Genomic DNA, 72,089 nt, shown 5'->3' on the forward strand with positions numbered 1-72,089 from the left:
CATGTATATATAAATCTTGATTATTTCATGGTTTGTATGGTTTAATGCTTCCAATTGACTATTCTATTCTATCCATATGTCTATGTATACTAGAGTATGATATTCATGTGCTTATCTCTAGATTTAGTGTTTTTGATGCATGTCTATGTGTATTGATGCTATAGATCTAGAGATTATCAAGATGATATGCTTAATGAATGCTATTTTGGTTCATTTGATGGTTTATGCCTATTCTTGATGGTTTGTGCCTCTCCCCTAGTCTAGATAGCTTTATTTTCATGCTAGTAGTGTAGATTTAGTGTAGTGGTAGTGTAATGTTAGATGGGAGGACAATCTACTCTTGATGTTTGATGTTCCATGCTTGTGAGTCCAAATGGCATATTCCTCTAACATTGTGTTGCATGTGGATTGTGAGCTTAATGAAGGATTAATGACTTGTTTTGATCTATTGTGCTATCCCCATGTTGTCTAGACAATATATGCTCTATTATTTAGATATATTGTGCTCTTCACATGATGTTTAGACAACACTTGCTTGATTTGTCATCCTTGCCAATTGAATCAACCTAATGCACACACACCCTTATCATATTAGAACACATCCATTACCCTCAATTGATCACTTGTTAGTAGTATAGAAAAGTATTGCTTGGTGGTGATCTCTACACCCCAAGACCTCTCTCTCTCTTGTTTACCTCATATTATTTTATTTAGTTGAATTCAATTTAGCTTAATCAACCAACCAACCAACTGTGTGATCACTCGACCTACTAACCCTAATTACCATAGTTTCACAATTCGATACACCATCAAATCCCTTGGGACGATCCCTACTCGCCCTATCTATATTTTATATAGAGAAAGGTAGTAGTGGCTTTCTATAAATGTAAAACTTGGCCACCTCCTAAATTCACACACAACTTTCAAGCTTTGTTGGTTGTGGCGACTCCATCAAGGAAACCAACAACAAGGTCAAGTTAGGATTTTGGTAGGTCCTCTTTGGAGTTTAATGTTCACCGTGTTGTCCCCGACAAAACCTCGAAGTATCGTCGGATTCGGAGTGGTTTCATTTTGGTGGCCTTTGAGATTTTCATCTCAAATTGCGGTAAGGGATGTATTAGGATTATATATGTGTTGTATTGATGGTTCTATAAGCTTATACAACTTGTATGCATGCTTTGTATAAATCCTATAAATTAATTTAATTTTTTTCTTGTATAAGATTTAATTCTAATGGATGTACGTGGCTTAGAATTGAATTGTGGCATGCTAGGAAATTAAGCCTTAATATATTGAGTAACATATATTAAATTTGGAGCATTTGAATAAGAATTGCAAAACTTATTTAACATTTATCTTTTATGAAAGTTTAATTCACATAGTTGAAACAAGCATAAAATCAACTTGTAATGTGAGATTAAAATAGGCCTTGGCATATTCTCTAACCTATGTTAAATTGAGAGCAATTGGATAAGTTTAGAAATCTACAGATTTTGAATTAAATGAATTAATTAAAAATCTAATTAATGGTTCCACTAGTTTGATTGAGTTTTTAACTTGATAATGGTAGTGACTTAGGCTTGTTCACTTGTATATACCAATTTAGAAAATTTTGGAAATGCTTTAAAGTCTAGAGATTTAATTACCGCATTTTAATTAAACTCTATTCTGCTGTCTCAATGATCCAATTTAGTTTTGAGTTGGTTTGTGTAGTGACCATACCATGTTGTTTAACATATTTAAATTAGGGATTGTTTGGATGAGATTACATTTTAAATTTTGAAATGAAATTGTCATAACGTGTAACGAATCGCACACTGAAGATTCGACATTGTGAATGTCATTGTAGACTTAAACTCTAGGACATGGTTTGTGTGGATTCAACCTTACTTGTGCATGTAAATTGATTCCTAGACATTATTTGAGATGTATAAGTTTGGTTTAACTTATTGATTTTGCATAAGTTTTGAACTTATTGTTTTTGGAGGCTTGTAAGGATCATGTTTATGTGATGGCTAGGGTTTGGCCCTAGCATGGATTCATGAGTTTCCTAAGTCATATGAAGTACACAGTAGGTAGTACCTAGTGGGTCGTAATTACCCGGAATAACCTATACACGCGCGCATTAGGTAGTACCTTGCGGGCTAGTAACCCGGAATAACTCGATTGGTCTGTAGCCAAGGATCGTAGTCTTTCCACTATTTGATTTCACATTTAATTTCAATTTGTTAATCATGGATTACTTGTAACTTGAGAATTGATGCTTACTTTGGGTATTTGGATCCTATTTAGTATACTTGAATCTGTATACTTGCTCCATGTTTCATTTTAGTATACTTGTGTCATGTATACTTATCTTGTGCGTATTTGTTTATCTTAGTATACTTGTACCATGTATACTTGTCTTGTGCGTATTTGTTTAACTTAGTATACTCGTGTTTGTATACTTAATTTATGAGTACTCTATATGTATATTGAATACTTGTGTATGTATGTTGGATATTATTTTTCTTGTTTAACATGGTTCGGGGTACTTGAATATATATGCTTGTATGTCGTGTACCATGTTTTAATACGGTTTAGTGTACTTGAGCATGTATATGTATATGTCGTTGTTCATTTCAATTTCATAAGTAGCTTAGGATGATCCTTGAGTCTCACCTTGACATAGACGTTAGGTAGCATGAGCCCCTTTAACATATTTCACCTTAAGGTGATATAATTTTAAAATGCTAGGTCTATGCATGCTCATCTCCTACAAGTAGCTTTATGTTACTCACCCACATAGTGTGGACATTTTTCAGGTACAGGGACTTTGATTTGGGATGAACACTAGGCCATGGATGATTTGTAGACTTGAAGTTCTCATTTTTTGTAAAAGGTTGGCTTGGAATGCCACTTGTAGCCTTATTTGTCAAATGTGTATATTTGATTCCAAACTTATAATGTGTGTCTAAGCACACTTTTTGATACTTATTTCGCATATATGATATGAGGCAAAGGGCCGAACTTCATTTGAAATTCATGTATATTCATACATGTAGATTATTGCCTTTAATGAGAATATTATGAGAACTATGCGTTTTAGTATGCCATTTTGCACCGGAGTGTGCATTGTGTATGAAATTCATTATTTGCCATGCATTTACCATGTATGAGGTGTGGCCAAGTGCCAAACACCTTTTAGTTTTCATTTTTGCATTTTAGTTTTATATTTTGCATTTTGGGCTAAAATAGTAAAATTCGAGCATTTAAGGGTTCATTTTCAAATTGGGTGGTGCAAAGTGTGTTCCGGCACATCCACTAGGACCTATTTGGTATGCATGAAGTGTGGCCAAAGGCCAAACGGCCTTTTGAAAACATTTAAGTCCGGTTGTTGCATGGTTTGTCCACAAAAGGCATTTTTCTCGCATTTGAGGTTTGAGGGGTCAAATTTTGTATTGACGGTATATCTAAGCCCTGGATCAATGTAGCGCATCCTAATAGGTAAGTTACGTCTGTGTACATGAACGTTTTCGAGAAAAGCCCCTTCCTTGGTGAAATGAGCCTCCTTTGGATTCATTTCACATTTTCTTGCATATTAGGGTTTAAGGGCACTTTGGGGTTTTTCTTTGGGAAATAAATTCTGGTCTTGACTCCCTCACATAGAAAATGTGATTTTAGGGGTAGTATCTTCACGGCATTTTTCTAGAAAATGTCGTCTTGGCGTCGAAAATCCCAAATCCATTTCAGTTTTCCATTTCTGCTATTTTTTTTCCATAGTAGCAGGTTGCAACATGCCTCAGCCCAAAAGGCCGACTCAGTTCCAAAAGAGCCGACTCTTTCATCAACTCAGCCGACTGGGTTCACAAAAGAGCCGATTGAATTCATCTGGGCATCATTTTTATGCTCTCGGCCTAACTCAGCCAACTAAGTTTGGCTGCAGCGATGACCTGTTTTCAAATGGTCATAGCTTGCTTATCCGAGGTCCAAATAAGGTCATTTTTTAGTCTAAACTCAAGAGCTTGAAGTCATATTTCTAATGGTACCAACCACACCCTAAAACTCCAACCATAATGAGAGTTATTATGGGTTTAGTGAGATAGGTTCCCGGTGTCGCTTAGTCGCAGGACGCCGCTTTGTTCTATCTTCGTGTCTTTGTCATCCGGACTCCGAATCAAGTGATTCTTGTGTTTATCCTTGTAGATTTTTCATTGTATTTCCAATGGTGCGCACGGTGGCACCCATTTCAGTGTGAAATGACCATTTTGTCCTTGGTTCATTTCTTTTCGGGTTTGGCATTCTTGCTTCATTGCTTGGCTCATTTGAGTCCCATGGCTTCATGTGGAGTCATTTTGCTGCCTTAGGGATGACGTATATCTCTAGAGGTCACTTTTCTTTTTTACTTCTGCATTTTGGATCCGTTTCGGGTTATCACAGGATACACTGGGTAAAAAAATCTAGGGTCGTCACAGGTGGTATCAGAGCTCCTAGGCTTGAAAACCTTAGGATGACGGGTTTTGGGTGCATATCATGCTTGTGTTGCCATGCTCTATGTTTTTAGTTGCTTTTTGATAATATGTTTACATGCTTATGGGGACGTATGTTTAGAAGTTTACTTTAACTATCTCAGCATGATACATGTTCTTGTTTACCTTAGCACATTATCTATACTTGTAGGTCTTAGCATGTTGTACGTGCTTGTTTGCCTTAGCATACTGTATATGTTTTTTGGCCTCAGTACATTGTATATGCTTGTTTGTTTTAGCATATTGACTTACACTTGTCTACTTAGCATGTGGGTTATGCTTATTTGCCTTAGCGTATTGCATGTGTTTGTCATCCTTAGCCTGATTATATGATGCATACATTGACATGCTTTATATGACCTTACTACTTGTGTGAGTATGTAGTCTATTGCTATGTTACGTGTTAACTGCTTACTTTTATGTCTTGTTTAAGCATTGTGGGTTGTTTCAGCTTGGTTGGTTGAGATTGATGCAAGGGCATCATCTCTTGGAGTTTCGTGGTGACCTTGATGTAAAGACGTCATTGGGGTCTTGTTTCTAGCGTCATGGGACGATGAGTCGGATTGACTCGAGTCCTTCCTTGGGGATTGGGAGTTTTGTTTTCGTGAGCGTCAATGGTGAGGTCCTTATGTTTTTTCTTCTTAAAGTGATGGTTAGGGATTTGATAGGTGCGTTGACCTAGGATTCTCCTTGTTTTGCCTTAGACAGCTTTTACGAGCTTAAGTTGGGGTGTGAGTGTTTTTGTGTAATTAATTGCATTGGTGATCCTAGAGACTTGGGATTTTGCGTTTAGGGTTCCAATACAATCCTGTAGAGTTCCTATCGAACTCATCGGTGTCTTGAGTTGAGTTCTCTTATTGGTGTCTCGTAATGGTTAGTATTGGGACTGTCCATTACATCGTTGTTTGTTTTGTGTGGCGTTAGGATTCCACCTTGGGTTTGAGCCAGTCTTGGGAAAGACTTGTAGACTCTTTGTTTCAGGGACCTTAGTGTTCATTCTAGGAAATGATTCACTTCCTTGCGGTGAGGGATTGGACTCATCCGGGTTTTTGTGATTCACTTTCAGTGAGTTTGTCCTTCTGAGAGGCATTTCATCCCTTCTTACTTATGATTTTATGGGATTGTTATTTGCATAGTCATTCCTACATGTTTATATGCCTTGTTGCTTTGAGCATGCTTTAGAAACGTGTTGGGAGATGTGACTATTTGGTAGTTATGTAATGATATAGATGATGTGTTTTCCATTTACTATAGCTGCTTGTCATGCTAGCGTCATAGGTGATGTGTAGCGTTTCTCTATTGCTTAACCCCTATGTGATAGGTAGCATATTTGATTGCCCTTGTACACTATGTGTTTAGTTGTATGGTACGTGGATTTTCATTTACGTTTAGTATACTTGTACCTAGTATGCTTGCACGTTGTTCATTTCATTTCGTTTTGATTTAGTATACTTGAGCTCGTATACTTGTCTTCCATGGATTTAGTACTGCTTAGTATACTTATGAGTGTATACTTGTACATATACATATATTGTGTGACCGTTTTGACATTTCTTAGTATACTTGTGAATGTATACTTGCATAGATATATATATATGCTTCATGACTAATTGTTTTCTTAGTTTATTCCTTTTTATCTTTTCGCATTGTGCTTAGGGTTGTATGACTTTGGTTGTCGAGATTGTGTGTGTGAGCTTGATCCGATGTCTTAATTCATAAGCGTAGCCTTGTAGTAGGTCAGCTTTAGGATGACATGGAAGATTTTGGGTGCATTGTCTTGTTGGGAGTCATTGTGGCTAGGGCGATGATGATATCGTTTGATTTTGTAAAGTCCGATCTATTAGCTTGAGGGCATAGACTTGTCAGGCTTTGGATTCGTAACTGATGTGGTTGACAACGATGTTTTGAGACTTGGGATTGTCAGTTTTTTAAGTATGGAGGATTTAAAGCCTTAAGCGTAGCGGTGCCTATGACATTGTTGTCAGAGTTTTGGATTGGCCAGAATGGTCCGGCCGGACATTTTGGACCATATCGCAACTCTCACAGAATGCCTGGTTCCCGTGATGCTTTTGGTAATGATTGTTTGACATTGATGTCATTTGTATCGATAGGTTTAATAAGTAAGCTTGTTGGGGGCATGTGACAAATTAGGGCTTTATACTGTCATGCTACCGTACAGGTTATGTGTGGGCGAGTGCTAGTTGCCGTCGATGCTACCTTGCATTACCTAGCTAGTAATGTGAGTGTGGGCGGGCACTTGATGCTGTCGATGCTACCGCACCTTGGGTACGTTGTGGGTGAGTTCTAGTCGCTATTCGTGCTGCCATGTTGCTTATGGTTGTGTTCCTTGTTTTGATGTGTAGTTGCCTTGATCTTCTCTTGGGTGGTTGACATTGGGTTAGTAGATCAATTCGTTTGGAGAAGTGTCTCACTGTTTGCGGTTTTGTGTCTCTTCGTTGATCTTGAGACCTTTGGAGTTGCCCTTGGGTACTTTATGATTTGTTCCTTGGTGTGACCGTGTATACGATCCTTCTTTGGTTCTTCTGGGAATGTTCCTGATTTCAAGGACGAAATCTCTTTAAGGAGAGTAGGTTGTAATGACCCGGTCATTTCCTTCCTTTCCTTTTTCCTCAGAATTTTCCGGATGAATTTTTTTTTCGTTGAAATTTCTTTTCTGAGTTTGGTTTCTTGTCACTTAGTGTCGTCTCGAGTGCTCAGAAATGGTTTCTAAGACTCTTTCCCTTGGATTGACAACTTCCTTTAAGGACCGAGTCATTTCCACATTTTTCATTTTTCGATACTATTCACTTTTCGTCATTTTCCCTATTTTGTCTTTTCCCCGTTTGTCACTTTGTTGGCATAACCTCATTCTTGTGTTCGAAATTGGTTTTTGACTTCATCTACCTTCATCCTAAGTGGTTTCCATGAAATACATATCTTTATTTTTGCAAGAAAGTACTCTGGTTGCTCCCGGTGTCCATAGGGGCATGGATGCATAGTTCTTCAGAAATATTTTTATTTCTTTGGGTGTTTTTCGTAAATATCTTTTGGAGATATTTTATTTTAGGGGTTTTTAAGAAAATATTTTTGGAAGATATTTTCATTTTGGGTCATTAGTGCAGTTTTTCTTTTTTGGAGGGGCCATTGTGCAATTAACGAAAGTTATTACAAAAATGTCTCATTTTGAGCCTGGATCCTCATACGGGATTCATTTTCACTTTTTGTCGAATTACAAACTCATAGAATTTCCCTCTGGTTGTTTTTCTCCAGTTTCAGGATTTTTGGCCCCGGTTGCCGCCAAACTTGTTCGAGGCATATCTCTCTACTCGGGACTCAGTTTTTGATGTCATTTCTCCCGTTATTCATATTTTCTCATTTTAAATCTTTTTCATTCACGGAGTTTTTCCGTTTGAGCACATTTGCTCAAATTCCACTTTTCCGGACCCGATGGGACCCTTTCGGGGCACTTTTAGGGTTTTTCTATAAATAGGGGACTTAAAGATGAAAAATTAGATTTTTCTCTCTCTCTCTCCTCTCTCTTGGCCAGCAGCCATGGCAGCCAAGGGGCTGCCACCCTTCTTCTTCATTTTTCGGCCACCTCCCTTTGTTGAAACATCGTAGTGCCTTAGCGTTTAATGTTTGTCTTGACAACGTGCATCTTTCACCCTTATTAGAACTCGTTTTTGGCCAAATTTTGAGTTTGGATTTGAGGTCAAGTTAGGATTTTGGTAGGTCCTCTTTGGAGTTTAATGTTCACCGTGTTGTCCCCGACAAAACCCTGAAGTACCGTCGGATTCGGAGCGGTTTCATTTTGGTAGCCTTTGAGATTTTCATCTCAAATTAAGGTAGGGGATGTATTAGGATTGTATATGTGTTGTATTGATGGTTTTATAAGCTTATACAACTTGTATGCATGCTTTGTATAAATCCTAGAAATTAATTTAATTATTTTCTTGTATATGATTTAATTCTAATGGATGTATGTGGCTTAGAATTGAATTGTGGCATGCTAGGAAATTAAGCCTTGGTATATTGAGTAACATATATTAAATTTGGAGCATTTGAATAAGAATGGAAAAACTTATTTAATATTTATCTTTTATGAAAGTTTAATTAAAAATCTACAGATTTTGAATTAAATGAATTAATTAGAAATCTAATTAATGGTTTCACTAGTTTGATTGAGTTTTTAACTTGATAATAGTAGTAACTTGGACTTGTTCACTTGTATATACCAATTTGGGGCCATTTGGAAATGCTTTAGAGTCTAGAGATTTAATTACCGCATTTTAATTAAACTCTATTTTGTTATCTCAATGATCCAATTTAGTTTTGAGTTGGTTTGTTTAGTGACCATACCATATTGTTTAACATATTTAAATTAGGGATCGTTTGGATGAGATTACATTTTAAATTTTGAAATGAAATTGTCATAGCGTGTAACGAATCGCACACTGAAGATTCGACATTGTGAATGTCATTGTAGACTTGAACTCTAGGACATGGTTTTGTGTGGATTTAACCTTACTTGTGCATGTAAATTGATTCCTAGACATTATTTGAGATGTATAAGTTTGGTTTAACTTATTAAGTTTGCATAAGTTTTGAACTTATTGTTTTTGGAGGCTTGTAAGGATCATATTTATGTGATAGCTAGGGTTTGGCTCTAGCACGGATTCGTGAGTTTCCTAAGTCATATGAAGTGCGCAGTAGATAGTACCTTGTGGGTCGTAATTACCCGGAATAACTTATACACGTGTTCACTAGGTAGTACCTTGCGGGCTAGTAACCCGGAATAACTCGATTGGTCTGTAGCCAAGGATCCTAGTCTTTCCATTATTTGATTTCGCATTTAATTTCAAGTTGTTGATCATGGATTATTTGTAGCTTGAGAATTGATGCTTACTTTGGGTATTTGGATCTTATTTAGTATACTTGAACCTGTATACTTGCTCCATGTTTCATTTTAGTATACTTGTGCCATGTATAGTTGTCTTGTGCGTATTTGTTTATCTTAGTATACTTGTACCATGTATGCTTGTCTTGTGCGTATTTATTTAGCTTAGTATAGTCGTGTTTGTATACTTGATTTATGAGTACTCTATATGTATATCGAATAATTGTGTATGTATGTTGGATATTGTTTTTCTTGTTTAACATTATTTGGGGTACTTGAACATATATGCTTGTATGTCGTGTACCATGTTTAATACAGTTTAGTGTACTTGAGCATGTATACGTGTATGTCATTATTCATTTCAATTGCATGAGTAGCTTAGGATAATCCCTAAGTCTCACTTTGACATAGACGTTAGGTGGCATGAGCCCCTTTAACATGTTTCACCTTAAGGTGATATAATTGTAAAATGTTAGGTCGATGCATGCTCATCTCGTACGAGTAACTTTATGTTACTCACCCATGTAGTGGGGACATTTTTCAGGTGCAGGGACTTTGATTTGGGATGTACACTAGTCCATGAATGATTTGTAGACTTGAAGTTATCATTTCTTGTAAAAGGTTGGCTTGAAATGCCACTTGTAGTCTTATTTGTCAAATATGTATATTTGATTCCAAACTTGTAATGTGTGCCTAAGCACACTTTTTTATGCTTATTTCGTGTATATGATATGAGGCCAAGAGCTGAACTTCATTTGAAATTCATGTATATTCACAAATGTAGATTATTGCCTTTAATGAGAATATTATGAGAACTATGCGTTTTAGTATGGTATTTTGCACCGGAGTGTGCATTGTGTATGAAATTCATTATTTGCCATTCATATACCCCTCGGATCCAAGACATAGGTTGATCAGGTCCAGACCAAACCCGAGGGAAATATCAAATAATTAATACTTTAATGAACACAGAATACAAAACGAAATAATAAGAAGTAAATAAATCGCTGAAGGAAAATCTATTAAATAAAAATTCCATTAATAATTCTCCAAAAGTTATAACTCGGGAATCCCGTAAATCAAGGACCCTTGATAACATAATCCAATAATCCAGTGATCTCTAAATAAAATCGATCATCTAACAATAAGAAAATATCCTACACTGAAATAAAAAGAAAGTATGGATAAATTCTCCAATTGCGGATACCCAACCTTAAGACTTGAACTTCTAATAACCTGAAAAAATAAATCGTGGGTTAAACCCTACGAGTAAGTTCTCTCTACCAGACCTCTGAAAACCAATAAATAGATCATCTCTGATCAAAACCAAACCTAATAAAGTTTTAAGTTTAATAAACAATGATACACATATGTATAAATAGTTATATATAGTATAACATTCACATCCCTTAATGATAAACAATGATACACGCACTTACACGCACCGGATCCAAGTCTCCATGTGTACTGCGCGTTCTGATTGGCTAGAGTTTTCAGTTGCTGTGAGCTCACCCACACCAGATTATTCCTATGTTGACTTGACCATATCTACGGTCCAGATGCACATACTTACCCTTTTCCATACGCCGCAATGTACTGAATCATTCTACTTATATTAAATTAATCCAATGGCCTAGATTAGGGTGTGTAACATTTTATCATGTGCTGCAACGCACCGGATTACTCCACCTAAGATTAAATAATCTAATGGTCCAGATCAGCATATGTACCACTATTCTATGCGCCGCAATGCACCATATCAATCCACATAAATTCAACTAATCTAATGGTCCTGATTGGCAGGTACACCATCTTCCCATGCACACACCCACACCGAATCACATCCCTATTGAGGCGCTGCTTCACAGACGGTGGTGTATCTATGTATAAATAATATATAATATATACATATATATATATATATATATATGAATTTCCAATAAATATAGAAAAACAAAGTCTAATAAATTCCCAAAAATAGCAGAAAAATCTCAGAAAATTCCAGAAAATTTAAGAAAAATTCCAGAAATTATGGAAACCATAAATAACCGTCTTGGGTCATAAATCAACCTATAAATTGATTTAAAATATAGACAACACCAATATATTACAATTAAACCTTAAAACTCCAAAAATATTAAATAATAATAATTCATGCTTTTAACTATTCTGATTAAATCAAATAAAATTAACTTAATGTATTTGATTAATCCATTCTAACCATGATTTAAATTAATAAATTTAAATCTAGAGCCTTGATACTCAAGGTGAAAAACTTATGAATTTTAAGAGAAAAAATAAAGAAAACTCACCTGAAGGTTTCAAAACGAAACCGAAGCTTCAAGTTTTGATTGTCTCTTCCAATCCCAACTTCCTCCTTCTCAGATTCGGCCTCCTCTTTGTTGGCCTTCTCTTTCTCTCTCTGTCTCTATCTCTCTCATTTTTCTAACGTATAAACTTTTAACGTAAAGCCTTATGTGTATATTTATACACATTAAAATCCAAATCATATTCCTATTCCAACTAGGACTTTCAAATAAAATAATAACCTTTAAATAATATATATCTATAAACATATTATATATATATATATATATATATATATATATATATATATACCTTCCATAATTAACCAATTGGTTAATTAAATCATATAGACCTATATATATCCATAAATATATATCTCTATATATATCTTTCCATAACAATTATTAATTAATTATATTTATATATAATTTAAATATTTATAATTAATACAAAAATGATCATTTAAATAATTAAATAACCATGGGCCTTTATTAATTAACCCAATAAGGCTTCATACAAGCCCAAGACCATATCTTTTGGTTCAACTTCCCTTAAGCCCAAATCCAATTAATTTAAATAAATCAAATAATTAAATAAATACTTAAATAAAATAAAAAAATAAAAGCTAATTACACTAAGCACATAAACAAAACAATAAATTACAACCAAGTCACACCATACCAATAAAATCAACAAGCCAACAATTCAATCAATATAGTTAAGTAAACACACAACAATCATCATATCAATAATTTTCGAAATATAAATAAAATAAAATAATTAATCTAAGCACTCAATAAAACAAATCAATTAAAAATTAAAATAAACGCAATTAATTCAAATAAATCATTTAAAAATAAAATAAAAGTAATTAATTTCAATTAATAAATCCTTTAAAATATCGGGGTATTACATTCTTCTCCCCTAACAAAAGGAATTCTGTTCTCAGAATTCACGAATTCATGAAATGAAAACTTTGATTATTTAATTTCAAATTTCATTATTCCTTTTATCCGTGTGGAAAATTAACCCATCCACACATATTCATAATTAGTAGACACATCTCGTAATTAGCTAATTCCATATTTATATAATTGATAAATATAAGTACACACTAAAGACTCTCACTGGACTAAAGCAGTCTCAACCGGATAGTGGGTATCTCATGTAAAACGCACACAAAGGTGGTCATGAGTCCTCCTTCTACCAGGGCCCACACATCCTTAAATCTAGCTACCTATCTCAATCGATAATATACGCCTCCATCCTAACCATTGATCCTGAGACTCAAACTCATATCGTGGCGCGCGCGCGCGCGCGCGCACACACACACACACACATATATAATCCATTATATCCAAACATAAAAGTAAACTATCCAACCATATTATTTCAATGGCATGCCATCCAACTATTCCGTTGACCTTATACGAATAAGTAGAACTTAACTCTATGGTTAATCCGTTCCCTTATAAATATATAGGTAGGACTTAACTTCTTTGCTTAATCCGTCCCTGAAATGCCACCGTCCCATACCAGTGCATTAAACCATACAATCCATAAATAAATAAGTAAGACTTAACTATTCCGTTAATCCGTCCCTAAAATACCTCCATATTATTTTAATGGTGCATAAATTCATAAAACCCATACTTCATGCAATATATAATTATACATCAAATAATCCAGAAGTATTTATAATAAAAATCAGATTAATACATGATTATATTATATGCCAACACATGACTAAAATCACAAAAATAGACATTGAAATTGCTAGAATAATATTAAGCAAATAAATCCTTCATTCACAACATGTAAGTTAATTAAAATTCCATATGGTTCAAGTCCTTAGCATATTACTGTATATTATGCATTCTGAGATTTTAACCAATTTATTTCAATCATTTAAATCACCTAATTTGATTTAAACAATCTTGGAACACCCCAATCCTCAAAACAAAACTTAAAAACCCATTATGCAACTACATTCATCCTCCCTGAACAATACTGAGTGTAGAAGTAATAACTTCTCACAATTCAGTTATTTACTCTATCTCGCAACTGTGTTTACTGTGTGAACGTAAACTATCAACTTTCGTAGTCTATGCCAATCAATTAGTTTTCTCAATAAATATCGTCTCCCTATATACCGATTTAGCATACGATCTTGTCACCTACGCTCTTGCTTCCTCAAATACCTTCCAAATCGGTGTCCTACCATTTGTTGATAAAACTAAACGATTTAACTATAGGACGCACTAAGGGACCAAATTTAGAATACAAAGAATCCTAAACTTAAGCTCTAAGTAAATGAGTACACAACACGGAAATCACACAACGAAAGACACCCTAGGGACACTTGAACCTGGAGTGCTCTGATACCAACTGTAATACCCCTCGGATCCGAGATACGAGTTGATCAGGCCCAGGCCCAAGCCCGAAAGAAATATCAAACAATTAATACTTTAATGAATACAGAATACAAGACGAAATAATAAGAAGTAAATAAATCGCTGAAGGAAAATCTATTAAATAAAAATTTCATTAATAATTCTCCAAAAGTTACAACTCGGGAATCCCGTAAATCAAGGACCCTTGATAACATAATCCAATAATCCAGTGATTTCTAAATAAAATCTATCATCTAACAATAAGAAAATATCCTACACTGAAATAAGAAGAAAGTATGGATAAATCCTCCAGTTGTGGATCCCCAACCTTGAGACTTGAACTTCTAATAACCTGAAAAATAAATCGTGGGTTAAACCCTACGAGTAAGTTCTCTCTACCAGACTTCTGAAAACCAATAAATAGATCATCTCTGATCAAAACCAAACCTAATAAAGTTTTAAGTTTAATAAACAATGATACACATATGTATAAATAGTTATATACAGTATAACCTTCACATCCCTTAATAGTTTTATTAATTTTCAAAACCATTAAACCATGATTAAAACATAATCATACCTAAACCAATTCAAAACTTCTTCTCTTTTAAAGGGAACCCCTTCAACCTTAACTCCATTTTAAATAATTATTTAATCATTTAAATAATAAAATATAATTCAAGAAAAATTATATTTAATTCAAAAGCCAATAATGAATTTAATTATTTAAACCATATAGTCAATACCTAAGCTTTGACAAATCATCTATGTCTCTACCAATATTATTTTATTAATATATAAAAAATAATACAATAACATGTCACTACTAGATTATTTTAATTTAAGAATATCCAATCATAATCCAACTTATACATACAATATCCATTGATGAATTTTAATCATCTAATACACATAGCAATTTAATTATGCTTTAGCAATTCAACCATGCCTCCTCAAGTATATATATTTATACTTTAGCAATTCAACCATGCCTCCATAAGTATATTTATTTATACATTGGCAATTCAACCATACTTCCACAAGTATATATCTTATACTTTAAAAGTAACAACTCATCCATGCTTCCTATGTAGGTATTTTATTTATATAAATACTTAGGCACTATATTTACGCCTATGATAACTCATTCATGCCTACTACTTAACTATGTATCACCTTTAAACTTAATAGTAAGCTAATTCATACGTAAACATCTCCTGCAGATTATAAACATATCACAAATTTGTTAACCAGCCTCTCCAAATATATCAAATAAGAAAAATAATAATAATTATCTTAATTGATATATATATACATACACATATATTATATAATATCTAAATATGTATAATACCATCCATAATAATCTTTAATTATTTAAATCATATATATACATATATATCAATATATATATATATATACACATTCCTCCATACTTATCCTAAACAATTAAATCATATATACACATATATAAATAATTATATATATATATGTATATATACACACACACTTCCTTCCATAACAATATATTAATTTAATTATATTTACGCAATTTAAATGCTACTAAATATCGTCAGAAATAGTTTCCCATAAAAACTCCATCTCGGTAAATAATTTTCTGATACTGTCTCACTAAAACGTAAATACCTCCTAGTATGATGGGAATCTGATAAAGAAATTGATACCATTGGCAAGAGGACAAAAGATCCTTGAATTTGAGCTCAAGAATGACCCAATTTCGATTTTAAATGACTGAGTTATGACCGTTTTAATTTTGTGTCACAAAAGGGATCTGCACACGCGCCCACGCGCTTTCCACGCACTTGCACGCACCGGATCCAAGTCTCCATGTGTACTGCGCATTCTGATTGGCTAGAGTTTTCAGTTGCTGTGAGCTCACCCACACCAGATTATTCCTATGTGACTTGACCACATCTACGGTCCAGATGTACATACGTACCCTTTTCCAGATGCCGTAATGTACCGAATTATTCTACTTATTTTAAATTAATCCAATGGCCTAGATTAGGGTGTGTAACATTTTATCATGTGCCACAACGCAGCGGATTATTCCGCCTAAGATTAAAAAATCTAATGGTCCAGATCAGCATGTGTACCACCATTCCATGTGCCGGAATACACCATATCAATCCACATAAATTCAACTAATCTAATGGTCCTGATTGGCAGGTACACCATCTTCCTATGTACACGCCCACACTGAATTACATCCCTATTAAGGCCCTGCTTCACAGACGGTGGTGTATCTATGTATAAATAATATATATATATATATATATATATATATATATATATATGAATTTCCAATAAATATAGAAAAACAAAGTCTAATAAATTCCCAAAAATAGCAGAAAAATCTCAGAAAATTCCAGAAAAATTAAGAAAAATTCCAGAAATTCTAGAAACCATAAATAACCGTCTTGGGTCATAAATCAACCTATAAATTGATTTAAAATATAGACAACACCAATATATTACAATTAAACCTTAAAACTCCAAAAATATTAAATAATAATAATTCATACTTTTAACTATTCCGATTAAATCCTGATTTAATCAAATAAAATTAACTTAATGTATTTGATTAATCCGTTTTAACTATGATTTAAATTAATAAATTTAAATCTAGAGCCTTGATACTCAAAGTGAAAAACTTATGAATTCTAAGAGAAAAAATAGAGAAAACTCGCCTGAAGGTTTTGAAACGAAACCGAAGCTTCAAACTTTGATTGTCTCTTCCAATCCCAACTTCCTCCTTTTCAGATTCGGCATCCGCTTTGTCGGCCTTCTCTTTTTCTCTCTCTTTCTCTGTCTCTCTCATTTTTCTAATGTATAAACTTTTAATCTAAGGCCTTATGTGTATATTTATACACATTAAAATCCAAATTATATTCCTATTCCAATTAGGACTTTCAAATAAAATAATAACCTTTAAATAATATATATCTATAAACATATATTATATATATATACCTTCCATAATTAATCCATTGGTTAATTAAATCATTTAGATATATATATATATATCCATATATATATATCTCTATATATATCTTTTCATAATAATTATTAATTAATTATATTTATATATAATTTTAAATATTTATAATTAATACAAAAATGATCATTTAAATAATTAAATAACTATGGGCCTTTATTAATTAACTCAATAAGGCTTCATACAAGCCCAAGACCATATCTTTTGGTCCAACTTTCCTTAAGCCTAAATCCAATTAATTTAAATAAATTAAATAATTAAATAAACACTTGAATAAAATAAAAAAATAAAAATTAATTACACTAAGCACATAAACAAAATAATAAATTACAACCAAGTCACAGCATACCAATAAAATCAACACGCCAATAATTCAATCAATATAGTTAAGCATACACACAACAATCATCATATCAATAATTTACGAAATATAAATAAAATAAAACAATTAATCTAAGCACTTAATAAAACAAATCAATTAAAAATTAAAATAAATACAATTTATTCAAATTAATTCAAATAAATCATTTAAAAATAAAATAAAAGTAATTAATTCTAATTAATAAATCCTTTAAAATATCGGGGTATTATATTAGGACTCACACACACTACTTCCACTGAGGTTCGAACCCCTAACCTCCTTTTGGGAGGTAGGAAAGGGGAAAGTATATGTAGTTCCCGAGTTTATACATGTAATCTCAAAAGAGATGACAAGTGAGTGAGTGGGGTTTGACATGTGGTTGTATATTCTGTACTTTGATTCATAATAGTGAAATCTCTCTTTCTCATGGACATAACCCTAGAGTTGGGTGAACCATATAAAATATTGTGTTGTGCGTGGATGTGTGTGATTGTAATCTCCATATATGCTTGTGTTTATGTGATGTGATAATGCTTTCATTGTGTGTGATGAAAGAGGAATTTAACTCTCAACAACAGCCGACCGTTGAGTGGGTTGGAGGGAGTTAATTATCCCCAACAATATTATACCCATCCCAGTGGGGCAAACAGAGTACCGATTCTGCCCCATTCCCTCAATTTAATGGCTCGATGAGCATGTTATAACGGGGCGAGTTATACTAATTTTAGACAAAAGTAACCCAAATTAAAAAAAAAAAAAAAAAAATTTCTATTATCATTATGAATTTGACTCTCAAGTATGAGAGAAGTATATACTTTTTCTTATTGATGAGTAATTACTTTAATTTGTTCTGTGTGAGTACCCATTAGAAAAAAAAAAGAAGGGGTTATATTATCAATATTTGCATCGTTGTTGCTCATATTTATTTTATATTAATTATGGTTGATAGCATAGTTAATTCGAAGGATTTCGTGTGTTTTTGACAAAATGATTTATATATATTTATTTACTAAATTATTATTTTTGCCAAACAAATATGTTTTTTGCGATCAAGCAGGGAAATAATTAAGAAACCAAAATAAATATATTAATTGTACGTGCAATTGGATTGATGATTGCAATTATTTGATAATTAATTATACATAAAAGGATCAAAGTGCAACATTGACTTAGTGGTTATAGACTATTTGATTAGAGGTTAATTAATTTCATCTAGTGGAGTATAAATTAATTTATGAATTAATTGAATTGGTTCCATGGTATAGACCGAGTCAATTATTAATTCATTAGAGCCACGAAAATAGCAAGCCCAAAGAAGTCTCACATATAGCTCAACTTGATATAAGAAGCCCATTAAATTAGAGATAAGACTTTAATGGTCATCCTCTTAACCCATAATAATGCTTTTTTTTTTTTTTTTTTAATTACTATATTGGAGTACAAATTATAAGTCATTCTCTGTATCATTAGTCTTCCACATTTATATGATTTCATGGAAACATTAAATAATAAAAATAACTAAATAAATAAAATATGAGTAAATGCCATAAAATGAAGTGAGAAGGTGAATCTAAAATCTGAACAAAGGGCGATAGAATGAATATTTTATCATAGTGCATGTGGATTATTTTGTTTGATTTTTTATTTATTTTTTTAGTCAGTAATGATATATATTGTCCATGATGAGGCTCTACCCTTCAAAAAAAGCCTTCAAGAAAAGAGAGTTATACTATTGAACTAATGACTATTAATATTATGATGTTAGTTTTGGTTTGGAGATCGGCTATGTTTCAAATTAGCTCATTTAGTTTTGCAATGTTGGTTCCAAGTCTTTGTAAAGATACTGGGCTGGGATCACTATCATACATTCACTGTAATGTTGTTAGGTTATGCTTTTTCAATTCAGTCCTAATTAATACTAACAGCTTATAATTTTTTTTTTTGTCATGACAGCTCTGTTTTGAAAGTCTTACTATAAAATAAAAAATTTTACATGCTATAAAAGATGAAGCTATAGCCATTTTTTGTTGAAAAAAAGGAAATATAAAATTTGACTAAATAAAAATAAAATATTTATGGAAATGAATATAGTATTTTATTAAATGAAATAGGAGTGGAATAACTCCCCACAAATCATTTCATTTTCATGCTTTTTCATCATAACAATACAATGGTGGGAAGAGTTACATTGCATGACCATTCATTATAAATCATGTATAATGCAATTATATTTTATTAAATTTTATTTGTATTCACATTATTTGGTAAGAAGATGGCAATGTTAATTGAAACTTTTGAGATATTATACCGCTTCATGCCGCCTGCGCTATCTCCCTTTTTCGTCATTGCTGGAATGGAAGTCTATTATCTCGTCTTTCTTTCATTCTTTCCTCTAGTAGATCTTGCACGTCGGCCTTGAGGTCATCCATATTTAAGTGGAGTTTCTGCTTTTAATCAACAGGTTGATATACGATATAACAAAAAAGACCATATGTTCAGTGTGTTTAGGATCACGATATAACAAAAAAATCATATGTGCAGTGTGTTTAAGAATTTGTCACAAACGGTTTTATTCTTCCTGTGGTTTTCTCTGACCAAAACAGTGATTGCTTTACATTGTTTATATCTAAACATTTTTTTATCCATCGGTACATATTTTAGATCCACTTTTGGTATGGAGTGTTGAATAAAAAATATTATAATCCATCCACTACAATAGTTTTTTTTTTTTTTTTTTTTTTTTTTTTTTTTTTTTTTTGTCTGCTAGTATAAAAAAATGACATAGTTTTTAGAGTAAAATACAATGGCACCTCTGAGATTTGGTAAAACGACAGTCAGATACAAAATAATCTATTTTTAGACAATGACATTCCCATTAAGTTTGATAAAATTGACAAAGACATCCTCACAATGATAAATTGACTTTATTACCGTTTGATATAAAATTGACAAATACAATTGACTTAAATACCCTTGGATCAAATAGGTTTAAATGAGAAATCCAATTTTTCTCTCTCCTTACTCTCTTCTTCTTTTTTCCCTCTCAAACCCTAACCCAAACAAGCATAATAGAGTGAAATGAAAAATCAATTAGAAGGAAAAAGCCCGAGGATATATAACAAATTTCTCTTTGCATATATATATATATAGACACACGCACATACACGCACATATATTATCACCATAAATCAGCCTCATTGCATATATCGCCGTCATCGCCGCATCATCATCACACCTTAATTGCCACAACCACCACCCCATGATGATGATCATCATCAATTCATCATCATCATCATCAAATGAACCACGGTGATGAGCAAGGAAGACGGAACTGCCAAAAATTTGTGTTATTCGCCAACTTTAAGACCTCTCTCCCTAGTATCGTGTGGCATCGTCTTACACAGAAAGAAAGAGCGCAGAGCCCCGGCCCGACCTGTAAGTCCAGTAACGTAAAGCGGGGAGTTGAGCCTGGACTGGAGAACCGAAGTCACTTTTGGAACTATATTTCCTACAGCTAACACGTGTCCAGTCCAGCGGGAACGCGCAACGCAAACGAACGTGAGCTGGAAACACTCCTTCTTTTTTACGAGGGCAGTCTGACTGTTTTTGCTGATTCTAAAGCTACTGCTCAAGCTGTCAAAGCGAATTTCTACCCTTAGACTGGATCTAGTTTTGATAGGTCAAACTGTTTACACCCTTATTTTCCACTTTCTAGCAGGAGATTACTTTGGTCGATTTCAATGGAAAGGTACTACCACATTCCAGTGGAAAGTCTTGGGACACATGGCAGCCAAGGAAGCAAGCGGTTACAAGTGGTTACATGCAAAGTTACGGGACACATGGCAGCCTAGGAAGTGGGTGATTACAAGTGGTTATATGCAAAGTCATGGGACACATGGCAGCCTAGAAAGTGAGCGGTTACAAGCGGTTACATGCAAAGTCATGGGACACATGGTAGCCTAGGAAGCTGGTCAATTCCAATAGAAAGTTACTACGACATTCCAGTACAAAGTCTTGGGACACATGCCAGCCAAGGAAGCAAGCGGTTACAAGCGGTTATATGCAAAGTCATGGGACACATGGCAGCCTAAGAAGCTGGTTGGTCCAATAGAAAGGTACTACGACTTTCCAGTGGAAAGTCTTGGGATATATGACAGCCAATGAAGCAAGCGGTTACATGCAAAGTTATGGGACACATGGAAGTAAGCGGTTATATGCAAGCTACTGTTACTAAACTCTATAAATAGGGCATAATATTGTAACTTAGAAGGTCTGCTCAACGCCAATCAAACTACGTATTTCAATACTATCTTTACTTTTAATTGCAATGCATTTTCAATATTATTAGTTTCAGTCCTGCACTTTACTTTTCATTAGATAATCTTACTTTCCAGTCAATTACTTTCTTAAGTAGTTCGTTCCTCCCTAGCCAGTTAACTTTCCCGAAGTCCTTATCAAAGGCAAAAAGAACCCGGAGGTAGTCATTCTAGACCTCTTCACAATTGCCTGGTCCTCGCAGTCTTCCTTCTGGAATATTGTTTGGATCTCTAATTGGAACTATTGCAGTTCCTGGCACGTCTACTCGGTTCCATCGGAACCGGCACCAGCTTTTTCAAGGCCAAACATAGTGGCACGCCCGGTGGGACATTTTGAACGGAGTGTTTCTATGGCGGGAGGAAAAAGACACGGCAAATCTGTTCAAAATCCTGCCGAAATTGAAGAGGAACAGGTTATTGAACTTCCTGATGAAAGTTCGCGTGCCGTTCCTGAAGAAGGAGAAAAACACGGCAAATCTTTTCAATATCTTGCCGAAAATTTTAGGGACCACGGTAAATCTTTTCAAGATTTTGCCGAAATTTGTAGGGAATAAGCTATTGAACTTTCACCTGTTTCTCTAGAAATTCAACTAGTAAGGCAGACAAGCATGGTTGAATGGAATGACTTCTGTGAATAGTTACGAGAGCAATTATAGAAGCCTTACTTAGTAGAAGGAAGTGGCTCCAAATCTCAAGTACAAACCCTTCCACGAGCTCATCAACCACCACCACCTATGGTGTCGATTCCACCAGCAGTGAAGTCGATTCCACCATCACTTTCATCGCAGATGCAAGTTCCACCTAGGGTGTAGAACCCTTTAGCAACAGTGAAGTCGATTCCACCGGCAGTAGCTCAACCACTTCCATCGCAGATGCAGGTTCCACCTAAGGTGCAAAACCCTTCAACAACAGTGAAGTCGATTCCACCGGCAGTAGCTCAACCACTTCCATTGTAGATGCAAGTTCCACTTGAGGTGTAGAACCCTCCACCAGCAGCAGTCCAAAAAGTTCAATTTCAGGTCTAGAATGTTCCACTTTCGAACATTCAGCAGCTTACGAGCACACCACCAAAAGCCTTTCCAATGGCATTCGAAATTGAACGTCCTCTAAGGAAACCTCCTGATCAAGGAGTAAATCCAATCCGTCGGAGGAGTATTCCTTTGGCAGACCTAAACCCACTTCCAGTGGTGTTTGGGGGGCATCTAATGACGAACTTACCCAAAGGGCCAGAAAATACAAGCCAACTTGCTGACTTTTTCCAGCAAGATTGTGGCTTGGCCATGAGGAAGGTCGACAAACCTTTCCATAGGAAGCCGTTATCATTTCTTCCATTGGAAGAAGATTTTCCACAACCAGATTTTCCTTCGGAAACGGCACAAGCTTCTCAATCGTTGTATATTCTTCCGCATGAAGAATATAACGATTATAGTATTTTTCTTCTAGTTTTGGAAAAAAATGCTACTATGTTATTTGTCCCAAATTCAGATCTTCTGAATTTTGGGGAGCAAAACTTGGCCAATCAACTATGTATTTGGCCTGAAGATGTACAAATTTGTTCTCCTCGTAAACCTGCAGACCCCGGGGGGCAACGAAATTGGACGTGAGGCTTCAAATCTTCGTTTTAGTTAAATAAAGCTGCTTAAAAGTTTTCGGCCTAATGGTACATTCTGGTTGAAAAGTTCTACTTGTTCAATTCCTTAACAATAGGAATATCACATGGCAAATTCCCACTCACATCTAAAATTTGATATGCCTTACAATTCTTCAAAGAATATCAGGCACATCAAATTTGGGGGGCAATGTTTACACCCTTATTTTTCACTTTCCAGTAGGAGATTACTTTGGTTGATTTCAATGGAAAGGTACTACCACATTCCAGTGGAAAGTATTGGGACACATGGCAGCTAAGGAAGCAAGCGGTTACATGCAAAGTCATAGGACACATGGCAACCTAGGAAGTGAGTGGTTATAAGTGGTTATATGCAAAGTCATGAGATACATGGCAGTCTAGAAAGTGAGTGGTTACAAGCGGTTACATGCAAAGTCATGGGACACATGGCATCCTAGGAAGCTGGTCGATTCCAATAGAAAGTTACTACGACATTCCAGTGGAAAGTCTTGGGAGACATGCCAGCCAAGGAAGCAAGCGGTTTTATGCAAAGTCATGGGACACATGGCAGCCTCGGAAGTAAGTGGTTACAAGTGGTTACATGCAAAGTCATAGGACACATCCTAGGAAGTGGGTGGTTACAAGTGGTTACATGCAAAGTTATGGGACACATGACAGCCGAAAAAGTTGGTCGGTCCAAAGGAAAGGTACTACGATGTTCCAGTGGAAAGTCTTGGGACACATGGCAGCTAATGAAGCAAGCGGTTAAAAGCGGTTACATGCAAAGTCATGGGACACATAGAAGCTTAGGAAGCAAGCGGTTACATGCAAGCTACCATTACTAAACTCTATAAATAGGGCATAATATTGTAACTTAGAAGGTCTGCTTAATGCCAATCAAACTACGTATTTCAATACTATCTTTACTTTTCATTACAATGCACTTTCAATATGATTAGTTTCAGTCCTGCACTTTACTTTTCATTAGATAATCTTACTTTCCAGTCAATTACTTTCTCAAGTAGTTCGTTCCTCCCTAGCCAGTTAACTTTCCCGAAGTCCTTTATCAAAGGCAAAAAGAACCCGGAGGTGGTCATTCCAGACCTCTTCACAATCGCCTGGTCCCGCAGTCTTCCTTCTGGAATATTGTTTGGATCTCTCTTTGGAACTATTGCAGTTCTTGGCACGCCCACCCGGTTCCATCGGAACCGACACCAACTTTTTCAAGGTTGAACACAAACCATTCTAAAGTCCTCTCAACTTGGGTTAACTGGCACGAGAAGGCTCTAACTTCCTTAGGATATAAGGTCAGGAAAGGTGCAGTTCCCTGATTATACGTGCAAGGACATCCAGTGTGAATAGTTTCCATAGGATCATAACCAAGGCTTGCTATGAGCTAGCTCGACTTTAATGGTTTAAAGAAAAGACCCCTTCGTTCGTGTCACCTGAATCTTCCTCGTATCGGCTGGCTATCCTTTCGTACTATGGGCTACGTAAAGGAAGCTAAACCTCCTAGTACCACACGTTGGGATTAATGGTGGCGGTGGCAATGGTTGTTCAGCGAGGGCGGAGGTGAATGCTCTCGCCGCTCAATTCATTCTCTCCATCTTCGGCAATGATGTCAATGGAGCCTGATCTTGATCTAACCCACGACGACGGCATTGTGAGATTGTGGCTTCAAGACGGCGGCAGCTTCTTCACAACGACAAGGGAGCTGCAATAGAGCCCCGAAGTGAGCGAAGCAGCAATTACAGTTGAAGATGACTCTGGGGACATCGATGGCATCGAATGGGCTTGCATTGGTGGGTACTCGAGAGAATCAAAGAGTTGTACTTCTTTTGTTCTGATCGCCACCGCGGAGACCACCATGAATCCTCTCTTATTGAGAATTCATACATTTCTTATTGGTATATGGACGGCTATCTCAAGGGCACAGTCGAAGAAATAAAATGTACTCCGAAGTTGTAAGGGAATTGTTTTCTCATTATATATATATTCAAAAGGTCATGTAAGTAACTTAACTGTTGATTAGGATTTTTTATTTTGGTAAATAACATTTATTTATGTGAGATTTGGACGGTGGAGCTTAAGACTCTAAAAAATCAATTATACCATTATATATAATATATTTTTATAATACAAAATAAATTATAAAATCTAAAAAAATCAATTATTTTATCTAATCTCTCTTGTTACTTTCTCTCTCCTCTCCAACACTCTTACCTTCTACTAATAATAATCTTGTAAAAAGAAAAATTTTTGAGTGTACCACACAAGAGGTCAAAGTAATAAATCTTAAACGCTTTATTTGTATGAAATTTACCCAAGCACTATAAATCTTAAACGTTTTTTTGTTTTTGTTTTTGTTTTAGGTAAGTACTGTTGACTAGGAATATTAATCCAAAGGAATCTCCTAGGATCTGCATTTTTTCACTTTCATCTCATAAATTACATCAACTTGAAAAATTACAATAAGGATTAATACTGAATAAGCGGGTATACGGAGGGATCATCCTTCTAACCCATAATAAAAGCTCTCTTTTTTATTACTATATTTGGAGTACAAATTATAAGTCATTTTCTGTATCATTAGTCTTCCACATTTATATGATTTCATGGAAAAATTAAATAATAAAAATAAATAAATAAATTAAAAAAATAGGAGCAAATGCAACAAAATGAAGTGAGAAGGTGAATCTGAATTCTGAACAAAGGGCTATAGAATAAAATATTTTATCATCGTGCATGTAGAGTATTTTGTTTGAATTTTTGTATTATTTTTTTTATTATACATATTAGCCATGATGAGGCCCAAACCCATTCCCTTAAAGAAAGAAGTTATACCATTGAACTAATGAGTATTGGCCCAAACATTGGTTTACAACAGTGGAGCCTTGTCGCTCGAGGAATCAAAGCACCTTGCTTCATTATCCTTGACAATTTTTCCTTCGTTGGCTTTCCCCCACATCACAGAATAGAACCCTATAACAATAACAATTGATCCAGCCAGACTGCAAAAATTTCAAGCATAACCGGTGAATGATCTGTCCATTAAGAAATAAAAACTTGAAAAACGAAGTCAATAGTGCTATCAAATTCAAAATCCAGACCACAAGGCTTCTAGCCCGAATGGTATAATCTCAATTTGTCCTTTCCAAATGGTCCAAATGGGAGGTTGAAAATTCTCGCCTGACTAGGTGTATTTTGTGGATATAGTGCGTGCGCACTTTAACTTCAGCAGAAAAACAAAAAAAAACCAAAGACACTCACACAAACACAATCCGGCACCATTTTCAGTAAGGGAAATAAGAGAGAATGCATTGCTTACCTTCCCAGATAGAAAGTATCTCCTAAGAAGACGATACCCATAGCTGCTGCAATGACAATCCCCAAGGGATGAAACATAGCAACAAAAAGAGGCCCTTTCCTAGGCAGGCACCACATACCAATACCAATTTGAAATCCGGAACCAAAAAATCCCTACATTTGTTACACACAGAAGGCACCAATTTTACATCAGGAACACAATGGAAATGTGAGTTATGCCATGTTGATTCCATTGATTATTATTTTATCTTGATGTTTAAAGAAAATTCGGATTGACGATTGAGACCAAATATGAGTTACCAGATACCTTATAAAGTCGTAATATTTATGGAGTTTTGAGTTATGTGCACCTTATTCACATGTAATCATGTGTCTTGAGATATGGATAAAATTATTTATCATGATACGGATTACATATGATAGGGTAATATGATAGACTCTTTGATGGGAGGAATATTATCAGATACTGCTTGGTCCCCATTCTCACATACACGTTCAATTCGGTTTAGTGTAGCCATATTGAAGAAGCATCTTAGCAAAAGTGGAGAGGGTAGAAGATCAAAGAAATATTCTATTGTTTCATTCATTGAGATTGCACATCGAAGCCGATGTGAAGAGCAAAAACAAATCAAAGCCGACGTGAGATAAAGAGCAAAACAATTGATTGGATTTATTTAGTTTCTAAGCTTCCGTAGGTATATTTAACCTAATTGTATTCCATTAGTGTGTCTTATGTATGCGTATGATATCCTAATTTAGTTTACACACGACACAAAAATATTGATATCCTAATTTAGTTTACACACCACACAAAAATATTTCAATGATCAAGACAATTAAACTAGTTTTATGTCCAAATTCCAAAATGAATGATGGATGAATGTGACAAATTACATTATTAATTGCTTACCGAGCATAGAATAGCAATCAGCCTCGTTTTAGGTTGTAAGCTCCAAGCACTTAGGTCTCTTTCGACAATCAAAGAGACTAATGGAGATAGAATGGCCACAAAGAAGCAGTAAAAGAAGACTACAATCATCTCTGCTTGGAATTTCTTAAGTATCAAGGCCTAAAAACAATAAGGATGATGAGTCACCGTGTCTTTTTTTACTGAAAAGTTCAAGCAAATGCGCACACACACCCACAACTTTGCCCTAGGAGGGCTTACCTGTATGATAACAAATGCAGAAGACAATACAGAATTAAACCCAAGGAGCAATCCTCCGATGACAAAGTTGTATTGTTGCATGAGAAGAGGCTGATCAGGGGAGTTTGAATGTGATGGTGTCATTAGAATATGGGGTCCCTTGTAAAGAGTTACAATGAATGCCCCTGTGATGGACACTATTGTTCCAATTGATTTGGCTATGGTACTTGAGCTTCTACCTTCTAATTTTTCCATCCTAAAATCACACAATTGAATCAATTCCAATCCATATATTTCAATAAATATGAAATCATACCAAAGAACCTATAACTTATTAATATTATCTCTCCTTCTCAAAAGGGGAGGTTGAGAATTGTAAATTAAAATCTTCTGGTAGTTAATGGAAAATATTCAAATAATATTTATTAATGTCTACTAATGAGAGAAACAAATAGAACAAAGCTCATCCCCTAACTGTTGCGAACACAAATTTTAAGTGATTCATTCAAAACTTAGGGTATGTTCACGATTTGCTAGATTTCATTATGTTCAGAAAAATAACAAAGAAATATAAAGAATTTAGAATGAACAAATACACTAGTACTGTGACATCTAACAAGAAGTGCGGAATATATTAAACTATTCTCCAAAAAAAGATGCAAGAGAGTTTTAACTTTTAATAGGGTCTCTCAATAGATCATTACTATACAACGTGACAGAAAATAGATGATGAAAAAAATAATACACCATAGAGTGGCTTAATTGTTTTTGAAAACAAAAACAATCCGTTTCTAATGACATTAATTGCTTTCGAAATTCAATCAAACCAACAGATAAAGAAAGGAAATTGGAAAGTATATATGTCAAATAAAAAATTCATCAATGTTCATTATACTAATAGTGAGATCAGAGAGTAGAACCTGAAAATGACAGCAAGTATGAATGTAAAACCTGGCATGAGGTTGAGCATCGCCGAGGCAAATGAGGCAGGGACATACTGAATCCCAGCTGTCCCAATTACTTGGGTTAAACAACTGTAAGAACTAATATTAGTTAAACCTCTTTTTAAATATGTGTTATACATATATGATATATGTATACTTCTATATAGGTATAATGGTATATACCAAAATATGTGCATATGTGTAATTACAGAGAGATGTCATGAATCATGATGAGGAAAATAATCTGAAAATAATATTTGGCTAAGAAAATTATTCTCTTTAAAAACTTATGAACTAATAATAAATATATATATATATATATATATATATATATATTGTGAAAAATTGACGAAGCCAAAATTATCAAGATTCATAAATGAACAATAAACAACTTTAAATTTACAAAATATAATTGAGGAAAGTCAACGACCTAGAAAAAAATAATAATAATAAAAATGAACGGCAATGAACACAATAAAATAAAATAAAAATACAAACTACCATAATAAACATAAAAAAAAAAAAAAAAAAAAAAAAAAACTTTAACATTAATTGATATTGTAATTAAGACTTGCCCATACTCCCATTTTAACTTTTTGATTATTATTAAGCTAACGTGTTAGAAACTTTTTTAGGTACATTTTATAGATAAAGAAAACTTTAGTGGGAACCACAAATATGTATATGATGTTTTATTAAAAATTTAGTAGGAGTATTATAACAATTTTAGCGAAACTATAGGTGCATAACATAAAGAGAACATACGGGTAACTTACAGAAAAGTGAAGTGTCAAACACTTTTCAAAATTATGAACTTTGACCAAAGCCTCATCTGCACTTGAAAAAATACTATACATATACCCAAATTATTCATAGTATATTTGGATACCATTATTGTGCATGTAAGTATTATTTTTGTACACATATGTATTACTTTTATATATGTATATATTATTTTTGTGCAAACCAAATAATCAAAATGGTCAGCACAAAATGTGTTTCTTACATGCAGAAACGTGATATCTCTGTACAAGAGTGATATATACCTACATAAAAATGGTATCTCTGATCAAAAGAACTTTTAATCACAAGAGTAGTATTTACGTACACAAAAGTGATCCATGAAAATACTAAGAATAATTTGGACAAATAAATAATATTTTTTCATATCCACATCATACTTTAGTTAAAGTCCACGACTTTGAAATGTGTTGACTTTGATTCCATTTGTGAATAAATAAACTTCCAAACCTCCACCTTTTTTTTTTTTTTTTTTGATAAATATTATTAAATCATGTATGTTATGAAAAGAAAACCTAACAAAACCAATCAGTTTAACCAAACTAAAATAATAAGGAAACCTGTCAGCATTAAAAAAGAAAAATTCCACTTATCTCCCTTAAGCTTTGTCAACATATCACATACATCTCTTTACATTTCATAGTCTCACTTACTTTCCTATCAAGAACAACTGGTCAATTTGGTAATATAGTAGTGTGTTATTTTACTATTTTGCTCATAAAAGTTTACAACCATTTTTGGCGCAAAATTGACCTTATATTATTTTTTGATGTTGACATCATCAACAGATGCTATTTTTCTCCCTCAACCGGAAAATATGTTAAATTAATCAGAATCTCACAAAAGGTAAATGGGATTATGAAATATAGAAAGGTCTATGTGAATTATTGATAAACTTCAGGTAATCAAGGTTTTGTAGTCTAGTAATATCTCCTTTACCTTTTAAAGTGATTAGTGATGGTTCGAATTCTCAAATGAGCAAAGTGGATGTGCGTAAGAAAAAAGAAAGAAAAGAAAAAGTGAGATCGAAAAAATTAAAAAAAAAAAAAGGGAATGAAAAACTTGATCACTAAAAATTATTAAATGCTAAAAAATAAGAATAATCTGAGTTGGTCTAGATCTCAAACAACAATTTTAAAATATTCAACCGTCTACCTCGGTTTTGACCCTAAACCACTCAATTTCGCTAAAAGAAAACCATGTGCCTTTAGCCGAAGCAAATGAGTAAGCACATGACTTTTGATTATTAGCTGGATTTGGTTGGAGGATGGGTCTCCTCGACTCAAAACGATCAAACCATACAACCCCCCCCCCCCCCCCAAAAAAAAAAAAGAATCTTTAAAACTGTCCTACGTAAATATAAAATAATAATTAAAAAACAAAAATTCCACTACAATTTCTATGTGGAAGTATTAGAAAACAAGCAATTACAAACCCAAGTAGTCCAAGCAGAAAAAATGCAGAGACAATAGAGAAAGTGAGCGGGGGACGATTTGATCTGCATGGATGAAAAACAGAGAGAAACATGAGTTTGTTACATGATTTTCATTGTTGTTCAATGAATGATAATCAATACAAAGAATCAAATTTTGTGTTCATATAATTTTGTATATATAGACTAATTGAGTGTACCTGTGGATGAAAAATGAAGAAGGAAGAAGAATGAGGGAGGCAATGACATTGGAATAGAAGACGAAGGCGTAATTAGTCATTCCACTTGACAGAGCTTCTTTGGCTACTATAAACAGCCCCACCTGCGCAAACTCAACAATCACCATACCCACAAATGGCAGTGCATCCTTCATCCCCATCCTCTCCTCTCTCTCTATGCGTGTGTGTGTGTGTGTTGTGTGTGTTGTGTGTGTGTGTGTATAGCCCAAAGCGCACGTAGTTGCATAGAGTTGAGCTAAACAGTTTGGGAGGACCACACGCCTTTCTATTCATATAAATTAAAAATATTAAATATCTGTATCTGATATATCAACTTTGCTTAAAATTTAGTAATATATCATGCATTATATATACAGATTATTAGTAAAACTCTTGTTGGATCCGCACTTATTTGTCTGCATCTTTTTCAGGTAGGAGTGTGACATGATTTGATAACGACACCTTAGGTCTGATTGGCTGATCAAGATCATGGCAATTTCAAAATATTTGGTAGGAGAGATGAGACATTTTGGATGGAAGCAAATGAATTTGAATTAAATGATATAAAATGGTAATTATTCATTTCTCCAAAGTCGTCTCTCTTTCTCTCCATTCAATATTGGTGTAGGGGACTCCAATAAATAGTGTTTAATAATTCTGATTTCAATAAACAGTGTTCGTTGTATATTCTTGTCAGTATTGAATGAGAATAGATTTTTTTTTTTTTCTTTCTTTAGTTTATAATATTTATTTTAATTCGGTAAAATAAATAGAAAAAAAAATCAAGGGACTTTAATCATTTTCTGTTGCTGATGTGTGAAATGCATTGTGTCCCACATAACATTTTGTACAAATGGCGAAGTCACTTTGAATTGAACTTCTTTGGCACAGTCAAAGCAAAGCTTCAGAAGAAATTCCAAGCACATTACTTGCCTTTCTCTTGAAGCATTGATCAAACCAATGTTCTTTTAATATACTAATCTCTCTCTCTTGAACTCTACTTTTCTTTTTTATCGTATTTTATTTCTTCTTTTATTATTTAATCACTATCAATGGGTGTCATTATGATGCTCCAATTGTTAACATTGTTTACCCAATTTCAAAATCAAGTTGCTGATACCCAACGTTGTTCAAGTCTTCAAGACTTGTTTGCGTATTATTTTTCCAATTTTTGAATAATAAACATTAAACATAAGTTGCCAACCATGGCATCAATTAAATTATATAATATCGCCTGCAGTGGGCTTGGTTTCTTCCTGGTGTATTCCATTGTTTGTGGCTCTCTATGTTTTTTTTTTTTTTTTTTGTAAGTCAACTTTATTCAAGAGGAAAAAATATATATATATATACATTTATATACACAAAGGCAAGCAAACTAACAAGCCACAAAAACAGAGGCCCAAAGGCAGAAACAAGGACCAAGGCCCAAACACAAGCCCAAAGACAACAGCCACCTAAACAACAAGCTACAACAAAATCACAGCAAAGCAGAGAAGACAGCAACTAACAAAAACCACTCAATCAGGTACGTTTGTTTCGCTCCTTCCACATTTACAAGCCGAGAAACAAATCCTACTTGTAATGGCAGCAATTGATTGACAATCAACATTCCATACTGTGTCAATCCATCTAGCTATGAATGTATGGCTACACTCACCACAGTAATTACCACAACTGTGGTTCTCTATGTTTCCGTTCCCCTTGCGTTGGGCCTAGAGGGCTTTTGTTTTTTGCAGTCAGTATTGTAGGCCATGTTTCATTGTTTTCGTCCAAGGATAGTGGTGACATGAATGAACATTGTCTTGGAGGTTAAATTTTTATTTATATGTTTTAAACTAAAAGAATGATGAGGAAAACAAGAAAAATAAAGCACAAAAAGAATGAAAACCGTTATGAATGTGCAAAAAGAAAAATAAAGCACAAAAAGAAAAGAAAAGAAAAAAAAAACACAGGTCTTTTGCATATGTTACAGCCGCCCATATAGAGGCCAGGCAAGTTACAAAACAACTCAAACAACAGCATAGAACAACTGCTTAAAATCAAGTCAATTGGGCCAGGTCCGATCCATGAGAGCAAATAGGATTACGTACTGTTGATAAAAACCAGATTTGGTGTAATCAATAGCTATACCACACAGTCCGGTGAGCTAGGGTTCCGTAACTCTATCGATTAGGGGCAATCGACGAACCAAAGGCTCAGTTATCACTGTCCGGTGATCTCAACGGCGGACGAGAGCGGGAAGGGGGACGTTGATAGTTAAGAAGATTGCTGTAGACACTAAAATTTAGTGGGCTTTGGTTTTAACAAATGGACCCATTAAATATAGGCCTAATGTTTAAATAAATTATTTAATTTACCAGGCTTGGTCCACTTAAATTATTTAATTAGCCCAGCCCAGATAATTAAATGAAACGATAATTATTCCTAATAAAATATATTTTGAATAATTATCTTTAAGGATAATTATCACAATATAATCGGCCCGACCCAATTATAGTTTTATCCTTATCAGGAGATGACACGTGTCATCATCCTATTAATCCAAGAAGCCTATAAATAGAGGCTTGGAGGAAGAAAAAAAGGAGAGGATTCAGAATTCAGAAGTCTACAAATTCAGACACAAATTCAGAATTTAGAAGTTCAGAGACTCAGAAATCCAGAGACTCAGAATTCAGACACAAATTCAGAATCGAAACCCAAAAGCGAAGAACATCAAGCACATCCAACAACGTGCCGTTCTTCATCAAATTCCACAGTGATTCAAGAACAAACTCGTGCAGCCCTTGGATCCAACCAACCAAAAACAAGGAGATCGAATCAGATGACCATTCTTTTTTTGTAAAAGATATTACAAAGGACTGTACTCCACATTCATAAATTAATAAAATTCTATTTTGCTCCATATTTTGTTTCTATTACAGAATTACAAAATTTGTGTGTACAAATTTGTGGCACGCCCGGTGGGACAACCTTTGCCTCTCATCTCTTTCTCCTGCCATCAAGTTTCTTCTCTATCAGATTCTATGGCTCCCCCTAAGATTCAGACAGACAAGAAAGCCCAAAAGAACAACGCTATTGCAAAGGTCGACGCTAAAGCCACCATGAAAAGTGGCACGAAGACCAAATTAAGCGATGGAAGTACCTTGACGGGCCCTGTGACACGTAGCAAGTCCCAGGCGATGGCGTCATTCAAACTTCAGCAAGATGTGGTGAAAACTAATCCTGCAACACCGGCGAACGTGAAAACTCAACATGTCAAAAACCTTGACATTGTTCCAGAGGAGGCTCCACCACCAGATTCACTTCGTTCTATCTATGATGCTCACTCTAGTGTCGGTTCACCCCCAGAGTCACCACGTCAGACTTCGGAGCAATCAATCACTTCAAGGAACGTGGATTCTCAAGGCCTATCATACTCAGATGTGGTTGCTGCTATGATGACTGGAGCTGCTACGGTGGAGGAACAACTAGCAACTATGGCTCATTCCATTGAGAACCTCACAAAGACTATTGAAGAAAAGGACTTACAAATCGCTACACTAATGAATAAATTGGAAGTTCAGACCTTCGGTGAAACACCAATGCCATCCGGGAATCATGCAACTTTCACACCACCACCGTCTGGGAAACCTACATCTTCCACAGCAATACTAACGGAGAATCCTAATTCTACAGCACAAGGTACTCACAGGGAGAATCCCAAACAGACGCCGGTGACAGAACAAGCGACCAGTCAAAACCAGATGCCGGGGATAGGACAGGCGACTGGTCAAACCAATCATACCTCTTCTTCAGTCTCTTCATTATCTGTCGAACAATTGCAAGATATGATAACGAATACAATCTGAGCTCAATATGGTGGTGTCTCACAGAGCACTCTCATGTACTCAGAGCCCTATATAAGGAGAATCGACAGTATGAGAATGCATGTAGGATACCAACCTCCGAAGATTCAGCAATTTGACGGAAAAGGTAACCCCAAGCAACACATTGCCCATTTTGTCGAGACTTGTAACAATGCCGAACAGAGGGGGACTTACTAGTCAAACAGTTTGTCCGGTCCCTTAAAGGAAACGCGTTCGAGTGGTACACTGACCTAAAGTCAGAATCAATTGATAGTTGGGACCAGATGGAACGAGAATTCTTGAACAGGTTCTATAGCACTCGTCGTACTGTTAGTATGATAGAGTTGATTAACACGAAGCAATGGAAGGATGAGCCTGTAATCGACTACATTAATCGGTGGAGAGCCCTCAGTCTTGATTGCAAGGACCGATTGTCAGAAGTATCTGCTGTGGAGATGTGTATGCAGGGAATGCATTGGGGCCTGCTCTACATTCTGCAAGGCATAAAACCTCGCACATTTGAGGAATTGGCTACGCGTGCCCATGACATGGAGATCAGTATGAAATCCCATGACGGCAAAAGTCCCGTGACTATAGAACCACGCAGAGATAAGAAGGACTGGAAGAAGGGCGACAAGTCATCAAAAAATGCGGCTAAAGATTCAATGGCTATCTCAACCACCCCAATCAAGATATCTGTTAAAGATGACAAGAAGGATGATAAAAAGCGTCGCGAGTTTCAAGAGCGGGAAAGACAGCGTCCTACGCTAAAGGAGTTAGAGAAGAAAGAATACCCCTTCCCCGATTCCGATGTTCCTGGCATCTTGGAATGTTTACTTGAAAGTAAAGTTATAGAACTCCCTGAATGCAAACGTCCTCCAGAGATGGGACGTATCAACGATCCAAAATACTCCAAATATCATCGCATTATCAGTCATCCAATTGAGAAGTGTTTTATCTTCAAGGAAGTGGTGATGAATCTGGCAAAACAAGGAAAAATCTTGTTGGATACAGACGAAGTTGTAACTTTAAATCATACTACTGCTACTTTGACAACCTCTGTCGTGGGGAGTGCTCGTTCTCAACCTTTAACTTCGGAGGTATCTTGCACAACTATCCAGTTTGGTTCATTGGAACCAATCCCAATCTATATTGGCCAAGGGAGTGTACGTGATATTTCAACATTTGGAAGGGTTTTTCCTCAGGATGATGAAGAAGGATGGACTCTGGTGACAAGAAAGAAACCACGGAAGCAATAAGCTGATATTTTTCAGACTAATTATTCTCACAGAGGGCAAAGGAAGAAGAAACCCCAATATCACCATAAACAGTCTGGCCATAACAGAAAATAGGTCAAGAAGACACAGTCAACTAAACACTCCTCTATAAGCAAAAAGAGTCAGAAGCCTATTACTTTGCAAGAGTTCTTTCCAAAAGGATACCTAAATGACGAAGTTGTAACAACTTACATGGTTTCAACTAAGAAAACAAGCCTTAATAATGAGAAGAACGAGGATCAAGATGAAGTCCAGACTGTAGAGAACCATAATACAGCCATCATTGAAAAATCTGATGATGATGAAGTGGTCAGAGGTACGTTTGAGTCATGTTGTGCACCAATTGTTTTCACGGACGAGGATCTTCAGTTGGGTTCGAAGCCGCACAATTGTCCTCTCTTCGTCTCCGGTTACATAAACGAACGAAGAGTTACTCGTATTCTTGTTGATGGTGGCTTGGCGGTGAATCTAATGCCAAAATTTACGATGAAAAATCTTGGCATCACAATTGACGAGTTATCGCGTAGTCGTCTTATTATTCAAGGTTTTAACCAAGGAGGACAGAGAGCTATCGGCTTGATTCGGGCAAAGCTAACTATTGGCGAGCTCCAAGCAGAAGCCTTATTCCATGTGATTGATGCAAAGACGTCCTACAATTTGTTGTTGGGAAGGCCTTGGATACATAGTAATGGCGTCATTCCATCGACTCTTCATCAGTGCTTTAAATTCTACAAAAATGGCGTACAAACGGTTGTGGCGGACCATAAGCCATTTACAGAGGCAGAATCTCATTTTGCCGATGCCAAGTTCTATATCGATCATGATACACCTTCGGAAGTGCCCATCCCAAGCCTTCCGTCTACACAAGAGATTCAATCTACAAAAGCAAAAGAAGCATTAAGTGATCCACTAGACGTTTCTGTGACAGACATTGTAAAGGTAGCTAAAACGCGAGGGGTCTCGATAAAAGCACATCGGACGAAACCTATTTTAAAGTATGTTCCAAAATCTCAGCGACAAGAAGGGCAGGCACCTGTTATCGAGATAATTGAAACTAAGGAATTTAAATTAAAGATGTCACAAATCAAGGAAAAAGAAGATATGCAAAATTTTAAAGGAGAGTTAACTCTTCCTCTCCCTAAGATTCAGAAGTCTTCGCCTTCCAAGTCTCTGTTAAAAGGGTTCGTGCGGCCTTCTCAATCTATGGTTGATCATTTATCACTTCCAAAACAAAGGACTGACGAAGGATTCGATCCTAAAGCATACCAACTCTTGGCTAAGTCGGGGTATGATTTTACAAATCCTGCAAGCCTTGGAAAACTGAATGCTGAGGTCACCAGTGAGAAGGTGCACGGCCTCAATGAAACACAGAAGAAGTTGAAAGATCAAGGGCATAAAATCATTTCACCTAAGTCTGGTCTCGGTTTTGTAGCTTCTGAGCCACTTCGAATTTAAATCACAAAGAGGGATAAGAAGTCAAGCACCTTATACATTGGGTTTGAAGAAGTTGAGGATGAACAAGATCAGCAGACTGGGCATCAAAAATCAGTCTTTGACCGTATAAGAGCTCCATGCGATCGAACATCTGTATTCAACAGGTTGTCAAGCCGAGAATCAAATGTTTCAAGTTCTCATATCAGCAATTTGCCTCGTAACTCTGTTTTTAACAGAATGAGCTTTCATGACCAAGGAAGAAAATCTGCACAACCTCAATCTCGAAAGTCAGTATTTTCTCGAATTGGTACTATCCATGATGCACCACTAAAAAACAGCAAGATTGTGAAGTCAGAAGAAGCTAACATCGACGTGGTGAATAATAGTGAGGTTCAGAGCCTAGTGCCTTCGCGAATGAAACGTAAGACAGAGATAGATATCACCAATGATGTTACATTAAAAGCTCGAAGGCGAACCATTGTATTTACTAATCAATCAGCAGAAGTGGATAGAATAGAAGGCACTGGCGAATCGTCTTGTGTTACTTCATACCACATCACTGTTGAAGAGGAACTTGACTGTGAACAACCAGATGATATCAAGAAAGCTCCACCAACACTAGAAGACGGGGGGCAGGCTACTGTTGATCAACTCAAAGAAATCAACTTAGGAACTGACGATCAACCCAGACCAGTTTTTGTTAGTGCATTCCTAAACCCCTCAGAAGAAAATGATTACTTTCAATTATTATCTGAGTATAAGGATGTCTTTGCTTGGACATACAAAGAGATGCCCGGTCTTGATCCTAGAATTGCAGTGCACAATCTCGCTGTCAAACATGGGACACGTCCGATTAAGTAGTCTCAACGTTTCTTCCGTCCAGAGCTAGTTCCAAGGATAGAGGAAGAACTCAACAAATTGATTGAAGTAGGGTTTGTCCGTGAGGTCAAATATCCAACATGGATTTCGAGCATTGTTCCAGTGAAGAAGAAAAATGGACAAATTCGAATCTGTGTGGATTTTCGTGATATGAATGAGGCATGCCCAAAAGATGATTTTCCTCTTCCCATCCCTGAGCTCACTGTAGATGCAACCACTGGACATGAAGCTCTCTCTTTTATGGATTGTTACTCTGGGTATAATCATATAAGAATGACTCCGAGGGACGAGGAGTTAACTGCCTTTCGCACTCCTAAAGGCATATATTGTTACAAAGTTATACCCTTTGGACTAAAAAATGCGGGAGCAACATACCAGCGCGGTATGTAAAGGATCTTCGACGACATACTCCACAAGATTGTTGAATGTTATGTTGATGACTTGGTGGTTAAGACGAAAGAACGAAGAAATCATTTACAGGATTTACGTACTGTCTTTAATCGCCTTCGAAAATATCAACTTAAGATGAATCCCCTTAAATGTGCATTTGGTGTGACTTCAGGGAAATTCCTGGGATACGTCGTACGTCATCGTGGTATTGAGATTGATCCTAATAAAATTGAGGCCATTCAAAAGATGCCGCCACCAAAGACTTTACGTGAACTTAAAAGTTTACAAGGTCAACTTGCGTTCATTCGTCGGTTCATTTAATTGGGACCAATCATGCCAAAATGCTTTTGATAGCATCAAAAAGTACCTTCTCAATTCTCCGGTATTGGGAGCACCGGTACCTGGAAAGCCACTCATACTTTACATTGCTGCGCAAGAAGAATCGCTGGGTGCCTTACTTACTCAGAATAATGAAGAACATAAAGAGAAGGCATTGTATTATTTAAGTCGCAAACTCACCCCGACGGAGCGAAATTATCCTCCAATTGAAAAAACATGCCTCGCACTTGTCTTCGCTTCTAAGAAATTGAGGCATTATTTCTTGGCTCATACGATACATCTTCTTGCAAAGGTAGATCCTCTCAAATATGTCATGTCTAAGCCGGTCCTTTCCGGACGATTGGCGAGGTGGTCAATTTTGTTCAACGAATTTGAAATTATTTATGTGCCACGAAAAACAGTAAAAGGACAAGTCTTAGCTGATTTCTTAGCTGACCATCCTATTCCAGCCGATTGGGAAATTTCTGAAGATTTTCCTGATGAAGAAGTCTTCCTTGTGGACATCCTCCCTCCATGGATGATGTTTTTCGATGGGGCAGCACGATCAGATGAGGCTGGAGCAGGTGTAGTTTTTGTTTCTCCAAAGAGACATGTCATTCCATACTCTTTTGCACTTGCTGAAAACTGCTCAAATAATGTAGCTGAGTATCAAGCCTTGATTATCGGCCTTCAAATGGCGAATGAGATGAACATCACGGACCTCGAAATATATGGAGACTCTAAGTTGGTGATCAACCAACTTCTTAAAGAATATGAGGTTAAGAAAGATAATCTAGTACCGTACCATCGTTACGCCTCTCATTTGTTGGAACGGTTTTGATAGCGTCATACTAGAGCACATTCCAAGAAAAGAAAATCGGATAGCTGATGCTTTGGCAAATTTGGCTACAACATTGGCGTTAACTGATGAAGACTTGGTTGATGTTCCTATATGTCAACGATGGGTCTTGCCACAAGTCTTGGAGGATAAATTTGAAGAAAGTAATGTGGTTTCTTGTTGGACACAAGAGGAAGAAGACTGGAGAATCCCTATCATTGATTATCTGGAACATGGAAAGCTTCCCGAAGACCTACGCCATAAGACTGAAATACGAAGGCGAGCACCTCGTTTCATCTATTAGAACGATACATTGTATAGGCGTTCCTATGAGGGCCTTTTCCTTCGCTGCCTTGGAAATGATGAAGCAACACATGCAATGAAGGAGGCACATTCTGGATTTGTGGAGCTTATCAATCTGGTCCAAAGCTGCACTTTCGCGTCAAAAGAATGGGTTATTTTTAGCCCACCATGGTCAAAGATTGCTTGGAGTATGCAAAAAGGTGTCAAGCCTGTCAATTCTATGCCAACTTCATACACCAACCACCGGAACCATTACACCATACTGTGACGTCATGGCCGTTCGATGCATGGGGATTAGATGTAGTTGGTCCTTTAGAAAAGTCTTCAAAATGCCACTTGTATATCTTGGCTGCAACTGATTATTTTTCAAAATGGGCGGAAGCTGCACCCTATAAACATGTGAAAAAGGAAACAGTGGTTGACTTCATCAAGTCCAACATTATTTATCGATATGGTGTCCCTCGATACATCATCACTGATAACGGGACGAATTTTAAAAACAGTTGGGTAACTGACCTTTGTGAGAAATTTGGATTCAAACAACGTAAATCCTCCATGTACAATGCCCCTGTAAATGGTCTCGCAGAAGCATTCAATAAGACTCTATGTGAGCTATTGAAGAAAGTAGTCAACCAAACAAAGCGAGATTGGCATGAGCGAATGGAAGAAGCATTATGGGCATACCGCACTACGCATCGGACACCTACTCAAGCAACTCCATATTCTCTGGTCTATGACGTAGAAGCAGTTCTTCCATTGGAACAACAAATCCCTTCATTGAGGATAGCCATACAAGAAGGTCTTACAAGTGAAGAAAATGCCATCTTACGTCTTCAAGAACTGGAAGCATTGGATGGAAATAGATTAGAAGCTCAACAATAGCTAGAGTGTTATCAAGCTCGACTTTCTAAAGCGTTCAATAAGAGAGTTCGACCTTGGTCATTTCAAGTTCGAGACTTAGTATTAGCTGTTCGTAAACCAATTGTCATAAATCGCAAGGGAAATAAATTTGTATCCAAATGGCATGGACCGTATGTTGTTCGTGAAGTTTATACTAACGGCGCATATCTCATTATTGATGAAGACGGAGTAAGAGTGGGGCCCATTAATGGCAAATTCCTGAAGCGCTACTACCCATCAAGGCAATGCTCCTGATCGTACGAGCTTAAACTGCACTATGCTCCTGGCCTACATGAGTTAAAACTGTGATTGCAAAAAAAAAAAAAAAAAATTCTTTATAAACTCCTGGCCCGCAAGAGTATAAACTGTGAACGGTAAAATAAATAAATAATGATAACATCTTTGTAAATAAAATGGAGATAATAAATCATTTGTTTTATTGCTAAAATTCAAAGTTACAACTTTTTTTTTTTTGGAAAAAAATGATGATCAATACTAAAATTTCATAGCGATAATTTCGTCACGTTCTTGCCATAATATCTCTTCCAGTTGCTTCACTACTTCAAGATCGCGATTCGAGATGACGTTAGCTTCTTCTATTGATTTTCGATTTTCCCAAAGTTTGGTGATGGCTTCCTTCTTCTGAGATAACTGTGCATCCGTTGTCGATATGAGGACTTTAAGCCCTTGAGTCTCTTTCCTGGCTTCTTGCAATTCTTTTACTAATCTAGCTTCTTTAAATTCAGCTTCACTCAAACTAGATTGAAGTGATTCTATATGCTTAGCACCATCATCTTCTATAGACCCAGCGTTGGTGAGCTGTGCATCAATACTGGCCAATCGTTGGGATTGAGAGTTTGAAGCCATCATACAGGCATATGAAGAAGATGTAGCAATATAATTGGCCGCATTATTGGTATATGAGTCAATTCGCCTCTTCAAAGCTGAATGGTCTCCAGGGAGTTTTGCGAGTCCTTCATAAAGTGTTTGAAGTTTAAGTGCTCGAGACGGTATTTTATCGGTAGGAGTATCGCGTATGATATTCTTTATGAAATCAATAAAGAATAAAGCAGCACGACGATGAACATCAAGAACGATCTCTTCCGCATTGAAAATTGACATTTCAGAAGGGGCAACACGATGCAAGGGTGGACCCTGTTCTCTTAAAATCAAAGAAGGGATAACTACATGATCTTTACCAATATTTTCAACCACCTCCATAGCTTGACTAGTCACTTCAGCAACCCCCAAAACATCCGAGTGTTGACTAACTCTGCTTCTTTATAGTGAAATCTCTGTACCTTTTCCTATCACAATGGCCAACTCTAAGGCAGACGGTCCATAAATAGATTCTTCACTACATGTTGGGTTAGCAACAATGACGACATCTTCCCCAAGAAATCCCTTGCTGTCTTTTATCTATTAAAAAAATAATAATAAATAATGGTAATTTGCAGTAAAATATGTATATATATATATATATATATATATATATATATATATATATATATATATAAAATAACAGTTACCTGTATAGGTTGTGAACTGCTAGGTACCCCTGTAAAAAATTGATCAAGAGAAGTGGCAACACATTCCTGTACTGAATCAAGTCTCACTTTGTCGGTGACATGCTTCCAGTTACGATCCTCATCATAAGCTTTCACATCCTCATCTAACTCCATTGACAACTGACGACGGCGACGGTTATTGATTAGTGGTGGGACATCTTCTGCTGTTTGGTGATGGCTACTAGATCCTCCAACAACGTCACAATCATTATGAGATTTGATGGTTAACTTTGGCACTGGCTTAGATGGGAGATTTGACTTCAGCCCCTTAATTAAAACCTTCCTGATTTTAGTTGGTTTCTCTGGTGAGGAAATCGCGTGTTTAGATTGCTTTGAGGTAGTTTCTTTCTGTGTAAATGGATCAATATATATGCTGGACCACCATTTGGCATATGCTCTGGTAACTGAGGATTTTTGGTGGCTGAAGGTTGAAGGAAGCAACGCATCACAACCAGAAGAATAATGAACGGATGAGTTCCAATGCTTTAAAAATTCCTCTAAGGTGCAAGTACGAAAGTCATTTTTTAATTTTCCAGGAATATCTTGATGGTACCCAAATTGTCGGCTAAATCTGTGTGGACTATACGGCTCAATGATAAGACGGTCATTTTGGCGCAATGTAAAATAACATGATCAAAGATTGATTAGGGTGTCAAAGTCAGCCTTTATCATCTCGCCATTATCTACAATAAGTCGCTCTTTTGAAGATCTTTTAGCCATTCGAGTTAAGTTTATTCCTTTACATGATCTGAATAAATTTTGGGCTTCAAAATGGTCAAAGTATCTTGCTCCTCCTTCGCCTGCATATAATGTCATTCTAGGCCAATAGTTGGTATTAGGAATGGTGAAATTAGTTCTGAAATATTCACTCAACCATCCGAATACATAGTGAATAGGAAATATCGCAGAGCAGCTTCCAGGATCTGGTGAGGAAACAATCTCGTTCAAGCCTCTGTAAATACTGGCCAGAGCCGGGATGGAAAGACAAATGTTGCAGCCATCTGCTAACATGCTTGTGACCTTGAAAGTCCCAGGATGAATTATGTTGCCAGGGTGTGCAGGTAAGGCAAATTTGCAGAGCCAACATGCTAAAAAAGCAGCTAGATAAGTGGTGTCTCTCGATGTTTCATCTACACCAAGGTTGATAAATACTTCTTTCTCTTTGGTGGATATCGACCGGACAGGAGGGATCACACCAGACGGATTTTGAGTCCTCATAGGGCGGTGAACTTTATTTTTTGTTGATTTCTTTGAAGGTTTGGCATGTCTTGATGCACCTTTAAACAAAAAATTAATCCAGTCAGATATCTTTACATTCTGATCTCCTTTATATTTCGTGGGAAGTCTGTGGAAGGCCAAAAATAGGTGTTGACAACTCAAAGGGATAGAATTTTTGTTGTTGCCAACTCTTGATAGTTCAACTGCACTAGGAATAACTTCATCATAAATTGTTCCTTGGTGAGGGAGACCACCTAGCATATATAGATCTCAAAGAGAAATTGATAGCTCGCCAATAGAACAATGAAGTGTATTAGTGGCTGGGTACCAACATTCAAGGAATGCTTTGAATACATCTTCATGACGATCATAGGAAAATAGGGAGGCGAATAAAGCACCATATAGTTGTTGTTTTGATAGAAAGTCGTGGAAACGCGCCAAGACATCTTCTAACCACTCCCAATATAGTTCGGTGTATAGCAATTCAGCAGGAAGTTTATAGGGAATACTCCATGATATTTCCTTCGCCTGAACATTAAGACCCAATAGTGAAAACTGGTTTTCTTCAACAACCCTCTCATGAAGTGAAGAATTTAGTATCAAGGCTTTAGAGACAATAGATTCTTCATTGATCTGATCAGGACCAAAGTCGGTGAGTTCGCATGTGGCCGTGCATGTCCAATGAGATGAATAATGTTTTTTGTTAGAATCAGGCACTTGAATAGCATTGTGACCAAAAAGTGAGTCATATACACTTAATGTCGTTCCTTGGACTCGTTGACTATTTTTGCTTTCTAAGATAGTCAGCTTTTGCTTTGCGAAACACTTGAACACCACCATGATGGATAACAAAGCTCAAATCGGTGTTGTCTAGAAGGAGGATTCAATTTCTGCTATGGTTGACCCAAATCAAGTTGTTATACTCAATCAAGCCCTGCAAAGAAAAAAAAAAAAAAAAAGGGTTAGAAAAAAAAAAAAAAAACGCTTGCGTGGAGTGAAAAAAAAAAAAAAAAATTTCTCCAGCGTGCGTGGAGAGAGAGAAAAAAAAAAAAAATGTTCTCCTGCATGAGTGAAAAAAAAAAAAAAAAAAAAAAAAATTTGTTCTCCTACATGCGTGGAGAGAGAGAGAGAGAAAAAAAAAAAAAAAAAAAAAAAAAAAAAAAAAAACACGTACCAATTATTTGTGATCTGACAAGTCTTCAGAGATTTTTGGAATTGATATCAAACCCTACAATATTGAGAGTATATATAAGTAACAAGATACCTCCAAGTTGTATTGGGATTTGGACAATTCAATTTAAATAGGAAAGTACAATTAAGATGAAAAAAAAAAAGAAAAAAAAAAAAAGAAAGAAAGAAACTTCAAGTCCCACTTGGAAAAAAAGACAAGTCTTGTCAAAATTGGGACTTGAAGTGGGGGCAATTTGTAGACACTAAAATTTAGTGGGCTTTGGTTTTAACGAATGGACCCATTAAATATAGGCCTAATGTTTAAATAAATTATTTAATTTGCCAGGCTTAGTCCACTTAAATTATTTAATTAGCTCAGCCAAGATAATTAAATGAAACGATAATTATTCCTAATAAAATATATTTTGAATAAATATCTTTAAGGATAATTATCACAATATAACCGGCCCGGCCCAGTTATAGTTTTATCCTTATTAGGAGATGACACGTGTCATCATCCTGTTAATCCAAGAAGCCTATAAATAGAGGTTTGGAGGAAGAAAAAAAGGAGAGGACTCAGAATTCAGAAGTCTACAAATTCAGACACAAATTCAGAATTCAGAAGTTCAGAGACTCAGAATTCAGACACAAATTCAGAATCGAAACCCAAAAGCGAAGAACATCAAGCACATCCAACAACGTGCCATTCTTCATCAAATTCCACAGTGATTTAAGAACAAGCTCGTGCAGCCCTTGGATCTAACCAACCAAAAACAAGGAGATTGAATCAGAGGACCATTCTTTTTTTGTAAAAGATATTACAAAGGACTGTACTCCACATTCATAAATTAATAAAATTCTATTTTGCTCCATATTTTGTTTCTATTGCAGACTTACAAAATTTGTGTGTATAATTGCTAATAGATTCATCATATAAAGGAGCAAGGGACGCGAGCTTCTCTGTAATGGAGGATGAGATTTGCCGCATTAGTGCATTCTAAGTGGAGTGGGTTTGCTTGAAAATTTGAGTATTCATTTCATTCCAGTTGTGGTAGACGGTGGCTAACAGAGCAATTTTGCACACAATACTTGATGAACCAAAAAGGGGAGTGAATTGGTTCTTTTACAAAACTTCTTTCAACACTGAGTCAATTTTTTGATCTCACAGGTATAATGAAAATTGTTTGATATAGTGTACGCAAGCCACAATCACAACTACAATGACATAAGATGTTTACAAGGAAAACCCTTCTCAATAGGGATCAAAAACCTTGGTTCCTTACCGCTGCTAGTGCAAATCCACTAGTTGTAATGAAGAAGAAACACTGATTGGACCCTATAAGCTCTCACAACTTACCAAATACATTGAATAATTAAGATGTATTATAATAATACTCATGCTATTACACAATATAGGAATGATAGGATAACTCAAACTATCAAATAACAGCAACATGCACCGCTTCATTCTGCAGTGTCTGTGGTCTGAGAGGTAAAATTAGAAATTCGTATTAACATAGACCAGAACTTGGTTTCCTCAGCCTTATATCTTCGATGTACACATGCTCAGATGATGATCACAATGATAATAGCAAGGTATAACAGTGACAGTGTACAAGAAGGCCTAATATCTATAGAAAACCCTAACTGTAATGATTCAAGAGACCAAGACATGTATTGGTTAATATTCTGGGTATAACTCAACTTAAACTGCCTCAAATCAGATATATATTCACGGTCAAATGATATAAAACCAAAACACATCAAGATATCAAAAATATGAACTCAGATCAGAGGCAAAAACCAGTAAAAGTAAGCACAAGCTGAGGTTTGAGACTTCAAAAGTAACTGCAGCTAAGATATAAACATTGATGAGCGCTAATATTGTATAATCGAGCCCCTAAATATGCGTATGTTAAGGCATAAAGTGATACTTCTATCCATTGTTGAACTAATTTATGTTTAATGTGTGTTTATAGGTACTTTCTCAGAGAAACGGTTAAAACTGAGACTTTATGATGAAAAGACTGATATCGAAGCTTACAGAGTCGTTGCCGGTCATTCAAAGCAAGCCGAGAGCTTAAATGGTGAAGTTTGGAAGAATTTAGGAACCAAAGCTCAAGCCCAAGTCTTAAGGCTCGAGCCCTGCAAGAAAAAGAAAAAAAATCTACAAGGCATTAAAGCTCGAGCTTTCTACTTTCAGAGCTCGAGTCCTACTCAGTGGTGCTCGAGCCTAACTTCAGGGTGCTCAAGCCTTGGCCCTCAAGCTCGAGCACAAGGCGTTAAAATTTGAAGAGTTGATTTAATGGAAAAACCAAGCTCCCAAGGCCTCATGCTAGACCTCAAGGATTGAGCACTATCATTCAAAGCTAGAGCCTTGAGTACCCAAAGCTCGAGCTTGGTACCTAGAGCTCGAGCCCATGAAGCTTGGATCGAGTAATGTTAAAAGAGATGAATCCCAAAATATTCTAAGTGTTTAAGGAAAAGACGTTTTGAAAAATAGTTGAAGAAATTTGACTAAGTGTCAAAGTGAAGATTGAGCACCATTCCTTGAAGCTCGAGCACTAATCCAATGAAGCTCGAGCTTTGTTCCCAAAGCTCGAGCCCGAACCTCAAAGCTCGAGTTCTACTTCCTAAAGCTCGAGCCTTCCATGACAGATCAGATTTAAGTTATGGGATTATTTTCTTTATAAGTTGTATCTCATTCCAGATGGGCCAGAAAACCTAAAAGTCCACCAGACCTTTATTTTCTTTTATAAAAGAAGGCACATGCCTTGATAGAAGAAGTTCTTTTTTCTCGTATTATTCAGAATGCTGATATCGTGGTAGCGGCTTTTAGGGTTTCCATAACCTTAGAAGGTGAAGATCCTAAGAAGAGAAGTGCCGTCCGTGACGATAAAGACAACTCCAACACAGATGATATTCGGCATCATCATGAGTAGCTGATTCCTCTCTTAGGGCAGTGATGTAACCCAATTTAGTAATATGGTTTGATTGTTTTAACTCTGGGATATTTTTAATATATATTATGTTTTTGATTATATGGCTATGAGCAATTGAGACAACTCAATTGGATTTAATGTTTTAAATAGCTTTCAAACTGTTATTACCTTGTCTTAGATATAACTGTTCATTTTCTATTCTCAACCTACTCTTAGAGGACGGTATCTGGCGGAGCCCTGCCGGACATAAGAATAAAGGTCATATAATGGTGTTCCTATGTTTTTTATAAAAGAATGTTTTCATAGTTTATGCTTAGGAAAGATGGATTGTTTGCAAATTAGTTAAAGTAGTTAGAGTAGGTAGGTAGATAGTCCATGTTAATTGCATATAGGTTATAGTTAACTGAATTTTATAAAACATCTTTCTTTAAGACCTGAATTGAATGAATGTTATTGAGTTCAATTCATTTGAAATATAATTTGATTAAATTCCCAAAGTTGAAATAGTTAACCATAGTATGAAGGTTGTGGTGAAGTCAAAGCCCTAAGACCTTTCTCTCTCTAATCACTTTAGTTTATTTTTAGTTTATAATCGTGACAACCAATCAATCAATCCAACCAGTTACCTATAAACCAATAAAGATTAGTTTTAAGCAGAACATAATAACTCATCTCCCTGTGGGTTCGACACCCTCCCTATACTGCTATCCTACAAAGATTCGTACTATTGCGAGTAGTTATTTATAATTGATAAAAAAAACACAACAATTTTTGGCTCCGTTGCCGGGGAGATTTGTTATTTAGTTTTATTTTTGGTTTACTAGTCTTCGGACTTTCTGATATCTCACCTTAATTCTTTTTCTTTTCAGGTGCAGGAAATTAGCAGTGAGAACAAAGACGCTTAAGGGATAAGAAGCTTCGGTTTATCAAACCTTCTGTGAATTTTTTCTATTTTCTTTTACTTGGAAAATTTTATTTTTGTCGCTAATAGGATTAGTGGAGTTAGTGCATGTTAACTCGCTATACTCAATCAAAACCTTTAGTGCATGATCTTGAAATAAAGAGAACTCTTAGTCAATTAAGAAAACTTAAAAAACATTTGAATACAATAGGAAGTTCCTCTAATAACATGGTTGATAATCATGATGCACCGGGTAATGGCAATGGTAATGGTAATGGTAATGGAGAACGGGTGCCACTTGTTCCTCCACAACCACAATTGAGGGATCATTTTATTCCTACCACATATACTTCCCCTTCGTGCTTTGTATTTCTGGATGCTGATGCAACCCATTTTGAGATCAAGCCTGCTATGATCCAAATGCTTCCTACCTTCCATGGGTTTGCAACAGAAGATCCTTATACGCACTTGGATGTATTTTTGGAGTTGTGTTCGACTATCAAGTTGACCACTCTTACCAATGACTCATTCAGGATAAGACTTTTCCAATTCTCTCTCAAGGACAAAGTAAGAACTTGGTTGCAATCCCTTCCACCAAATTCCATATCTACATGGGATATGTTGCAACAAGAGTTCTTGAAAAAGTACTACACAGTGGGTAAAACCAGTCAAATGAGAAGAGAAATCATGGTATTTTCCTAAATCCTGGGAGAATAGTTTCATAATTCATGGGAAAGGTATAATGATCTTCTAAGAAAGTGTCCACGCCATGATATTGCTAAATGACACTTAATATAGATTTTCTATGATAGTTTTTCTGATTCTTATAAAAACATAGTTGATGTATCTAGTAATGAAGCCTTTCTGCGTAAGAGTTCGGCTGACGCTTGGGAACTGTTTGAGGCCCTAAGTAAAAATTCAGTGCAACATGCTTCTTCCTCTAGGTCTAGGTCTTCACTTGGAATGCATAAGGTTGAAAAACTATATGAGGTAGACAAATCTAGTGAGTTAGCCGCTCAAATAGAAGCATTGAACCGTAGATTTGATCAAATCTTATCATCTGGCTTTGCTTCTGTTGCTAATCCACAAGCTGCCTTGTCAAAGGAAGTTTGTTCAATTTGTGCTAATCTTTCCCATTTTGCTGACACTTGCCCTATGATAGAACAATCATCTGAGATACCACAAGAGTAAGTGAATGCTGCATTCTCTAGACTAGCTTACAATCCATATGCTTTTACATATAATTCTGGCTGGAGAGATCATCCAAATCTATCATGGTGTAATCAAAGTCAAGGAATCACTGTTCCTCAATCACAGGGACAGTACCAAAATTCATCCAATCCTATGCCATTAACTAATTCTTTCAATCAATATGGTATTTACCGTCTACCTCAGTTTAAGAATCAACCCACTCAAACTCCTAATCTTTCACCTCCTCCTAGATATTCTGCTTTTGAGGATCAAGAACTCAATGCTCTTGTTGATCTTAAAGCCAACACCCAACTTCTTAATTCTCATTCAGAAGCCATAGCAAAGCTAAAGGCACAAGTTGGGCAAATAGCGAGTACTCTATCTTGAAGAGAAGATAGAAAGCTACCTAGTCAGCTAGTAGCCAACTCGAAAGGGCAGACTTACATGGTTAATGAAACCAATTCCTCAGTTATTCATCTTGAGCAAGTTCAGGCAATTACTACATTGAGGAGTAGTAAAGTGGTTGATAAACAAATTGAAAAAGAACAGGAAGAAAAAGAGTGGCTTAGGGTTCCTATTATTCCTATCATCCATAATCCACATCCCAAGGATGTTTCCTCAAGTTCCATTTCATAATCCACCACATGAGTTGAAGGTAGAGTCACTTCTTCATCTGCTTCTAACCTTGAGACAGCTTATGAGCCAAAAATGCCTTATCCTCAACATCTTAAGGAACCCTCCCACTTTGGTAAACAAATGGAGAAAATTCAAGATATGATGGAGATCTTTAAACAAGTCAAAATCAATCTTCCTCTGCTTGATGCTATAAAGCAAATTCCAGCCGACTCCAAATTTTTAAAGTGTGAGTGGAGGATTTCTATTTCCTCCACTCACACTTTATTATATTGTATCATCATCTTCCTCACCACAAAACCTAGCCACTATTAGAGAAGCTTGATGCTTAGGCTTTGAAAGTGATTTTTAAGGCCCTTCCACTCACCTTAGACCATAAAGTTTGGAATATTTTTTGTTCCCCTCATCTTCCTCTAAATAACCCTTAAAGGGTTTGCCATTTTATGTTGATTTGCCTTGGATTCAAGAGGAACAATCCTCTTGTAAGGTAGAGGGTGTTATAATTTATTTTTCTAAGTGGCTTTACTTGCTTTTGTATAAGATGTAAGTTGTATGCATGTCTTTTGTAAATTTGAGAAATTAATGATGTATCATAGCTTGCATATAACTCATTTTAGACTTGGTATATGACATGGCCATGACTTGATCTTTGATATATATTAAATTGGGATGATTTAAATGAGTTTTCAAATCTAGAGATTAAATGGATTTAATTTGATTTAAATTCTAGTAAATTGTATTTTGCTTGTATTCCATTTTAGACTTGATATATGGCATGACCATAACTTAGTGCTTAATATATATTAATTTGGGATCATTTGAACAACTTTTGAAAATTAGAGATTTAATTAATTTAAATTAATTAAATTCTATATGATGATGTCTTACTCATTTTGTTCTTTTGATTTAATTTATGTAATAAGCATGATATGTTGTTTAACATATATTAATTTGAGATTATTTGAAATTGATTTGAAATCTAGAGAATTTAATTATTTTTGTTTAATTAAATTCTATCTAATAGCTCCATGGATCTAAGTATGTTTTACAAATTGTTTCTATGTTTAAATCATGGACTTGGACTTGTTGTATATTCACTTAGTTATGTTTTAAGTATAGGATAACATTGTTGTTATATTTATATTCATGGGAGCATGTTTTCTTTATGGGATATATTATTGCCTTGTGTAATAAGTTGCACACCTTACATTTGACATCTTTCATGCCATAGTAGTTGTAGACTTAGAGCATGCATTGTATGTGTTTCCAAATTTGGTTGTGCGTGGCAGATAATTGATTATCTTGTATATACATGTTGCTATATACGTTGTTACACAATTTGTTGATTTTGAAAACTTGGGGATGTCGTTATTTGACTACGGCTAGGACATGGTTCTAGTACAGGAGAATGTCCTCCTATAGTCTAGTGCGCACATAGGGCGGTTATCCGTGGGCTAGTAACCGTAAAGTAACTTTGGTGTTGGTCTGATCCGGCGTGATGTCCAAGTATCCACCTTGTTTAATTTCGCATTTCATTTCAAGTTGATAACTATATGATGTTGTAACTTGTTGTTCCTTATTTGATTTCCCATTTTAAGTTACAAGATGTTAACTTGAGAATTTGTGCTTGATGCGTTGTACTGGAAGTTCCTATGTTGTTACTTACATAGATATGTGAATTATGCTAGAAATGATCTAAGGTAGCTTAGGATGCTCCCTGAGTCTCACCTTTAACATAGACGTTAGGTGGCATGACCCATTTGAATTGCTTCAAGTTAATGTAAAATCTTTAAAGAAATCAAGTCTATGCATGCTCATTCTCTACGAGTAAACTTGTTTACTCACCCCGAAGTTACTGGGGGATTTATTCAGGTATGAAGACTTGGTTCGTGATGTTCATTATTGCTTGGATGATTGTAGACTTGAAGGTTTTAATTCTTATAAAGGTTGGCTTAAAATGCCACTTATAATCTTTTAGGTCAAAATGTGTATATTTGATTCCATTTATGTAATGTGTACATAAGTACACTCTATGCAATGTATTTGACTTGTATGTAATGAGACCAAGGGCTAAAGACACTTATGTGATATGTATGCAAATTTTTAACTTCATTATTGCTTATGGAAGTTAGGAGATTTCATGCATTGAAGGGTCATAATTTACATACAACATGCCATGAGGACGTAGGCCATTGTAGTACGTCTACTTTATCATATTAGGTATGCTTACATGTTCATTTTGCCATAATATCCTTCTTGATGAACCAAAAACTTAAGGTTGCAATTTTTTGAGTTTTTACCCTATTCTGTTCTAGGGGCATTTCAGGTATCTCTCAATTTGTTTTTATTTATTTTTATTTTTTATTTTTGCCTATGTTGTCGGGTAGAAAACTCGATTTTGGAGGGGGTTTCTTCTTTGTGTTTTTCCAGAAAACATCATCTTGGCTCTCAAAAACCAATTTTTTTTTCCGAAAAATCATTGCTGCCAGGTTTTTGCTAATTTTTAATACAAGTGTAGTTGGTACTATTCATCGACTTTTTTTTTTAAAGTGTGACGACCGATTCGAAACTTTCGGGGGTCTTGTGGGTGTATTTTAAGATTGCATTTTCAATTTAGGCAATTTAAAAATCTCCTGAAGCCCCATTTCCTTTCCTTGGGCAGCATCTCGGAAGGATTTTTACCCTCTTTACCTGATTTTCTTGGGGGCATTCTAGGCATTTTACAATGCATTTTTTTTTGCTGTTATTGTCCACACTTTTGAGTAGAAAACTTGATTTTAGGGGGGTTTCTTTTTTGAGTTTTTCCAAAACAGTCTGTTTAGATGCCCGTTTTTACTCTCAGTTGCAGCAACAGTGGGTCGGCAGCACTGTAGCTGTCATGACCCTCTTTTTGTTTTTGATCTTTCTCCATCTTCCGGACTCCAAATTGAGTAAATTTTTTTTTAAACTTGACTATTTTTTGTTGTCTTTCCAACAGTGTGCTCGGTTGCACCCAGATCTTTCTGGATAATTACCAGTTTACCCTTTGTGCTTTGTATGTCCATTTTTCTTTGTTTTGCCATTCCTCCTTCGTTTAGACTCCGAATCATGTGATTCTTGAGTCCATCTTGATTAGTTTTTCATTATCTTTCTAGCGGTGTGCTCGATGGCACCCGAATCAATAGTTTCTGAAATGACTATTTTGCACCTAGGGGCCTTAATTGTTATTTTTTTGTGATCTTTTGCTTCCGCGTCAGTTCTCATTGAGTTCCACGACCTCATGGAAGGTCACTTTGACCTCTTAGAGTCTTATTTTTAGTTTTCACTTCCGTATTCAGATCCGTTATCGGGTCAATCTTCGCGGTTCATCACAGGACGCACTGGCTTGAAAAACCAGGGCCGTCACAGGTGGTATCAGAGCTCCTAGGTTTGAATACCTTGGACGACGGGTTTTGGGTGCATATCACGTTTTTGTTGCTTTATTTTATATGTTTATATGCTTCATGATAACATGTTTTTGTTTGATAACATGTTTATGTGCTAACGTGCTACATGTGGTATGCCGTTTGTTTAGTATGATTGTATTCCATTGTAAAGAGCATGACATATGATGTATGCTAGATTAGATTTATATATGCATTACTGTTTTTCATATTTAGCATGACACGGGATTGGTCATTGAGGCACGAGTTAAGATTAATGGGTATTTTAGTCGATTCATCTATCTTACTTTCATGTTTTAGTACTTATTTGTGTTTTTGCCTATTTCAGGTCAATAAAGTTCAAACAGGCTAAGAAGAGCCATTTAGCTCAATTTTGGAGATAAGGAGCAAAGTTGGAAAGAAGTTAAGAAAATTGCACCAGAGGAACTTCGATCGATCAAAGGTGATCCCGATTGATCGAAGATGTCTACAATCGATCAAAATGAGGCGATACCAGCTCAGCAAAGTGGATAAAGCCCAAAAGATATTTTTGATGACACATCAGTTTTAATCAATCGAAGTTAAGTGTTTAATCAATCGAAAATCTTCGATCGATCGAACTGACTGCTAGCAGTGTGCTGTCTAATTCCCGAGCACGCCGGACTCTACCTAACTTGTGTAGCTGCGAATTTTCTCCAATCATAGGCTGTAATTCTAACTTGGTGCCTACTCAAAGAGGCTTGTACTAGATTAATTTAACCATATTGTAAAAAGATATCATCTAGTTTTTCTTACCAATTATAGAAATAGTTTTCTCTCTAGAACTAGGGTTTTGGGAAGAAAGCAAGGATGAAGATGATGATGCCAACCTCCAAGCTAGCCCTTGAGGGTTCCATGACCACTTTAATGAGTGGCTAAATCCTTCTTTTGGGGCTAGAGATAGCCCATAGGCTTGCTTTCTAAACCTAGCTTTTGTACATTTTTGGGGATTTTAGTTGTAATTGATGTTTTAACCATGAATAAATATAGATCTTGTGATTTTTACATGATTTATATGGATTCAATTGATCATTTAATTTTATCCATATGTCTATGTATGCTAAAATGAATGTTCATGTGTTTTTCTCTAGATTTAATGAAATTGATGCATGTCTATGTGTGTTGAGGTTGTTAATCTAGTGATGGTGAAGGCATGATGCTTAATTGATTACTCTTGTGATTTATTTGATGGTTCATACTTATTTCTTGATGGATTGTGCCACATCCTTAGTTTATTTAGCTTAATTTCCATGTTATTAGCTTAATTATAGTGTAATTGCTTTAATTTCTTAAGTAAATGGACAATCCATTCTTGTTGTTTGATGTTCCACACTTATGAATGCAAGAAGTACATTTCTCTATATTTTTTGTGGTTTAATTGAATGGTTAATGGTCTCATTTGATAGTTTGTGCTACTCACTAGATTGATTAGAGAATCTATGTTTATTTGTCATCAATGCTTAGTTTTAAATTGGTGACACACACACTCACAAGTTACAACTTGAATTTCCCCATTAATTTATAATTGCTAGTATTTGGTGAAGTAAAGGTTAGTGGTGAACTCTAAGTCCCAAGACCTTTCTCTCTTATTACTTTCTCTACTTTCTAGATTGTTATTTAATTTCCTTACTTTAAGTGAACCATTAGTTAATTAATCAAATCAAACCCTCTTTAGATTATTCGACCTACTAATCCATCATTGATTCCAAAAAAACCTTGCCTTTCCCTTGGGACGATCCTTACTCACTCTACCTACATTAATAGCTAGTAATGGTAGTGGCATTCTATAAATTCAAACTTGGCCACATCTTTTCACAATCCACACACCACTTTTGTGCTTTGGTAATTGACGACACACCAGTTTCCAATTGCCTTTAGTCATTCTCAGTATAGATAAAATAAATATAGTTAAAGAGATATATTTTAGGTTTATTAATTTTCTAAGCTCCCAATACATGCAAGCATACCAGGTATAAGTAATGAGTTGAGAAAAGAAAAACACTAAGAAAATAAATTTTTTTAAAAAAAATTCCTTACTCTTTATTGCATCTAGATTAGATAAAACCCACAGATACAATACAAAAGACTACCACGAAATTCATTAGATTGCAAAAAAGAAAAAAAGAAAAAAAGAAGAAATTTCAATGATATCAATCCCAAAACTCTGAAATTGATTAGATTGCAAAACCAGAATCGCAAATTAAAGGGACCAGAGAAAAGCACCTATTACAAATTTCCTTTTTTGGTTAACGTTACTAAGAATTGGAAGCCCATATTCAGAGATGGCAAGTATGATGGTAAAAATTGGGATGTGATTAATCATTGCAGAGGCCAAAGTTGGAGAGCAATACCGAATCCCAATATATTCGAAAGTATACCCCAAATGATAATCAATAGGAACATGAAGCTAGTGCATTAAATTGAGAATCGATTTTTTTTTTTTTTTAAAAGAAAGTATTGAACAAAAGAATACTACAAATTAAATTTCTGTTATAATAACTTTGGAAGAAGGCATACATCCCCCATATGCACGTCATAATTAAAGAGAAGTAGCATTTGTGAATTAAGAAATTAAATCATAAATAAATGACAATTATACAAGCAGAGAACTGTAGAGTATTCAAAACCATTTTGGTATGACATGAATGAGATTGTTGCAACAAAGATTCAAGCCACAAATTGTTCTATCCCACAAAAATAATACCAATTCAAAATAAACATACCAGGCTATGCACCTTCCTATGACAAACGAAAAAATAAAAAATGAGATGCAAATGAAAATTATAAAACTATCATGCCCAAACTTTACAAATAATTCAAGAATGTCTCAAAAGATGATACTTTTTTCACAGATAAATTCAAGATAGTTCCAAAAAAAATTCATTCTTTTTTACAAAAAAGTCTAGAAAGACATTATATATATATATATTCTCAAGAGAAGAAGAAATTAAAGAGACTCAATAAGTAAGCATATGAAGATTTTGTTAACTGTAGGAAATACACAATTTCAAAGATTATGAAAATAAGAAAAGAAGATAGACTGATAATAAATGAAAAAAATATATATATCATTAATAGTTTCATTTTGAATTAATGGAATTGTCACATTGATGTACTTCTTTTCTTCATTCCTCTTTTTATTAATATGGAACCATTAATCATGTTCAATAAGGCAACTGATAAAAACAATCAAACTTTAATTGAAAAGAACTTTATTTATTTATTTATTTTTTCTTTTGAATCAGTAGCATGTAAGAGACATCAGTTTAATATTTTGAGAAAGCTTTTAGAGAGATATTATTCAGAAAATCAAATCTGATTATTCTGAATTTATTTTTGAGAGTACACACATATATTTATGAGTGTTAGTAGTGTTGTTCTCTTTCTCATCGGAATTGGAGCTTAATTGAAGATTTAAAGATTCCGAAAAAGCAAGATTAATTCTTCTACATCTAAGTTCAGATCTTGAAGAAAAGAGATAAAAGAGATCACACTTTGAAGGGGTCAAAGTATTCAAGGAGTGTTGTTTGATATATCAACAATCCTTTTACAGAGATCAAGAGTAAGCTTGAGGTGAAGTGCTATTGGACGAGACGTCGCAAAGCCAAATGATTGTTTGTGATTGGTGTTTAGTAGAACGATAGAGTGTGAGCCATAGTCAAAGTCCATTGTACTTTGTTTCATACATAGTGAATTGTTTTACTTTGGACTACACAGTCCACGAGGTTTTTCTCACCCAAACAATTGGTTTATTTTACCAATTGGGGTTTCCTCGTTAACAATCCTGGTACAATCTCTCTAACTCTACTTGCTTTACTTGTCAATATTAATCTTTGTGATGTGTGGATGTTTAATTGATCATATTGCTTAAGTAATTTCATCAATCACAAAAATTGGGCAAGTTGACCAAATAATCTCATTTAAGTCATTAAAGGAGTTAATCACAATTAAATCAACTAACAGCTTCTACATCCCGCGTTGTTTACACTTTCACACATAAAACTGTTTTCAGATAATTATAAAAGATAGTTATATGTTTTGGTCTTTTTATAACTGACTTTTCAAAAATAATTTTTAGAAAATTGAACAAAGCACGGTTTTTTATACAATTTTCTATTTTCAATTTTCTGAAAACTGTTCTCAGAGTTACAAATCAAGCAGAGCCTCTTCTATTTTTCACTAAATCTCACTTTTAGATTTAGGGTCGGTTTGGTGCAATGGAAAAGGGAGGAAAGGAAAGGAAAGGTGATGGAGGGTGATTAAAAATGTGTGTTTGACATAAATGGCTAGAAGGAAAGGAAAGGGAGGAGATGGTTTTGGAAGGATAACATAAGGGTCGCACAATAACTTTCTTATCCTCCCAAAATGAAAGGAAATGGAAGGAAAGGGATGGAGAGGCTTGATGTATAATTTTTGATGTCAAATTTACCCTTACACAAAATCAGGATTACACTTGATTTTAGGATTTAGTTTGCAAAACAAGAATTACAAACCTTGATTAGTTGATTTAGAAAAGAAAAAAAATTTAAAACAAAACCCATACATACAAGTTAGTAGTTTCAGAGAGAGAGGGGGGCAAGCTTGAGAGTTGAGAGACAGTGGGCCAGCGGCTGAAGCTTGCGAACGACGAACCCGAACTAGAACAGCGGGCGATGGAAACTGAAAGATATGGGTATTTGAAATGATATGCCGATATGGGTTTTGAACTTATAATTCTTGCTGACAGATAGATAAACTGAAATATATGGATTTTGAACTTCTGATTCTTGTAAATTTTGTAGTTTGCAGTTGGAGAGAAAGAGAGAGAAAGAGAGGGCAAGTTCAGAGTTGAGAACGAGAATAGAGATGGAGGCGATTGGGGAGGCTAAAATGATTTAAACGAAAAATATTATTTTTATATTAGAGAGTTAAATCAATAAATTTATCTTTTAAAATATAAAAAGGTATAATAGTAAATTTATTAAAATAGTTTTCTTTTTTGTTTCTTTTCCCAAATATGATTATTATCTTTTCTTTTTTTTTTCCTTTATTAATCAACCAAACACGATAGGGGATTACAATTATTTTTCTCTTCCCTTACCTTTTTTTCTCCTCATAACTAATGTTATCCTTTCTCTCCGTACCAAACATAGCCTTAAGGTCTTAACACTTTGAGATATCCACATCAAACATAGGTATAAATATTAATTTATAAAGATATGTACTATCTTTTTGTATTTAATGATTGGATTTGCTTGTTGATCTGTTGGCAATTGCTGTGGTTGCACTTAGGACTGTATCTCACCAATGGGCTTTGCGGAAGAAGGGGCCTGTCTTTGTTACAATGTTTAAGCCTCTGAAAATAGTCATTGCAATTGTCATGGGGTTCACTTCTCTATGGAATACTCTGCACATTGGGAGGTAAGTGCCTCTATGATTTTGAATTTTTACAAATAGGGTTGTTATATATGAAGATTTATGGATTCCAGTAGTATATCATCTCTATTATTATTGCAACCTCGAAATCTATGAGATATGTTTTCTATGGAGAAAAAATATATATATATTTTCCTAACTTCCAATTTTATTTTTCAAAAAAAAAATAAATCAAGAAATATGGAAGTAAGATGTTTGAATTTTGGGCATGTATTTTGTATTAAGTACTTATTTTCCAACCATTGAAAGGTTTATGAATTAACAAACTTGGTTTATTTAAAATATTTGTGCAGTGTGTGATTGGTGTAGCTATCATAGCTGTTGGTTTCTACTCTGTCATGTGGGGAAAAGCTAGAGAAAGAGAAGACTGTTGAAGAGAATGGAATATGTAATTGTGATTCATCTTTTACTAAAGTTCCTCTCTTGCAAAACAAAATTATGTTTGTATCGAACTTTTGTAATGGCAGCTAATACTAAATCAAAGCGAGATTGTAATGGCAAAAATCTTATAATTCCTAATAATAAACTTTAGGTTAGAAAATGATTAGCAATTTTATTATCTCCTCACCTTTAAGACTATTAGTCTAGAAGTATGGATACAGACATGGGAACATGAGTATGACATAATACGAATGTGGTGATACCATAAATTTTTTTTATAAATAAATAAATAAATAAAAATTGAGGATATGACATGGACACGACAAAAAATAATAATATATATATATATATATATATATATATATATATATATTTTTGGTCATTTTATCCATATATTCATAAATAAAATCATTAATTTGGAGTTTAGACCTATATGCTTGTTACTTTTGCTTTCTTAAAATTTATATTATTTTTTTAATATACCAATAATATATTTTAAATTACATTGAGTTTCATTTTTTTTTAAAAATAAATAATTACAAAATCATCCGACGTATTTTGAAAGTGTCTAAAATGTATAATTGCTGTATCCATGCTTTATCCCAACTGTGTCTAATAAGAAATTAAAATATTTAATCTTTAGGATGCTTCTAATCATATTCTATTCGAACAAATGTCTGAGTATCTCATACCGTCACATCTCAAGAGAAAGCAAACGTGCGGCCTAGCTATATAAGGTTGCTAGTGCAACTCTGCTGCACTCCAAAGTTCAAAGCAGCCCAACTCATCATATGCTTCCCAACTCATTTTTCTTAATCCTTGCTCAAATATGTGATCTCAGATTAGAATGTTGTATTCACGTTGAGTTCAGGTTTTTACAGCAATTCAAAGAATACTCTCTGCCAAGATTCCAAATGTCTCCTATCATATCTGACAAACAAATAAAATAATAACTTACTAATTGTCCAAGTTAAATTTCTAACCATCATTTATGACAAACAAATATCATTATAACTTAATAATTGTCCACGTTTGTAATATATATATTCTGATACGCGAATCAACCAATAAATAATTCAGGTTGAGATTTTGAAACTAACGAATTTTTGGTTTATAGAAATAAGTTGTGGTGGAATTGGCTCACCAAGTTATTACTTACATTCCCATTTTCATATTAACGTAGATTTGATAATGCATCGGTTAATAAAAGAGGCATTGCTTAACAAAAACACCAATCAAAATTTACATAAAATAAAGTAATAAAAATATTAAAAACATAACATATAATAGAAAATATTAAATAATAATAATAATAATAATAGCAACCCCATCGACGATTTTAAAAGCCGACAGAGAACGCACTAACACTTGTGGAGAGTTGACTTGTGTTTAAGGAATATAACAAGGTACATAACACATGTTGACACATGAGTTTTATTTTGGACTAAAAGCCTAGCTAATAAAGTTAATAAAGAATAATTGCTGACGTACGTAAAACATAATTAATAAACTATAATTGCTGGACCTAAACAATAATTAATATAATCAATAATTGCCTGAACTAATTATTGGAGCCCTCATAAACAATTACTTCTCTATCATGCATTATTGCCCTCTTGTCAAGTTCTTACGCACTAAAAAGTTCATTCTTTTTTGGAATGTGATCAACGTCCTGTTCATTTGAGATTCGAGAGTGACGCACCAAAAAGAAAATGAATTCTGAATTACTAATATGCCCCTATTTCCAACATGATAAACAGGGTTATTGAACCATACCCCTTGAGATGTGTGTGTGTGTGAGGGAGGGAGAGAGAGAGAGAGAGAGAGAGAGAGAGAGAGAGAGAGAGAGAGAGAGTGTGAGTGCGAGTGAGAGAGAATGTGGGCAGCTTGGATAATAGTAGTACTGGTGACAACTGAATTCTTAGAGGTTGGTTCAGGCACATTAAGCAAAGCAGCAATGAGCAGAGGAATGAGCAATTTCGTCTTTGTTGTGTACTCAAACGCCCTGGCCTTTTCCTTCCTCCTTCCAGCGACTTTCATCTTTCACAGGTCCCACGCATGCATTCATCTTCATCTCTCTATGTAACATTTCTTTATTTTTCTTAATGAATTCCATACAATTAATTAATCATCACAATGAACACACATACATACATACATATATATATATGTGTATGTATGTATGTATGTGTATCTATATTTCTCACTCATTTACAGGATCAAACCATGCCCACAACTCACCTTCTGTGTCGTGTGGAGAATTTTTCTTCTTAGCCTCGTTAGGTATTTTCATTTTTTATTAAAATTTGGTTATCTGTAAGTGGTATGACTCAGTATAATTCTAATATTTTAATTAATTAATTAATTTTTTTTTTTTTGGGGTGGGGCTCAGTTGTTCTTTGCAAATTTGTCTGTTTACCGGGATTCAGTATAGCTCTCCAACTTTGGCATCTGCGATGATTAATCTCACCCCAGCTTTTACCTTCGTACTTGCCATCATCACCAGGTATATACTACTTCTCATTTGAAGTTCTCATTTCCTACGATTTTGTAATAATGTTGATGGATTAGGAAAGACCAATAGTAAGCTAAAAATAGTTAGAAAATATACAATAACATGCAATTTAGTTGAATGAAAAATTAAAATTCAGTCTTCTAATTTATTTATTTATTTTGAAGTTGCACGATCTGTTCCAAGTCCAGAATTCAATCATGTAATTCTTCATATTTTTCTTGAAGTATCAAGTGTGGATTTGGTAGTTCACAAAATTCCTCATGCAAAATTATGTATATACGGGGGCGGAGCCAGAAATTTAAGGTTGAGGGCCGGATTTGAACTATGTAACAAAAAAAAAAAAAATAATCAATTGTAATATATATATTTTAAAATACTAGTCATAGTATATATATATGTTGAGAAAATTCAAAAATGAGAAAAATGCAACCTAGAAAAAAAAAAAAAAAACAAAAATTGATGTTAAAATGAAAATTATGGAGAAGAAACTTAAAGAAATAAGCATTGCTAGAAAATTAATTTTCCTTTATCAATTGTTTCAGTTTTTCAAAAATCTAATTTTTGGAGGAAGAAAATTAAGTACTTTGATATCACTTGGAAAAGATATACTTAGAAGAAAGATTAGAAAAACATAATGAATTTTAACTCAAAAAAATTATTTTAAATTCAACAAGATTATTCTTGAATTATTAAATAAGATACAAATAGTTATAAAATTTGTTATTTAAAAAGTTATAACTAAAAGTATTTTAGTATATAAGATATTATTATTATTATTATTACTGAGAGTCTCACAATACTTTAGTTTATCTTCTTTCCAAATATTCCTATGACTTACTAATAAAGATTGTTATATAATTTTAGATATTTTTCTTATAAATAAAATTTTACAAAAATGTTTGGCAAAAAATGGTATTATATAGCATGCATTTTTAACAAACATGATGGAACATTAGTTATTTTATTTATTTATTTTTTTATCTCTTCAATTAATATTTTAGATATTGTATGTGTATATATAAATAAAAAAACAATGTGTTGATAATGACTATAATAATTATATACCAAAAAAAAAATATGACTATAATAATAATGAGCATAAATTTTTGTTTCATAATATTTGAACTTTTAAAAGTATAGTTAAAATAGTGCAAGTTGAAAAAAATTTAAATTTCAAGGAGACAAACTAATTAGATTTTCAGACTCTTTATTTTGGGTCAATATATATGTTTTGAAAAAAATTGGGGGGCTAATTAAAAATTTCAATAAAATTTAGGGTTAAAATTTACAAATTAATTAATATTTAGGAGCTATTAATAGAATTTTTTTTAAAAAATGGCTGGTCAATATATGTGTAAAAAAAAAATTGGGGGGACCAATTAAAATTTTTAATAAATTTAGGGACAAAATTTACAAATTAATTAATATTTAAGGGTAGTAAAAAATAATTCAAAAAAGTTTGGGGGGCCATGGCCCCATCTAGCTCTGCCCCTGTTTATATATCATCGAACTACTGTCACCTACGACCAGCAATAATGCTTTAATTTTTTTTAAAAAAACCACTATGATACTAGTAAAGGGAAGGGTGCTTTGCGCTTTCCATCTAAATCCGATGTAACATTCTCCTCTATTAGAATTCGTAATACTCTCGTTGCGATCGGCCACTCGGTCTACGTGGAGGCATACCAGGACTCTTTTAGGCCGAGTGCTTAGCGTGACACTGGATCAAAAATTAGGTCTGACTCTAAAACCAACTATAATGGGTCAGGTGTTTTACAGTTTGACCCAAAAGTTTAAGCTATTAGATGGGACTAATACCCAACCCATATATACCTATCCACTTTGCCCAAACTCACAACCCTCTCGTTGCAGCCGAGCGCTTGGCATGGCACCGGATCAAAGATAGCATGGCTTTAATACGAAATGTAACGGATCGGATGCTTTGTGGTTTAACCCAAAAGGTTAAGGTATTGGGTAGAGCTAACATCCAACCCATATATACCCATTTTCTTTTCATCTAAATCCGATGTGGGACACCTCTAACAATAAACTACAGCGGCGGCCAACATATTACATGTACCCATTTGTTCCTACAGAGACTTAAACTCGCATCATCTATTTTAAGAGGTAAAAAAGATATCACTAGATCACAAAATCTTATTTTTTCACATCGTATTTTGTAGTAGCATTAGTTCACTAAATAGCTACTAACACGAGAAGTAATTTAGTTTAATGTAGCCCATTATAATCTTCTTTCAAAGCTAAAATCAACATAATAGTCACCAATTTATTGGAAAACAAAAGAAGGAAAAGGTAACATTCAGTAATCACGAGAGAGAACTCAAAATTATCCTAAATCAAATAACCCAAAATCAAAAGAATATATTAATATAAAATTTCACATATATCTTATTTACGATACTACGAGAAAAAAAAAAAAAAAAAAAAAAAAAAAAACAAAAAAATCCTCTTGTGAGACCTAAGCTTTGAGAGGAATTATTTCTTCTAAGGAAGTGGGCATGATCCGGTGCGTGAGAGGGAGGGAGACTGTTAGAAACTAAATTGGAGTTAGAGAGGATAGAAAAAGAACGTCATAGTCGTAACTCTTCAGACCACAAATTATGACGTTGCAGGGAAGAGGTTTGATAACATTCATGTGTGGATGTATGTCTCTTAACTAAGCAAAAATATTTTTTTGAAAATCATGAATCCAAAAGTGCTCAAGGAGGATTGAATCTACATGAGTTGAGTTGGACGGATTGTGATACAAACCATCATTTGGTTTTAAAGCATAATATTAGTAATTTTTAAAATTTAAAATAGTATAAAAATGTGCATAAAAAATAAATTTTGTATAGAGTTTTAATAGTATAAATAAAAAATAGATATTTACTTTAGCAATAGGTCTAGCTGTTATATGCCACATTCTTTACATTTGAGGGTTGAGTTATTATTAATGCTAATGAAACCAGCCATGTGTGTGTTTTGCCTTGTATAAATAAAAAATAAAAAACCATGTGTGTGACACATTAGTCCATGTGACATTAACTTAAAACAAAAGACATGTTTACAAAATATCACCAATAATTTTTTAAGGTAATATCTATTGTTCATTTAGGAATCCCCAGACATTTATAGGTAAAACGAATCTTGGAGAGGTTGAAATGGACTTGTGGCTAAATCTTCTCCGCTCATACTCACACGTATGTAATCTAGGAAGCACTGGACACGATTTATTTTTTTTGTTATTTTTTAAAAATTAATTTCTAATATATTTTAAATTGCATTGAATCTCATATTTCGGAAGAAAAAAAAAATTACAAATCCCATGTTGTGAAAGTATGCAAAAGTATCCTTGTCATCTTCATACGGTGTCCAATTAAAAATATAACGTCCCGAATCCTATGATCCGGTTAGTCAACAAAAAAACCCGAAAACCCTAACCCGATACCCGGATCCAAAATGTGGAAGCAAAACAAGAAAATGCACCAATAGAGATGGAACTATCCCTAAGGCTACAATGGAACCACTACTAGAGTCGATAAGACTCAAGCAAGGTAATACAACAATACATGAGGACATAAAGGTCCTAACGAAAGTGTAACGACCTGGGATCTAAATCATTATCCGGGTCCTTACCCGAACCCGAGGTCATCTAAGGGCATAACGGTCATTTCCAATGTCAAGGCACAATTAGTATGTCATTCTGAGGCTCATAGTACACCATTACATTATTAAACGGCTTAAGATTGGTCACAAGAGAAGGAGGAACAAGGTTAAGGAAGAACCCAGAACCAGTCGACGTGTGCAGGGTTCACGTCGATTGGTTTGGCTGAACCGGTTGACATGTACCCATTTCATGTCAACTGGTTTAGCTCCCAAACTCCTTCCGTGGCTACTAGAAGATACCGATCAACGTAAAACCCCCCAGGCTTTGACCGGTTTGCCCAGAAATGGCCTTCTTGGCCTACTTTTGATGGTTTAAGGTCCTGGCATCCCTTTGGCCCATTTATGGCCTTAAGTGTGGTCTAAACCTCTTCCGAAGACATGCATTTGATGGAATAAAAACATAGTTAAACTTCTATACATTCCATTGAGATGAAAACAAGCTTAATACATTCATTGAATTCAAAACAAGTCCGGTTACAACTTTATATGGCCGTGAGGCCTTACATGACATCAAAATACTACTAGATTTCAAAATAGTTACATGGCATAGCTTAAATTAAACTAATAACAAAAGGATTTCATGGCATTTACAAATATTACATTGGTAACAAAAGTTTACAAATGTGGTTCCAACGACATTAACTATCTTGTGAAGTCTCTCACCAATCAAGTCCTTGTCATGACCTGAAAAATGTTAAAGGAGGGGGTGAGCATGGAGGCTAAGTAGAAGATGCCTAAGGCACTAACATTGGACTCCCTTGAGCCACACATCGCACATACGGGATAAAAGAGAATCAGGATCATACATGGGGTTTTTATAGCATTTAATCCACAAATCAACGAACACAATAACATTTTGGCATGTCCATACAAATATGCATAAAATGTAATGCAATACCCCACATTCTCCCAACCTTGGTCTCAAGATATCCCAATTTGGCCTACACTGGCCCTAAACTTGGTCTCTACCGACCCCAAACTCACATTTGAAAACCGATAACCAAATCCGATAACCATTTGGGGACTAGTATTAACTTTTTTCATGTCCAAAACTGGTACGCGCTCCCTCTAGGTTAAATTAGCACCGCACTCGCGAAATCCGGTTCATTTTTATAAAAAAAAAAAAAAATCATTTCAAGGACCTTTTATCATTCCCAATTCCCGTCATGTCATGCATATGCATCAATCTCATCATTTATCTTCATTTTCATCAACATAGCAATACTAGGATATCCATAACATTTTCTATAACATGATCATAACATGACATTTACTATAAAATAAACACAAGTATAGCATTATTTATACATCAACTTCAAGCATGCTCATCATAGGCTTCATATCATCACAATCATCTTATTTTCACACATAGTCATCACTTCTACATATAATTAGCAATAATAGCTCAGGTAGTATGAATTAACACATTTTTCATCACAACAAGCATGCTTAGAACACCTTATCACATAATTATCAACTATACATATACTTGTCATTCAAATAATGAGATTTAAGATTAACCGTATAAGAATACTTAAATTAAGACAAAGTATGAAACATTAGACAACTCCTACATCAAAATACACCCAAAAACCATCCCCGGCCAAAAAGTCAACGCCAGTCAACTCTGGTCAATGTCGGCCAAATGAAAAACTGTTCGGCGAGGTTATAGTTGACGCTGAGGAGATAATATTGTCCTAAAGAAGTGACTCCAAAATTTGATTCGAAATAAATCAAAACCTCCCTTAAAGTTTTAGATCTAAAACATTCAAAAATTCCAAAAATATTCATTGCTCAATTATAAATTGAACCGTTGAACTATGTGGTAGATAGTGACGAAGGGAGCATTTTCCGTGAAAGAACCGAGTCTAGAAGCCAACCCGATCGGTCAAAAAATGGAAAAAAAAGTTTTGAAGCATAGAAATGAAAAAGAAAAGAAAGTTAGAGAGGGAGAGAGAGCAGCATAGAGAGGGAAAGAAGAGTGGAAAATGTGGCCAAAAATATCTAAGGCCCCTATTTATACTAAAGTCGATTTTGCGGGTCCCGCCTCCCACTGAAATGCTTAAAACAGTCCATTTGAGCTCCAGACAGTCGTAAATGACGCAACATATATAATACAAAATGGATAAAACTCTCGTAAACAAAGAACACAGTGATGTCGAAAGATTTCCCAACACGAAAATCCACCGTTGGACCCGCTCGGCACCTCCTAGGCGCAAAAATCAAAACTGACCAAAATGAACCCAAATGAGTTTATAAGGATTCTAGACCCAAAGATACTTTCCGAATAACTTCTTAGAACATCGTGGCATGCATCCCCGTGCACTAAGGAAATAAAATAATAAATAAAAGAAAAGGCCCAAAACAAGACGTTACAGAAAGTGAATGCGGAAGCGCTGATAATAAAGGAATCATACTGTGACATCCTAAATCCCATGATTCGATACATCAACAAAGAAAAGCCAAACCCAACCTGAAGACCCAGGCAACAAAATTCAGAAACTAAGGTCAAAACAAACATAATGAGGAACTAAGGGTAAAACGGTTATTTCAAGAAAATAATAGAGGATGGGGTGTGCACCACTGGATTGCTAACAAAAAATTGATATATCTAGACTCAAGAATGACCTAAATTGGTTTTACAATGAAAAAGATATAGCCGTCTGAAGTTTGAGGGTCAAATACGTAAGTGAGTGAACAAAGCTCGAGCACTAAGGGTCAGTGCTCGAGCACTGAAAGTAATGCTCAAGCCCTAAGTCAATTATGGTGATTTTTTCTTTGGATGTAGGGTATGCTCGAGCACTAATGATAGTGCTCGAGCCCTAAATACTAAAAAATGCCAAAAAAATCTACAAAATGAGGCTATAGGTCCCAAGTACCCCCTCAATACCCTACAAAGTCCGAAATCCATCCAAAATGAAGCATGAAATGAAAAATAAATACATTAAAGTGCATGGAAGATCACAAACATTATTTTGGATACAAAATGATACTCTAAACATGCATAGAATTGGAATGACCCTTAGCCTCATAACATCACATTACATTATAATCAAATGAGAGTACTGGAGTGGAAATGACTCGGGAACTATCAAAGGGAAGTCTATTAGTTCCCGGTCTATTTCCTCCCTTCAAAAGGAATTATACAAGGCCTCAAATACAACATGTTTATGAGGTTACATAAAGACTATCAAATACATTACATATAAATTGACAAAAAAAAAAAAAAAAAAATATCAAAAGAACACATAGAACATCCACTAAGAGGAAGGAACATCCAAGTAGATTACTTCTTTTCTTGAAAATCATATAATCAATGGGAGTCAGTAATTGACATTACTTCGTAGGAAAATGAATTATAAGAATAACCTAGGTTTCATTTGTCTTGCAAGAATAACATAAGATAAACAAGTGGGATACATGCCTTCTATGCATCTAGTTCAAAGGTGAAACCAAATGATCATCCTAGAACTAATATTTGAGCAACAACGGAATTTTCAACTCAAGGATATAAGTTAAACAAGAGAGAAACAATAAAATCAACTACTCTAAGCTACAAATACAAAAGAATGTTAGCTTGGAAATGAAATACAAAATCACATAATAGGGATGACTTGGACTCAAGTAAACCTAATCACACATATCACGTGTACCAGAAAAAAGCTATTGTCGGGCTACTAACCCGCTAGGAACTACCCTAGTGGCCACTATAAGTTTGGGGAAAACTCGTATCATCCTTACTAGAGCCGTACTTTAGTATTCTCAATGCCATGTTGTCCCTAGTGTCTCACAAAATCAACAATCATTCCACAATATAGTTTATATATTCCATGCACACATTTCACCTTTCAAGTGCATATAAATTATGGAAACTCGCATAAGCGATGCCCTATCTATAGTCTTTTCTATTATAATAATGACAGGAACATAGGCAAAATGGCTAACATTAAGATATCCAATACAAAACTAATATCATGCTAGCATTAAAAGTATCTAACATTCTAGCAAGTCAAGGTACATAAGTATTGATATAGGATTATTGATCTTAGGGATGATACATGCACAACTTGAGCAAGTCTTAACATATGGTATAGAAATTTCAAGTATGAAGATAATATAAACATAACAAATTATAATTGACAAGTAAACTAAAACAAGATATACCACTTCAAAACTTGAACAATGGAGTTAAAAGCTACATAATCAAGCTTTTGAAATGTCATGCAAGCCTAGGTTAAGAAGTAAAAATAACAAAATATCTCCATAACTCACACAACACAAGTAAACCTCATAAGACTCTCCAAAACACAATAAAAAACAAAGGTTACGATTATACTACACCCCCTACCTCACTAAGGAAAGCCTCCCTAGAATCTAAGAACAAGATGGTAACAATGCAAATCCAAGATAAGGGTTATGTTTCCAAAGGAGTCCTCAAGCTTTTCCCCTTCTATATGTGATCAAAAGATGAGAGGAAGGTGAAAGATTCTAAGGTCCAAGGTGGAGCATCAATGGAGGTAGAGAGAGAAAGTGGTGAAGAAGAAGAAGACTCATACACACACTAATATTCTCACCCTCCACTTATCACAATCCTAGTCTTCCACTTGTCCCCATTCAAACCCCAAAACTTCGTCCAATCAACTAAAAACACATATCCCAACTTTCCCTTAATTGCATAAAAGTCCCTTCAAGAAATATCTCCGAAAGATAATCGCACTAATACCCCAAAATAAAATATCTTCTAAAGATAATAGCATAAAGAACCCCAAAAATAAAAATGTCCCAAAAAGAAATAGCACAAATAAGCCCCACCAAATACAACTTAAAAAGCATGCAAGTGCTACACAATTAAATCATGTCATGAGATTAAAGTGCACTAGAATGAAATGCATGAAGTTTCTGTAGCCATTTCCAAACACTTAGCCCTACCTTATGTCCACACAACCCTAAGGAAAAAAGGAAATAAATGAAATAAAATAATAATAATAATAATAATAATAATAATAATAATAAACTCGAAAAAAGGAAAAGATGACACGGTCATCACAACCTCCCAACCTTAAAAGGATTTTGTTTTCGAAATCCGGCCTCGATGAAATAGAAGGTCAACACTGAATACTTATGGAGTACATCTCACAGTATTCCACACAACATGCTACAACACCAATCCCATAACTGGAAGAAACCCCACATCCCTTGTGTCATTCACAATACAATGTGTTTAGCACCACACACATGATAACTCCTTCCCAAAAACTACAAGAGCAGTCCCATCCTAATGCCATTGCACCCAGGTGCTCCTAACATAACATACTCTCCAAAAGATGAAGACCACATAGTTGTGCTACACATCAAAACTCAAACATGAACCATAATCCCGAAAGGTGCACACAACTAAAGATAGAAGCCCTATATCATCCAACACATTAAATGCTGAGACACCATAGTCTCTCAACCAACCCGAGAAAAAACCAAGTCATACTACCATATAACTACATAACCTATCATCAATGGCAAAAATAATCCGTCTTTTAAACGCATCGACTCCAATAATATCAAAGAAAGGCTAATCCTTAATCAAGA

At 35.0% G+C, this 72,089-nt stretch overlaps 1 protein-coding gene across 1 annotated transcript; it reads right to left on the reverse strand.

The window, feature by feature from the left end:
* Positions 1–24,384: 24,384 nt before the first annotated feature.
* On the reverse strand, positions 24,385–31,440 carry LOC132304852 (WAT1-related protein At4g15540-like). The gene is made up of 8 exons (XM_059802561.1): positions 31,262–31,440; positions 31,065–31,127; positions 28,805–28,918; positions 27,906–28,140; positions 27,648–27,806; positions 26,739–26,890; positions 26,329–26,421; positions 24,385–24,628 (listed from the first exon to the last, which is right to left on the reverse strand). The coding sequence occupies exons 1-8, from the start codon at positions 31,438–31,440 to the stop codon at positions 24,385–24,387; spliced, it is 1,239 nt and encodes a 412-aa protein (XP_059658544.1).
* Between the last annotated feature and the right edge of the window lie 40,649 nt (positions 31,441–72,089).

This window comes from Cornus florida, unplaced genomic scaffold (assembly GCF_030987335.1).
Source record: "Cornus florida cultivar Cherokee Brave unplaced genomic scaffold, ASM3098733v1 CherokeeBrave_3.0.0_Hap2_Chr04, whole genome shotgun sequence".
NCBI classification, from domain to species: Eukaryota; Viridiplantae; Streptophyta; class Magnoliopsida; order Cornales; family Cornaceae; genus Cornus; species Cornus florida.

Bases quoted from the DNA above. Each gene is read 5' to 3' on its own strand.
- LOC132304852 (XM_059802561.1), bottom strand. From the start codon at position 31,440: ATGGGGATGAAGGATGCACTGCCATTTGTGGGTATGGTGATTGTTGAG. The intron at 31,128-31,261 runs GTACACTCAATT...TCATCCATGCAG, and splicing joins TCTTCATTTTTCATCCACAG to ATCAAATCGTCCCCCGCTCA. The intron at 28,919-31,064 runs GTTTGTAATTGC...TAGTTCTTACAG, and splicing joins TTTCTGCTTGGACTACTTGG to TTGTTTAACCCAAGTAATTG.